This window comes from Argiope bruennichi, chromosome X2 (genome assembly GCF_947563725.1).
Source record: "Argiope bruennichi chromosome X2, qqArgBrue1.1, whole genome shotgun sequence".
NCBI lineage: Eukaryota > Metazoa > Arthropoda > Arachnida > Araneae > Araneidae > Argiope > Argiope bruennichi.
Window position 1 is genome coordinate 85716705 of NC_079163.1, and position 72089 is coordinate 85788793.

The 72089-nt window shown below is 29.7% G+C and overlaps 3 protein-coding genes across 3 annotated transcripts; 1 reads left to right on the forward strand and 2 right to left on the reverse strand.

The window, feature by feature from the left end:
• Positions 1–577: 577 nt before the first annotated feature.
• Positions 578–3398, reverse strand: LOC129961030 (engulfment and cell motility protein 1-like). Its single transcript, XM_056074823.1, has one exon. It carries the CDS (start codon positions 3241–3243, stop codon positions 1087–1089), a length of 2157 nt encoding a protein of 718 aa, XP_055930798.1. The 5' UTR covers positions 3244–3398; the 3' UTR covers positions 578–1086.
• Positions 3399–13665: 10267 nt separating this feature from the next.
• Positions 13666–39615, forward strand: LOC129960651 (activator of 90 kDa heat shock protein ATPase homolog 1-like). Its single transcript, XM_056074200.1, has 9 exons — positions 13666–13933; positions 16292–16371; positions 22337–22447; positions 27571–27656; positions 30652–30772; positions 30872–30957; positions 34963–35085; positions 35176–35277; positions 37063–39615. The coding sequence occupies exons 1-9, from the start codon at positions 13854–13856 to the stop codon at positions 37285–37287; spliced, it is 1014 nt and encodes a 337-aa protein (XP_055930175.1). The 5' UTR covers positions 13666–13853; the 3' UTR covers positions 37288–39615.
• Positions 39616–48725: 9110 nt separating this feature from the next.
• Positions 48726–53596, reverse strand: LOC129960794 (transcription factor ces-2-like). The gene is made up of 5 exons (XM_056074443.1): positions 53467–53596; positions 50882–50956; positions 50531–50741; positions 50080–50378; positions 48726–49214 (listed from the first exon to the last, which is right to left on the reverse strand). Exons 4-5 carry the CDS (start codon positions 50260–50262, stop codon positions 48855–48857), a joined length of 543 nt encoding a protein of 180 aa, XP_055930418.1. The 5' UTR covers positions 50263–50378; positions 50531–50741; positions 50882–50956; positions 53467–53596; the 3' UTR covers positions 48726–48854.
• Between the last annotated feature and the right edge of the window lie 18493 nt (positions 53597–72089).

The window sequence follows — 72089 nt, forward strand, 5'->3', positions numbered from 1 at the left end:
TAAAACTACACATGACAGAAAATGTAAAGAACTTGGAGAAATAAGTAAAACTATAAACTAAATGATCAGAGCATATAAAGTAGCTCAATTAAATGATAGTAAATTTCTAATTGTTTACCAATATAGAAATTATACTATATTGTAAGTAAAAGCAGAAATTCTACTAGCACAGCAATTTCTAGATTTAAAACAAATTTTATCAGCATTGACCAATCTTCAGAAATACAAATACACAAAACTTGATTTCTATAATTTGCTTTTTTTTAATGAATAAAGTTAATAATTCCATGATTATATGTAGTTCACAGAAAATACTTTATCATTTTTATAAAGACAAGCAAATGGTATACAGAGGAAAACAGTTTGAAACAAAGCATCATTTTTTAATTTCAAAGTATTAAACACAATTTATCCTTCAGAGATTACAAAAATAAAAGTATTATAATACCCTTATAATGAAAATAAATAAAATTTGTAGTGCAATACTAAAATAAAACTATAAAATTAAATATACAAGTTTTCTGACTTGTCAGTTTAAAACATTATTATATATCAATTTACATAAAATTTCGCTCAATTATACATTACATACAAATTCCTAAAATAAATAACATTTTCCTTTTATTTTGGAAAATCTTAAAAAAGAATTAAATCATTTTTCACATTCATCAGTAATTTTTTATTTTACACATTTCTCAATTTTCATGCCGAAAATGACAAATATAAAAGCAAGTTCAATCTAATTGTCAATTACAAATATTTAGACATTAATGTAAACAAAAATACAGAGAAACTTATCCATAATTAGCAAGTAATAAAATTTCTCAAAGAAGTAATCAGTACAAACAGCTTACCTTATAAAAGTTTCCAGTAAAACTTCATCCATTACTACTTTCTCTAAATCTCAGCTATACTTAAACTGAATTTCTTAAGGATTAAAAAATTGCATTTCATATTTATATATTGATGAAAATTACCTATATCACATTAGATATTACAGCACTTGATATTTTCATTAAACACTAAAATAAAATCAAGGAAAAAGAAAGACGTTTCATAGATAACTAGATTTTGTTGAAATTATAGTCATTTAAAATCATAACAAAAATCATAATTAGGAGGATCTTTTGGGATTGCTGGAGGACTTTCTGGTATATCAACACCTTCTGTATCAAGTAACTGTAGCCGAATTTGCACACTCAAAAGAAGTTCCAAATCGCTTTTATATTCCTTCGACACCATTTGATTTCCAAGAAGTGCATTTATGCCATCTGTCCAATAATCAAATTCCTTTTCATTTGGTACAACAAAATTCAGGGGTTCTTGGTCCGAATCAGGAATAAGCGAAAATGCCAAAGACATAGTAGACTTTGTTTTTTTCACATCCTTCATATGAGGACACTCTTTACCAGTTACTAATGCTTTTATCTCAACAACTTGCAATTTATGAGGCAATTCTTCCAGAGCAGGTACCCCTCTATTCTCATCACAATCACCAAAATGAAAAACTTTGTGATTTGGAGAAAGGCGACAATACCAAAATTTATCCTTAATACGTTGACCTTTATTAGAATATTTAGTAAACATAGTACCTTCGCATAAATATTGCAGCCTCTGCTTTTGAATAAGGTTTCTAATTTCAGGAGTAATTTGTTCACGTAATTCCACAATTGGTTTCGCATGAGATTCCCATTCTTCTCTGTTTGAACGCTCTTTTTGCCAAAGGTTTGTTATTTCATTGTAAGTTAAGGTTGCCAGTTTTGATTTGAATTTTTCTAAGGTTGCAGGAGGAGGATCAGTATTTAAAGCTCTAGTAATCTGTTCTTTCACAACAGAAACTACTTTTGCAAAATCTTCAGTGGAAGCACGCATTTCCTTCCACGTTTTATTAATAAGAACAATGCAGATGCAAAAAAATTCCTCAAAAGGATGATCATGAGTAAAAAACATTGGGTAAAATGTTTTTCCCTGCTCAGTAGGAGGTTCTCCAATCTTAAGTATGTCACATAAAAGTTTAGTCAATTCTATGCTAGTTCGACCAAATGGGCATTCATGTTCATCAGCACGACATGAATTTTCTAAAACCACTTTTGTATATGACTCTGTATGATTACGAGCAAAATAAATCATATTGTCTAATGCCAACATTCCAGGAGGGATTTCAATAAAATCTTCTGCTGGATTCACATGATTTTTAAAGCCAAGTTTCTTGTAATCTTTTGAATATCCACCTCCTTTACGAGCAACAGAGTTTACAATTTCAGTATCAGTATCAAAAGCAATTTTGCGTAACTCTAGGATTTTTTCACGAGCTTCTGGATCTTGAGGATCTAGTCTCTTTTTCATTTTTTCTTCTAAAAGATTAAAAAGAAGAGTTTGGAGTACATATAACTGATGAGCCATTTCAGCTCCAACATGTTGCATTTGAATAATATGTGTCATAATCACATTTCGAATCTGTTTTGATGTCAGAGTTGCTGCTACAGCTTTTCGCTTGTTCATATCCGCTTTCAGAAATAAAGCATTGATTAATGCTATGGCATTTTGTTGAATTTCAGGAATGGTTGATTGCAGATGCACTATCAAATATGGCAAAGTAACTTCTTGCTCAACAAGGGGATACTTGCCAGAACTATTTAAGACTAGAGATTCTAAAATTGCTAGAGAAGCTTGCAGTGACCTAGGATCTTGAGATGAAGTTTGTGAATTTACCTGATTAGCAACTCTGCCAATAAATTTGTCCTGCAAATTATCCCATGAAACAATACCATGATCCATCAGTTCAACAAAAGATTGCAATGTGAGTGCCATTAATTCACCGGAAAAGTTTCCACTTTCAATCATAGATATCAAAAAGTTAGATCCCTGTTTATTAATAAACTCAAGTGCAAAAGTATAATCTGCAGATAATTTTGCGAGTCGGCGTAACACAACTTTCTTTTCATCTTGTGTCCCGAAATTAAGCTTTTCTAGAATTTCTTGAGCAGTTTTTGTAGAAGAAAACGTAAGTCTTAAAACACTCCCATTTTTAATTTCATTTCTGTTTTTCTCTGTAATATAATTATGAGCATTATCAGAAAATTGAAGAGCATACTGATCAGGATCTGACAATCCCCAGGTTGTACATAAATCTTGAATAATTGCAGCTAATGGCCGTTTTTGATCAAATTCTATAAGTTGAGGTACTTGATCTTCCATTTCCACCGCGATCTTCACTATGTTTATATCCTTTATGGCAGGCATTGTGAAATCTTCCTTTTTTGTCACTATTACAATTTAAACTAACCGAAATTCACACACTACAGAAGTACTACTAACACCGATTAGAGAATTACATCCGTTTTCATTCTACTTATCATCTATTTTAAGTTGCGTCTGACATTTCACTCACCAGCATAGTGAATACACAGACAGCAAACATATATATATTAGAAGTAAAAGTTTTTGCACAAATACAAATGTACAATTATAATAATGTTTGTACTGCTATTGAAAAAGAGTATCAGTATTGATAATACAAGATAGATATATCTGTCATATTTCTAAAAAGTAGCTAAAAATGTCATAAAAATTAATAAATTGTATAATTTCTAAACTGTGAGTCAGCATCAAAAGAAAGACCTGAAGATGCATCATCTGAGCGTTGACACCATAGCAGCGGTACGAATCAATTATATTGTTCTCTCTCTCTCTTTCCATTTAGATAGATAGATAGACAGACAGATATATTTGAATTTAGTGAGTAATTCGATACTTGTGAATCCTTGTCCAACTTGATCTATTTAAATCTTACTTTGTGCATTGGTATTCAGAAAATGCATTGGTATTTCAGCTAATATTTTTTTCAGGTTAAAGCATGCTAAAAATCTTGAAATTCAATGGTGATTATTTTTTTTTTGGTTATATATAAAGAAAATTTAAATTATAATTATATATCTTATTTAACCAATGTTAATGTTATCGCTAATACTAATAATAAAAATGTTTGTGCGTCCGTGTATGTGTGTGTGTGTGAATGCTTCCTCCCCCACCTTGCCACCTGACAACCACTATTTTCAAATCTAGTCCGCCACTTATTATTACTATTATTTTCACCAGAATTACCTGCAATTTCTCAAGAATATTTTTCATATTTATTTTTAAGTGAAGTCTATTTCAAAAAAGGCGAACGTGATATTGATTTTAAGAATTATCATTGAAGATAGTTAAGTATGCAGGTCAAGTGATAAATATGAAAAAAGGAGAGCAGCCGCTTTTTCTAGTTTGAATATGTATTGGAAAGATTAGATAGACACAGGAGTGCTTTGTATAAAAATTTTAAATATGAATTACTGCCTTTAGGTGAAGAAAAGAACAACAAAATTTTAAATTTAATACGATATATATGGGAATACATTAATAAATGTTTGTGATAATTATAATTACGAAGAATTGACTAGAGATTTAGGAACCTTCGATGGAATCTAATATCTGGAAAAATTTCAGAGACACTGATATTATAAAGTATATAAGAAACGAAATAATTTAACTAGATAATTGTTGCAAACAAATAAGAAGAGGTCTTGTGTATTGCGGATTTCATATATTCTTATGGTGAAAAGAACTAATAACTGAAATATCAAAATTGAAGTTTCAAATGTAAATAAATAACATTAAAGAAATGTTTGTCTTTTTTTGATATAAATTTTAAAAAATTGTTTTTAAATTTCATTACATTTTATTTATTGAATATAATTTTTAAGTAATATAATTTCAATTTTGGTATTTAAAAAAGTTATTCAAATAAATAAAATAATAGATAGGAGGTAAGTTTGATTATAATAAACCTGACCTGAGAAAAAAAATTCTACAAAAGGATGGTTGAATGAATCGATAAAAATTTTTTTAAATGAATTCATTAATTTTTTTTCTGTCTGGTTCCAAATTAGATGGGTAACAGTATATAGTATTCTATGATTCATTTGATGGTAATAGTATTCTATGTTTTTTTTATTAATTGATTGGAAATTTTTAAGGTTAAGAAATGTCTACTCAAACGAAACCAAGAAGAATTATTTCAGTCTGTATTTCAGTGTTCGAAAATAATACTAGCTCTCTCCTATTATATTTCAATGTATTACTTTCTTTTTGCAAAGAACCAAATGTTCCTGAAAAATACGTTTTCGTAAAATTAATTTAAATTAATTTTTTGAAATTAATGTTCTCATTTTAAATACAATATGTTCACAAATATTAAAATAATTCAGCCGTGACTATTTTTTCATGAATGCACAACTTATTTCAACCTCGTCTCTCTATATCTCTCTATTTTTGCAAGTGTAAACGTAATGTAACAAAAATTCATTTCTCCGTTATTCTCCGGTATTAAAGAGCGAGGTAATAAAAAAAATATTTCGTTCAATGCTTGAATTTTTTTCCCAAAGACTTGAAACAAGATTAAATGTTTTTATGCCATTTTTTTTCAACAAATGGTAACAAGAATTTAAAAACGAAAAATCTAATTTGAAAATGTCTTAAAATTTAAATGATTTTATTTAAATTTTTAAACATCACTAGATTTTGATTCAAGTCCGTTATAACTTTGAAGTATATCTCACAGAGTGGTGACCTTCAATATATACTTTCAGCTCTGAGCTTTTTTTTTTTTTTTTTTTTTACTTGATCTGGGGTATTTAAACATATAAACACGTGTTCGGCTCTTTCGAGAGGATTGGACATTTAAAAGGCTCTGGGCTTTTGTTTATACTTTGACTGAGTAGGGAAAAGATGGAATGTTTATTGTTTTATGTAGGAGGAATAGATTTGTCATTTGCAATTTCGGGATCACTACATAGTATTTTGTATGTTTTTGATTAGTTCTATTTTGCTTTCTCGTTATGAAAAGAATGAAATATTTAATAGTCTAATTGTATGGCATTTGACCTTCATATGCGGGCAGGCATTGGTTTCTGTTCTGCTTTTCTAGATTTGATAGATTTATTGGTACAAACCGCTCTCCGAAAGTGCATGTGCTATATAAAGGGACTCACAGCGTTCTTGCTGATTGCTTTGGGTTTTTTTCGTTAGGAGAATACGGGAAAGTGCGTTCGGATATCTGTTGCTGGGGGGGTGAGAGTGAAAAATTATACAATTTTAATATTTATAACTTTGTTTTAATATGTATAATATTTTTTTCGTGGGTACAGTTAAAAGTTAAGAGTCTTGCTTATAACATTCATTTCTATTAAGGTTATATTTTTTATAATAATACATAATAATATATTACAAATGTTACTTATGAAATTGAAGTCATTACATTAAAATGAGGATTTTATGTGAATTTTTTTGTAAATTATGAGCTGCAAAAACTGCGTGGGCCGATGGTGACGCTCCACTTCGGAGTTGTCTGTCCTGTGAGAGCGGTTCGTTCTCCACACGCTGGTCCTGAATGCATCAATAGTGTTATCGATTTGAGGAGTTGGGGCAGTGTAAAATATAAAGTATTTAATTGTAATTCTCGATCCATTTCCAATTGACGAATACCCATCGCAATGTCGAAATAGTTTGCTCAAAATGAAAATTGTTGGAGTGTTTCTTAGTTTTCGATATCATATCTCGATGAAATATTGGAAAAAATAAATGAGAGGTTTACATCTCCTTTTGAGAAAAGAAAAGAAAAAACAATTTCCTTGAAAAATAGCTAGAAAAACATGACAAGGTTTTAATAGACTTGAACTGGTTTCATTCGCATCATGAATTTTTTGAATGGAAGAAGCATTCAATAAGAATAATCGTGAAAAATATAAAAAAATATAAGACTTTGATGACGATGAAAACACGGACAGTTTTGTAATCGCACTACGTAAAAGTTACACCATACATTCAGCTGTTTATGCCTTCTTAACATCCATCCGTACGCTTGGACTTGAGCCGGTCGCTTCGTGTATGAATAGTCTGAGGGGTTCTCGGGCCGCGGTGGCCTGGTGGTAAGGTCTCGGCTTCGGAACCGGAGGGTTTCAGGTTCGAGACCCGATTCCCCCGAAGAACCGTCGTGTAAGCGGGTCTGGGACACGTTAAATCGTCCGAGCTAAACGTCCTCCCGCTGGTGTGGTGTGGAGAGGGGGGTGCCAGCTCAAGTGTCGTCCTCGTCATCTGACCGAAGTTCGAAATTACGAGGTCCGTCCTAAAATAGCCCTAGCGTTGATTTTAACCGGGACGTCAATATAACTAAACTTAACTGAGGAGTCCTCAGAATCTGATTGATGTACTTGTGCATTTTTCATAGGACAAGCGCTAAGCGACAAATGATGAAGAAACTATTAGTTTCTCGAAGTACAACCAGAGCAGTTGAATAATACTAACACACCTTCAGTTTTGTTCAATCCTCTCCTACCTCTGGAAAAAATGCCAAGGAAAAGTGTCGCTAACGGTTTGCTCTGCTCTTCTGTGTGGCTGAGGGCATGTGTAAAGTGTTTAAATGCTGCAAATATACTTCAACCTTCTAATCACTTCTCTGACATTTTACTAATAAGGACTTTCCCGACACAGAACGAAAGCTTGCACCTAGTCTAAGACGACGGCATTGTAGCTTTGCTCCAAGAGTAATCCACAATCCACTTTTCATTGAAAATCCCTTCCCTTTGTTTTATTGGAAAAAATAAATAAATGAAAGAAAACACTTAAACTAAAGGTCGGCGGAAATATATATCCATTCTAGTGCGATATATGTTATACTTATAAAATATCCTGTTGAACACGGAAATTATGAAACCATTACTCGACAGAATAAGTCAAATGGAAGGTGATAACATTCTTCCGACGATACGTCCATTTTATCTATCGCCTAGTGATCTCAGTAAATCTAATGAATTCAGAAATGTCGCATAATCCATTTGAAGCAGTTTTCTTTGAAAGGGAAGTCACTGCTTCAAACAAGGTGATTAATCCCTTAATTGGTTTAATTCGTCATCTTCCGACGATGCCTTCCTTATCGGGAGTGTGCTGACTTACTCACAGAATACTTAAGTTATTTAGGGATAATGTAATTTTTGTGTGTTATTTTTACCACTCGGTAATTTTTTAAAAATATCATTTTAACATTTTTCTTTTTACATTCATTACAAGGGTTTTTGCATGTCAGAATATTAGGGCATACGCGAAGTATTTAAATGTGAGAAAAGCATATGATATTAATACTCACACCTAAATAATACAGGTTTGTCCATATTCCCAGATATTCGATGATACATTTCACATAGCAAAAAATTATTAATAAAGAAATTATAACTGACAATAAAGAAATATGATACTACAAAACAGACATAAGCCACAAATGGACAAACTTGTTATGTTTTACTGAAAAATATGTTTGTTCTTACTTTTCAATAAATCTCAGCATGGCTCAGCTCAATAATCATCTTGAAGACAGCACCTTTATTAGACACGGAAAATGAAAAGAACACACGTATTCACAATTACGCACAAAGCATCATGTTCGCGGGAGGAATGGTGCCGGAACGAAGCGCCAGAAGCGTAGTCACACAAATATTACTACACGAGAAAAATAGTCATCTCGCTTCATCCCAATAGACCCCACCTGCGAGTGACAATTTTTCGAGCATTTATAATACACATAAAAATTAAATACCTACAACAATACAAAAAATTATATGTACATACAAAAATTAAGAAATTAACGATATATTTTTCACAGAATATTTTAGCTTTTCTTCACTTACAGCCTTTGTAAGAAAATCTGTAATTAAACATTCTGCTTGAACATATTCTAATTATCTTCCAACAAATCTTTCACAAAATGAAAACGTAAATTCATATGTCTTGATTTATTTGAAGACCTGGTGCACTTAATCCACTGAATTGCTGCTTGACTAGCTGAGTTTAAGGTTGCAGCATTATTTATAAATTGTTTACAGTTTAACTCAGTTAATAAGTTTACAGTCCAAATAATGTTTTTACCTATTTCAGAAATAGCAAATAACTCAGCTTCACATGTTGACAGACTGACACTTTTTTGTTTATGACATTTCCATGAAATTAATGAATTACCTAATTTAATTACACCACCAGAAAATGATTTGCTATTTTCTGCACTCCCCCAACTAGCATCAGAACTTGCATTAAGAAAACCAAACTTACTCTCACAAAACAATTTTTTATCTTTTGAACCCATTAAATATCTTAGGACTCTTTTAGCCAAATTATAATGCCTTTTTTCTGGTTTATGATTAAATTGTGACAAACATGTTGTTACAAATGATAAATCAGGCCGAATTCTATTAGCTAAATATAAAAGTTCACCAATTAATTGTTGATACATCGTGATGTCAACCAGTTCATTTGTGGAAGGGAAACTCTTGCTTTCTCCCTTTTACAATTGGAGTTTTAACACTTTTACACTTTTCTAGATTATGTTTAACCAATAAGGATTCAATATATTCAGATTGACACAGACTAATACCATTTTCATGTTTTACAATTTCTATGCCTAAAAATTTACCGGTTTTATTCTCGTCCCCATAGCGGCGTCTGTCTGACGCGCTATGGGGATAGAATAGATGTATAACTATTCTCATCCTCTGCCGATTCGTCAGGAATTTCTAAACTAGATATTTCATTTATTGTTTTTTTTATTTATCTTACATGCCGTTGGAGAAGTTTCAAGCAGTGGATTAATATCCCAAGTTTCTGCTTTCGTTTTCCCCAAATAAGTAGTACCTTTTAAAGATTCATTGAATTTAACTGATCTCTCGTCTATTATTTTTTGGCTTTTAATGCCATAAATTCGATAACCCTTTCTTTCTCTAGCGTATTCTAGCATTAACCACGTTTTCCTGGAACTTCAAATTTATTTCTCATTAATTTCGGAACGTGAAAATAAGTCACACAGCCGAATTTTTTAAGCTAATTTAATTTCGGTTTTCTACCTGTCCAAATTTCAAGGGGTATTTTTTTCTTTTCCTTTACGTGGGGTTACATTAGACACTTGAGTGCTACAATTAATGGCTTCGGCCCAAACTTTTAATGGAAGCTCACTTTCATATAACAAAGATCTAGCCCTATCTAAAAGAACGCGGTTCACTCTTTCAGCTTTACCGTTACTTTCACTATTGTATGGAATAGTTTTTTCATGAAATATTCCTGAATTAGCAAGATAAGTATCAAATTGTTCATTTACAAATTCTAAACCATTGTCATTTCTTAATTTTTTAATTCTTTTATCGGTTAAATTTTCTTATTTTGCCTTAAAATGCGAAAATATATTAAACACTTCATTTTTATTTTTTAAGAAATAAGTAAAATACATGCCAGAAAAATCATCCACCAATATCATGAAATATTTTACGCTACCAAATGATTTAGGTTGAATAAGACCACACAGATCAGCATGAATCAACTCAAGAATTTCAGAACTTTGATTTACGGCAATATTAGGATGAGTTTTTCTGGTTATCTTACTTATATCCCAAGTTTCACATCTAAAATCATTTATATCATTAATATCAATATAATCTTTCATTTTAAGCATATACTTAGGATTTAAATGACATAATCTATAATGCCAAATCTCATAATTACTAGTGGATTGCTCAGAAAAATAACACTCTGAATTATGCAATGGCTTCAAATATAATTCTAATCTATTGTTATTTTTAAATGCTTTAATAACTAAATTATTATCTTTATCAAAAATCAACATACAATTATTATTCGATTTAATTTTACAACCCTTATCCATCAAACAAGTTACTGCCAATAAATTATATCTTAGTTCAGGAACATAACTAACATTAGTAATTGCTAAATTTGTAGGATTATTACTTACAGTTTTTATTTTAACTGTTCCGACTCCTTCACACAAAATTTTAGAGTCTTTACCTGCTAAATAAATATCCCATGTTTCAGGGATTATTTCTTCAAATCACATACTGTCTTTGCCATATGACAAGAAGCTCCACTCTCCAGCAACCATATTTTATCACTTAGGCTTTCTTCTTGATGAGAAGCAGTAAACACAAAACTAACACTTCGTCGTTTCGTTGATTGGTTGGCACGGTGTTGTATATTTCGCCTTTGATTATTTTCATTACATGGAGCAAGCACTTCGACTAGCATTTTTATTCCTGTAGAAACAGTCCTTGGAGTTATGATTTGGACGTCCGCAGATGTAATAGAGCCTTACACCAGACTTTTGTTTTTTCTAGAATAAAATACTTCCGTATTGATTCCTTCAGGGCGAGTACTCGTCGGCGAAAAACAGGTATTTTCTTCTTCACTTAAAATTTCTAATATTTCGTCCATTGACTTGTCACGTTGGGTTTTGAGAATTACTTTAGTACTTTACTTTACTTACACGTACTTTAGAAAATTTTCCTTTCAGTCCGCGCACTGTATCGTAAACGAGCTCCCTAGGTTTGACATCCAATCCTAAAGAATGACACTTCGTAGCAATTCCTCTTGCTCTGGCAACATAATCATTTGCCGATTCATTATTTTTCATTTGAAGATTTTTCAATTCATTGCCGGCATATATTTTGCGGTCTTCTGCTTGACCCGTAAATGTTGACTTCATTTTATCCCAAAGAATTTTTGCATTTCCCTCTACTGCGAACTGTAGTGCCTGTTCGTCTGACAATGATAACTTAATATAAGCAACCGCGTCAGAATTTTTTTGGTTCCATTCTGCTGTATCTTTTTCACTTAGATTATCTGGTTTCACCGCGGATATAACAGAGTCCAATCTTCTAAAACTCAGTGCTGCCTGTATTTTCAATGCCCAAATAAAATAATTAGTTCCCTTCATCTCAGGGACATTTAATTTATCCATGCTGGCAATTTCGTTTTTGACAGTTTCGTTTCAGTCACACAGTTCACTTAGAAATTTTAACGAAATATTTACCACGGACTGCTACCAATTTGTTGTTACTTTTCAATAAATCTCAGCATGGTTCTTGAAGACAGCACATTTATTAGACACAGAAACCGAAAAGAAAAGAACACACAGCATCATGTTCGCGGGAGGAATGGTGCCGGAACGAAGCGCCAGAAGCGTAGTCACACAGATATTAATTACTAAGCGAGAAAAATAGTCCGCTCGCTTCATCCCAGCAATGTTAAACCAACTCAAGGTGATAGTGACTCCTAATGGCATTAGTGTTTAACTGAAATCGAATTTTTGGAAACATTTTATCAAGTTTTTCTACTTTATGATGCTAATCTTATTTTCTTAACTTGCTATATAGTCTATTTTAGACCATAGTAGTACGCAAATAAATTTTTACAATTCGAAATGTTCTGAAACTTCTTTCTCATGTGCATGTTTGCTCTGATATGTTCTAAGCAATTTTTATCTATCTATTCATTTTGTGAAAAGAGTCAGTAACTCGAGAAATGTGCTGCTTCTAGTTGTAATAATATTTTCGTTTTAGATGCATTGTGTCTTCTTGCAAGAACAGGAAGAAGATCGGTTATTAAAATTTATGATTTGCTGCAATATGACTAGCCAGTAGCAACAATATCTTTTATCTTCAAAAATGTTGGTATCCGTAGTATCAAAGTGTCCAGAGCTCAACTATCCACATGTACACAGAAAATCTCGTAAAATCTCTGGTGAAATTAAAAAAAGTTGCCAACAGGAAGAAAATCACAAAAATGTCTTTTCAAAGAAATTTTCCTTATAAGATTTTTTTTTTGCCCCTATTTGGGGGGAGGTGTGATGTCTAAAGCGAAACTGAAGAAGCCGTGTCGTCATATATCAGGCGTGTTCCTATTAAAATGAGTAAATCAAAAATAAGAAGACAAAAACATTTAATTTTTAAATGGCATTAAATATAACGCTCGAAGATTAACAGAAGTAACTGTAATGCGTATATCAAATCTCTCAAACAAAATCTAAATCATCAAAACAAAATTGAATTGTCACACAACTTCTAAGTTCAATAATAAAATGTTTTAAGTTGTGCGTGAGTTTATTTTTACTTCTTCGGTGCATAACAGATGCACATCATCTCCGACAATAGACTATGCCATCCAAAAGCACAAAATCCAGCAAGAGATACAATAAAGAAGATACCTTCTTCAATTTTCAAAAATGATTTACTATTTCTCATCCTAAACCCTTTAGGATTATTTTCACCATTTTCATATCTGCTCTGCTGTGACTCATTGGTCATGAAAAGCCAGCAGCTGCTTATTTTTATCTTTAGGAGACTTTATCTTAGTCATATAGTATATTCCATTCTGTTTAGAAAAGTTAATTCAGCTTTAGCTTGTTTGAAATCAGTTGAAAAGCCTATTATTATTAGTATATCTTGATAAAAATATAAAAACTGTTTCACTGATGTTACTGAATTAATGCATTAGAAGTAGTGATGGACACGATTTTGGATAAAAGTTAAAAATATTCCTGTAGGAATTTCAACACAAGCCTCTAAGTTTTCTCAGGATTAGTTTGTACGGTGGATCATCAAAGTCCTATTACATCAGGTAGTAAAGATATATAATAAATTATCAATAATTTTATAGCATTGAAGTTATTTGAAAAAAGTTTTATTCTGTTTTCAGTCTTTCTAAGGATTGTTTTTAACCATTGTGTCATGCGCAGAGTATCTGCGGTCATGCGCAGAGTATCTGCGCATGACCACTGATTCATCGTGAGTTAAAGAGTTTACTAGAAATTTCCAAATTTTATTTATTTATCTTTTTTATTACGCACAATTGAAGTTGAACGGTAACCGTCTGCCACTCTATCCTCGTGCGCTTGAAGACCGGTGCTCTTTCGTTTGTGATATTCAATATTTACTGAAGATTTTAATTGTGATACTAATTTATTTATTACAAAATAATACATTTTCATTATGGCTAAGTGGGGAGAAGGTGATCCTCGATGGTTAGTGGAAGAACGACCTGATGCAAAGAATGTGAACAATTGGCATTGGTAACTTATTTTTCTTAATTATTATATAGTAGTTGAATTGCTTGCATCAAGAAAACATTGTATTTTCATACATTTCTTTTGATAGTTATACTGTTTTCGATGCTGAATTTTGATCTATCAAAGCTTTTATAAGTGTCTCGGAAGATTTCTGTGGTTCTTATAGACTACTTAGTTGTAGTGAAACTGCCTTGCGAGAACTATTTTTTTAGTTTCCTTTCTAACACAGTTTTTCAGTTTCTTCTTGAAACCCGAAGGAATGAAATCGTGGTATCTTAAACAAAAGCTTACTTTGTATTACGTTGAAGTAGATGGTGGTTATGAGGAAGAAAAGGAAGTAATTCAATTGAAGTTTGATTTTGTATCGTTTCGCCTTTATTGTAGATGTCTTGAACTTTCGCGGTAATTATTTTTACTTAGAGTGCTTCATTTACGAGAATAATTTTGATTTGATCTAAGATACCAGTTTTTTTATATTTGCATTTCTCGTTTTTTGGAAGTGTACCTCTATATTAAAATAGTTTTTTTTTTTTTTTTTTTTTTTTGTAATATAAAGGAATATTCCTGATCGAAATTTTAAGTACTATTAATATATCAGATTGACAAACAGTTGTTTCATTTTAATTTATATTTATCATTGTATCATATGTAAATAGGAATTTTAAATATTCATATGAAAAAGAATTTGCACATTCTAAATAGGTTATTTAGATCCTCATAAATTTAAGAGTGAAGGAAATTACCTGATAATAGAATTTTGATAAAATGGAGGGATACGGGGTAGATTTTTCACCAGTCTCTGTCAAATAGTAGAAAACATTCAAAATATAAGCAAAGGAATACAATCAGGTAACCATATTCGGACGTTTGTCTCTAAAAGATTGCAGTTTGACTTCACTATTTTTGTATAAATTTTACTTTAACTAATGAGGTTTGTTACTGTAATTTCTAGCTTCCTTATAAAAGTGATATAAAATGAATAGTTAGATTTATTATTTTTGAAATGTCATGTGATAAGAAAATTTGCTTCTATATTTATAAAATTTTCTTTATTATTATTTCCTGTATATTCGGATATTTATTCTATTATTGAAGCTTTAAAGTCCTTTTAGTAACTTCCATAGTGTGTTAATTCTTGATGGGTTTAGATGAAATAAGTTGTGCTTGTTTATTTTATCAGTATTATTATGATAAAAATTGCTTAGTATCTCTAACCCTTTGTCTGGCTTAATTATTCTAAGTATTTTTGTAAGAGTATTGAGTGTGGTAATCTCTTGAATCATGTAGCATTAAAAAATTATATTTTATATAGATTGTCTTGATTTTTAGGATAAATATCTAACATTTGTAATTTTACCCTCAGTTTTGTAAAAAAATAATCCCCCCCCCCACTCGTCTTAGATTTCTTGCAAATTGTTCTTGTGACAAAGATTGAACTTTTTGGAATCTTTCAGGAATCTAGTAAAAAAAGCATTAGCTTTTTAGATATGCCAGTCCTTCAACTTTCAAATGGAAAATCGCTCATCCAACAATTAGAAAGGGGGGAAAAAAAAAAAAAAGAAGAATTTGAGAGTTAAAGGGATTGGATCTAAAAGATACAGATTAGTGATTTTGGTCTTTATTGAAATATGATCAAAGTGGAAAATTCATTAATCCCTATTGCTAAAAGATCTAAGAGTGTATTTAAAAGCATCTATCGTATGTGATATATATCTAAGTAATTGGAGATGTTTGCTTCTTCCAATTAATCAGGGATAACTATCTGTGGACATTAAACTGGTTTAAAATGACATTACTTATAGAACAGTTAATATCTATTAGGTCAAGGTTTCTTGTAATTTTTTCCATTTCTGTATTTTGACAATTATATATATATATATATATATATATATATAATATACAGTTTGGAAAGGGAGCAGGGGAGCAACCTCTTGGACAGTTTGGAAGGGGAGCATGTACTGTGTTATTTTAGAAAGCATAATATTCATTTTAATGACACTACTTGGGCTTGCAAAAATCAACATTGTTTGAATATGCAAGCAGTAATAATTATTCATATTCTTGTTAATGGCTCAGAAAATGTGAATTAGTATAGAATTTTTTTTCTAATAATTCTTCTTAATAATTGTTGTTTTAATAACATTTAAGCAATATCTATTAGTTTTTTATACTGTGTATAATATTGGAAGGTTTTAGTGATTTTCAATAAATAGGAAAATTAAATTTTAAAAATATGTGCTTGCTATTTTTTTTTTTTTTTTTTTTTTTTTTTTGTGTATGTGTGTGTGTATTTAAATGAAGTTAAAGTTGAAAAAACATTTAAGCATCAGAAAGGTACTAAAGCATTTAAAAAAATTTTAGGACTGAAAAAAATGCCTCTCATTGGTCAAAAGAAAAGTTTAGAGAAATTCTTGTTGGGACTAAAATTGACACTGATTTTGGTAAGTTCTATTTATTGATATCTTATTAATTTGTTATATTGAGATAATCATTTAATTTATTATAATTTCTTAAGATGTCTTTAAGAGGAACTTGTTAATTTCTGTTTTTAGTTATAAAAGGTGTGAACCTTTAAAAATTTCTTCGAAAGATTAAGACAGAATAAAGTTTTTTATTTTTCTGATAAAATAGCCATTTTTAGCTTAATGTTGTTCCTTTGCTGCTTAAAAACTTATTAGATACTTATAATTTGCTGGTTGCATTCATTTATTAAATTTATGAAAAAACAATTATTTAATTTAACTAGCAACCAAATTGAATAATTGTGATCTCATTAAAGGTTTGCGTATGTTATTTGAATTAAAAAAAATTGATTCATATGTGTTGTTAATTTAAAGTATACGTGCAAACTAATGCCCCCATAGTGGCATCGGTGGAATCCTAAGGGTTAAAAATTACAGGGTAGCGACAGAATAAGGAAATCGGAGATATCAGTGAAAAAATCGGTAAAATTTGTAAAAATGTCAAAATCGGGAAAAATTGCTGATAAACATGATAGATGATTTTGCACAATCATTTCTTTCTGTATCCGAAACCTAATGTCACCAAGATAATTATGCCAACAGCAACCTGAGACATCTTTTCAAAGCTATGGTGACTTTCGGGATTTCTTTACTATAAGAAAGATATGCTGACGAGTGTGGCTAACAACAATTTGAATAAAACTTTCTGATAAATCAGTTTTCGAAAGAACAGAATTTTAATTTGACCTGTTAATGCAATGATAGTATATCATTAAAGCTGGCCTTTTCTATAAAGGGGCCCAAATGCAAGAAACAATTTGGGGCCTTAATTTTTTTTGCAAAATAAAAAAAAAAAATCAGTTACAAACACTATACTATTGCATGTTTATTTAATGCAGGATTTTGTTTTTGCTATTAATATTTTCAGGAAAATTGTAATTTTTTGCAATTTTTCTTTCAATGCTTAGTATAGCAAGTGCGTTTAAGCGTTATGAACACAAGCCTGACCGAAGATTATTCTTTATTAATTTTAATTTGCTGAAAGAGCATCCAGCACTTATTATAATTACTGGCAATGTAAAGAAAATTTTTAATACATTTAGAAATAAATCATTATAATTAGTACATGTTGCAATATGTGTTGAGGGTTATTTGCATCTCTTTCCCTCAAATTTACATCTCTTTCCAATCAAATTTTCATTTACATCGTTAATATAAAATGTTACAAAGTTTTTGGAACATTTTTCTAATTCATATTTTTCTAAAGTTTTTATATCAGTGATTAATTTGAAATACTTATAAATCTATCTTCTTTCTTAATCTTTTTTTAAAAAAAAAAAAAAAAACAGTATCAGTTACAGAGTTAATCTAAATTCCTCAATCAGGTTTTCTATAATTTCATCTTGTGCTGTTTCGAAATATAATTTCTCTCTCTCTCTCTCTTTTTTTTTCTGAATTTGTTTTTCAAGAAAATGTTCTGAAATATTTAAATCGCATGCTATCACTTTTGTTTTGTCTAAAAATGAGTTAAATTTTGTTCATAAATTTTGGATTTCAGTTTTAATTTTATTGATTAAATTAGATCAATTTTGATTGAATTATTAGATTATTTTTGATTGAAATATTTTATTGATAGTATTAATTTCAGACAGTATTACAAACCATACTATTAAGCATAAAATAATTGTTATTTCTTGTTTTAAATCCATTAGACTTTTAGCTTTGGATAAAGCTATATTATTGTTATTTGCATCAATAAATTCTTCTTTGGCATTATAAGTTTGTTCAAACTGTATATACAGTCCTTTGACTGAATCTATTGAACTTCCCAACGAGTGTTGCATAATGGTTTAAGAGCAATATTTAAAAGTCTTTTGTAGAATTTCTCATCTTTTTGTAGATGCAGAAACTAAGCAATACAAATGTTTTACTATAAAAATGAATAAATAAATAGAATAAAAATAATTACAATATATACTGCTGGAAGTGCCATCACAAATTAATAAATTAAAAGTGTGTCTTAGGCAATGCATATTAATTGCATGAGGATTTAGAGCAATTATTCTAGATTGTACACATTTATATTTCTCTTTCATGTTGCTACTGTTGTCGTATGCTGTTCACTACAATCCGTGATATATAAATCAAGCTCTCTTAATCTTTTCGACGGAGTTTTTACTGGTCCTTCTCCTGTTACTTTAGTTACTTTAATAAACCCTGTAAATGATTCCTTTGTATTTAATATTTTCTCTTCAAAATTTACATACCTAATAATAATTGGAGTTTGTTCCTTATGGGAAATATCAGCAGTATAATCTATTTGTATATTGTTATACATGGCTGCTTTTATATCATCTTTAATTTTGTTAAGAACTTAATTTCCTACTGCAAGAATAATTTGTTCTTGTGATGTATGTGCTAAATCATGCACAGTTCTACTTCTGGAATTTTTCATTCTGTTTATATCATCCATAAGCACAGAATCGTATTTACTTAATAATCCTTTAAACTTAAAAAAATTTCCATTATTAAGCACTGCTATTATTTCATGGTTTCCTCATGATTTCCACAGAAGATTATTACATGCTAAAATTATAATCACATCTACAGTTCTATGAAATAGTAATTTAAGTCATTCTGTTTCCTTATTTATATTAACTTTATTTATTTTATCAATAGTTGAACATAAATTTAATCGTTTCAGTAATTTTTTCCAAGCAATAAATGAATTAAGTGACAAATAAAATGCTCATAATCTTGAATTACAATTGAAAACTTTCTCCAGTTATTATAGCTACCTATAACTCATGTATATTTTTCATTTCCTCTAGAAAATAATGTACAGCAAAAATTAAATACTGAATCTTGCATTTTTGAAAAAATCAACTAGCTGCAAAGCTGCATTTCACAGTTTGGCACTTTTTTTTTTAAAAAAATATTAAGTAGTGGAAAATTATCTACCTTCAGCTTCTTAGCTACAACTCCTTCGTGCTGTACAGGTCTATTTTTAACACAAAATATTTTAAATTTATCAGTTATAATGCTTGGTCATAAACCTGAATCACTTAAATGCGCTTGATCATATTTGTTATTGTCATTTTCATTGTTATTTTCTGGTTAATTCATATTTGTATAAACATATGGTTCTTCAAAGATTTTCACAACTTCTACACTTACATTTCACTCAAGATTGTGTAGTTTGTGTGAAACTTTCTTCACCAGTTGAAGCTTGAGTTGTAACTTCTGAAGTCGAAGCAATTTCATTGCCTGAATAATGGAAGACAAGAAAGGAAAATTAGAAGATAAGAAAACAGATCTTCTCATGATTTTTAAAATTTAGCTTTTCATTGTTTTTTCTTTTCTGCTAATTTTCTTTTTTGAAACCAGGTCTCAGAGGGATAAATCCTTGGCATGGACATGATTAGATTTAAAAATATTAAACATTTTATAGTATGAATTATCAAAGTAATATAAACAATCGGGTGAGCTAAATGACCTTACTTTATAATATGTTGCATTAAACCTGTAATGTAGTTGTAAACTTCGTATATTTCAAAACCCATTGATTGTTCCAGTTAAATATCTTTCCTTCTTCTTTCCATCCTGCTATTACTGTTCAGAGCATTATTTTAGTTGTGGATCGTGTTGCCCCCCCCCTTCAATCGCATCATTCCGTACATTGCATCCCTTCCAGATGGCTGGCCCTGTATATCATTATTAAAAATGATAATGATACCTTCTTATGACAACAGCTATTGCAAAAGAATTTTTGAACAGTAAAGATTGTTAGTGGGAGAATATGAAAGAACAAAGTCTCATTATTAGACAAATTGTTTATAGTGGCATTCAAGAAAATGATGGAATAATTAATTTTGAATGCCTAAATGGAAATGTCTAAACAATTGATTTTTAAATGCAAGAAACTTTTGGCCCATCTATGAAGAGAGTAAAGAAAAAAACCAAAAGGAAAGTAAGGAATTTGAAAAAATATGTAAAGGAAAACAGGGTATCATTTTAAAGAGTTAAAAGCTTAAAAAAAAAAAAAAAAAAAAAAAAAAAATCTTGTGACAGCTCATAAAGAGAGTTTAAGAAAGAAATTAGACTTCAAAATTTTCCAGAAGTAGCTTTTAAAAGTTAAAGCAATGCTGGTTGTTTTAAATCAAGTGTCTATTAGTATTTTAATAAGATGTTTCAATTTTGAAATTAATAATGATTTGTATTTTTCCCCCCTATTTAAGCACAGTAGGCAAGCAGTTGTTACTAGAATTATTATCTACAAATTATTATCTTGATGTTTAGCATTTTTTGTAATGATAAATTAAATTAAAAAATTTATATTCATTTATAAAAGCTTAGGTTTTTGATTAGAAAGTTTTGTTGTAGCAGTTTCTCATGTTTAAATTTCTGCTGATTGTTCGATATGTATAATTACTTTATTTTTATATTTATGCTGTAACATCTTATTGCAGTGTTTATGCAAAGGGCTCAAATTAGTTATGGAACTGTTTTTAAAATTTTGAGCAAAAATCATAACCTGAATTGTTAATCTAATATAGCTCATGTTGCAAAGAGTAGTTTTAATATTTCTTAGAATTCTTATTCAGTCTCAGAAACAAACTATTTTATTGACATTGCCAATATTTTTTTAATGTATAAGAAATATAATATAATGTTTTAATGAATTTTTAGAGTGCTCATTCCATTTTTAAAAATAAAATTTTGTAAAAATATATATATATTTTTCATATTAAGTTACTTTAAAAGTGTTTATATATATATTATGCAAATACATTGATTCTAAATTATATTTGCTATTAATTACTAATTCCTTACTAATTAATAGCAAATTACTAAGTTACTAATTATATTGTGGCACTAATATAATTAGTAGCCATAAATTAAGGGAAAGTTGCAAGTTTAGTCAGTAAGTATTTTCAGTTTCTGTAGCCACCCTGAATTATTACCAGACTGAAAATTAATTGTTCGGCAATCTGCAACTGAGTAGTCATATCTTCCAAAATCATACAGCTTTGATTAATAAATAAATAAATAAATAAATAAAAATCTACATTTTTTTTTTTTTTGTAAGAAGTAGAAAATTTCTTTAATGAAAAGAACACTTTTTAAACATTTCTTTACTTGAATTAATCAATTTATTTTTTAATTTGAAAAAAAAAAAGTGATGGTAACATTTAGAAATGTATTTAGTGCTTTGATAAAGTTTTGTTTAAAATATTGAGTGAATTAATGGTTCTTGAGTTCTGTTATTTGTAAATACAGTATTTTTATCAATTTCAAATAAATGAATATTTTGCATGGTTTTTAACCCTGATATAACTGGGCAGTGTTGGGCTCATAGCAAATATTAGGAGGGGGCAATATAAACATAAAGTTCAGAAGAATAGGATAATGGCAATTATTTGTATGTTTATGCAATTGCAATATCTCTGGTTGAGGCCGACTAATACATTGGACCTATGGCCATTTTATGATTTTCCCATTGGTTTTAATCATTTTAATAGATATGTTTAAAATGTTGAGACTATTTAATTTTGATTTTTTAAAATAAAGTATTATATCCTTAAATCGAATTTCTTAATTGATACCTTGGAATGTGTTTTGCTTTTAAAGAGGAAGTTTTAAATAATTGTAAATTACAAATCGTATGATTTCTCAACTGATATTTTTTTATGTGTTTTATTACGTATTACACTTTGAGTTATTTATGTCAGATTTAGCCTTGTGTGTAATTGGTAACCTTTCCTAATTTCATATAAATTTTGATGTGCTAATTATTAAAGGATTTAAACTGGTTTGGGGGGATTTTTTTTTCTTTTACCTGTCTACTGTGAAATTTATATCATCCATGTAATTGTGTAAATTTTATAGCTATTGATCCCATCTAATATGTCAATTTTTATCATTTCTTGACTTTTTTTTTCAGCAAATTGTGAAATAACTGAAATTTCAAAATGTGAGGGTGATGCTGTTGTAAATAATAGGAAAGCTAAACTTATTTTTTTCTATGAATGGGGCATTGAAGTGAAATGGTCAGGTAAGAAATTTTGCTTTTCATTTAAATTTGTGAACTTTATTCAGGTTTGTTAATTTTAGCTAGAATGAAATGAAATGGAATAATATAGGTAGCTCGTAAAATAAGTGTACATTTAAGTCTGTCTATTTGATTGTTTAGATTTTCTCATCTGGAATGGTATTTTTGCATTGTAATTTTTGTATCATAAAGGTACAATAATTGACATGGCATAGTTTTGTTATTTTAATGCATGCCATATTTTTAATTATATGATGTTTTAATTTTAAATATTTTATTGAAGTAATATAATTATAAAGATATGAAGAAACGTCTTACAATTATTTTCTTAGTTTTCAGTTGTATTATAATTTTATTTATAAATTTTGGACATCTACTGGAAGGATTTGGAGATATTGCTGTTAAATTTCTTTGCTGCATTTCAAACTTGGCAAGCAAAAGGCTAATTAAGAAGTGGCTGATGCAATTTTATTCATATGACAGCTTCAAAAGATATTGAATAACCCAATCATATTTAAATTAGATGCAAATTGTATATGGCAGAGTAACTGCCGACATTCTCAAAAAACAGAAATATATGCTTATTAACTCTTTGTGGTCATATTAAATTTGGATGCAGATGCTGTGCTGGTCGGAATTAATTTCCACCCAGTGAGCAGTGATACATAATATGCAAGATTATGAAGGAAAAAATATTTTTTTATTTCTTTTGTAAACTTCGATATTGTAAACACTATATGTTTTAATGTAAAAATTATAGTTTATAATTCGCCATTGTGTGGTATCTTTCAAAACAGTCTCTAATTTGAAGTCTTTGTTTTCAATGGCAAGTGTTGCAAAAATAATTCGCCTTTCTACCCTTGATTTTTTTTTTTTTTTTTTTTGTTGAAACAGACAGCACAATCTTTACTTTTGACTTCTTGACAGTGCCGCAATATATGTAATCTGCAATGAAGTTTTTCCTCTCTATCTAAGGACGATGGTCTTCCTGATCTTGATAATCCTTCAGTTTTTCTACCAAGCTACTAGTTGTTCTACTAATCTCCAGACAAACAGAAAATGAGACATAGGCGTTTGGTTTGCCCTTCTAGTTGATACCTTATATAAGATGTAGCTATTGACTCTTCTCCCCCTCTTCTACTCCCCTTTCTCGTACTCTTCTACCCCCCCCCCACACACACACAAATTTTTTTTTCTCCATCATTTACAGGATTTTCTAGGGAAAACAAATGAGCTTGCCAGTTGGTCAGCCTTATCGACATCTCTCATATTTAAATTGTAATTCACAATAACATTTGGTTTGCTAATGCTGACAATGCCTCCTTCCTTCTTTCTTTCTTTATACAGTTTTCATACCCGAGGTATAGTAGCTGCTTAATATTGTAACTACTCTCTTATCTTTCCATGCTAATAATAAAATATCACCTCATCGATATGCAGCAAGAATATTATTCCTTGTTTCAGCTGGTTTTCTGATCATATCTGGGATATACTTTGTTCTAATGGTCCCAGTTAAATAGCACTTTAAGTTTAAAAGTTCCTCTGCTAATGGTATTCCTGTGAAATATCTATCTGTGAAGATATGATATCCCTCTGACTCAGGATTTGTGTTAATAACTTTTAGTGTAGTTGTAAAACAAATCTTGAACTGACAGGGAGGTCCAGATGTATCAGATATTCTGTAGTAATGCTTCCATAGTATGTATCCTGTATGTGCATCAGATAACACATAAATATGGGTTCACCATTTGATGGGCTTATGGAGGTTGCAAGTTTTACTAATTTTGCCTTTTAATTTGGCAATAGATTTGTCGATTGATATTGCTCTATCCGATGTAAAGTGCTCTTGGAATTTATCATCGATGTAATCAATAAAATTGCTCACCTTTTGGATTCTCGTCCTTATATTTTGGATTTCCAAAAACATTTTGATTCAAATGTAACATACAAGATATTTGAAAAAAAAAATCTTTCTCTTCGAAGTATATATCTAAAAAATGGTATGTTCCAAGCATGGTCCTTGGTTCAATAACATTTTATATTCAGAAATTGTATAGTACCCATGTTAAGGATTGTGCCCCAAAAAAGCTGTGAATTCTTCTTTCGTCACATGTTGTTGTTTCTTATGGCACTTGCCATGGACAAGCGATTTTAAGCCGGTGGGGGAGCGTCTCTTGTTTTTATAGTAGGGCCAAGAGTACGACTTTGCTACTCACACATCACTCATTCGCTTGCACAAACCCTTTTTACAGGAGGGCACATTCACATATCTAACAGATAGAACAATGGAAGAACAACCATGCCTAAACCAGGATTCGAACTCAGGACGCCCAGATCATGGGGAAGACGCGCTACGCTACCCCTATGCCCGGACGCCGGCTCTTTCGTCACATTGACCTAGTTATTCCAAGTTGATTGTTCAGATAAGGTCTGCTGGTCTGTTTAATTTTGGCATATTTATTTGTTTTAAGTACAATTGCTTCAAGTTTGTATCTGTGAAAAAGTTTGAACAAGTCTATAGGTTCCATACAATGAATATGAATATTAGGCCCCAACAATCTTGAATCCTGTTGAAAAATTAGTTTTTGATTGACGCTGATTGCTGTACGTAACATCTCTCCAGGTAGTAAACTCATTAACGTCTCTGTTTTCATTTTCTTCTACTCCACAATCACCGAAAATTACTAATTGCCTCACTTTCGCTTCAATGGAGTTATGTCGCTACTAGAATCACTATCAATGTTATCACTTACTAGGTCAGAGTCAGTGTTCAATTTGTCAAAATAAGACTCGTCTTCGCTGGTTTCAGTTTCTCAGCACACTACTATCGATAACTTTCTTTTTCCCATTTTAGAGTATTATTTTTCAAATATCTGAAAAAGCGGGAATGTCAAATTACATTAAAAACAATTTGTCAAGTGCTACGAATTTTACAAAGTATCTCCAAAGACTGTCAATTTTCACGTTCGAGATGCAACTGGCTCACTGTGGCGTCTTGCATGACGAGTCTGAGGCGGCTCTATTAATATTAAGTTTTGTTATTACAAAGTGGTAGAAGCATCGTATTAGTTCGTGAATAAGTTCCTTAGTCATTTATGTTCTTTCAAAGAAAGTGTAAACTGATATATCCTAAATGAAGATTAAGATACGACGAATACAATATAAGTTTAGTATGTTTTTTTGCTGTGGTGGTTGAGAGCAGACATACGACCAGAACGATAAAAACGCTTGGGTGGCCGAGAGGAGACATGCGTCGCAAATGGTTACTTGAAAGTTATCAGTAATGTTATGAGCACTATCGATTATCACTAAGACAACATTCTCTTCTTAAAATTCAGTAATGACTTTTCTTGGACTAATCTAAATCACGTTTGCTTTTGCTAATTTTGTGTCTTCAGATTTGTATCGTATTGAGAATTCAAATTGGAATAATCTTTTCAAATTGGATAAGGAATTTGATATAACAGGGTGGCCAGCCGACCGGAAAACCAGAAAGTGCGAGAAAATTCCTTGAGGTTGGGAAAAATCAAGAGAAATTTATTATTAAACTGGAAATTTTTTATAAATCAGTAATTTTTATCAAACATGATAAACTCGCTGGTGTTTTTTCTTAAGTAGAATGAAACATTGCTGGCAACTAATGAAAATCAAACTTTTACTGATAGTTGTAAAGAGACTATGGAAAAGAGAGAGTCACCATCATATATAATTTATTTCATATGTCTAAATATATAATATTTCCGCCAAAAGTTTTTGTGTGCTTTTTTCAGAACATCTTTATCAACATAATTATCGAAAATGGTTTTGTGTGCTATGGGAAAAGGCAGCTTAACTAAAGCTCAGCTCCTGTTATTGTCATGATTTTAAACTTTAATGGCTCTGTTTTATTTAAAAAAGATATATAGAGAGCTATTCCCCCTTTTCTTCCTTTCTTCAAATGTTAAATTGATCATATCAAGTGTTACGAGAGCGAATTTATGAAATTTCGGTGTTAAGATTCAAAACTGGTTGTAAAATATTGACTCATTATTATAATTCTGAAAGTTTATTTTAATTGAATAAGGGGTTTACAATAATTATTTTCTTTCCCTGTTTTTTTTTTTTTTTTTTGAGATCTTTTTTTTAAATTGATATTATTTCATTTTATTATTACTGATTGATATTGCGAAAGTGGCTTTTAGGTATTCACATACTCTCTTACAGTTAAGAAATTAGATAATAGAAGTAGTAGTTTAAAAAAAATAGGTGAAAACTACGGAGTTACAGATGTATTGAAAAAAACTACGGAGAGCTACAAAATAATAATAATAAAAAAAAAGGTAGGTAACAAAAACTACTAAAAGAAATGGTTGGAGAACGTCAAAAAATAACTACTTCTTGAAATCACACTCGTAGTAACACTGGAGGTGATTTTATTTTTAGTTCAAAAAATAGAAGAAATGGTATTTTGTTCGAGCATGAACACAAAAACACTGGAGTTGCTTGTCTTTTCAAAAATGTATATGGGAGTTTATTATGATGTTAACTGAGCAATGATGATTTTTAAGAAAGCATAAGTGCTTGCTATTTAATGAAAAAAAAATTATAAATGTCTAACTAGTAATTTTTTTTATCAACAAAATTGTGTTGATTTTTTAAAAAATTATTTCATACATATATTTATTCAATAATAAATGTGTATTAAATAATTTTTAATATTGTTTGAAAATATTTGTTTTAATAAATTCTTTGGAAACATCTATTCTTGAATAAATTATTGATACTTTGTTAAATGTAATATATCTGTTAAGCAGTACCACTGATAACTGGGTAACTAATGTTTTTGTAATCTGAATCTTAATTGACTGAAAGTAAGAAATAGGTATATGATTAATCTTGGCCTTTTACACAAAAACCTTTACTGGTTGAAAACATTTTATAGTGTTTAATTTGTCAATTCAGTAATGATGTATAACATTTATAGAAAGCTTATTAAATGATAGCATTTTGTTTTTCTATGTATGCCATTAAACATTTTGCATTTTAAAGATGTTGGGATAAGTTTATGTACGCCATTTCCATTGTTGTTAAGCCATTTGTTATTATATTTTGCTTGATAGTTTTAAAATTAATATATTCATTTTTAGGTCAACTGGTCAATAGTGATACAGTTGTGAAAGGCACATTAGAAATCCCTAATTTAAGTGAAGAGCATGACATGAAAGATGTTGATGTAAGTTCAAGTTTGTATACAAATTATTCGTTTTTATATTTTTAGGAATAGGAATATCTTGAATTTTAAGGGGAGGGAGAGCATATGTTAATATGGATGTAGATGTGTTCAAGAATATTGTTATTTTTAATAATTTCATTCTTTAAATTACCAAGATAATTTCAATTTGAAATTTTTTTGTGGGGGGGGATTTTTTAACCATAATTGTCACTGGTATTTAAAGTTAATGAACTCTGTGGCTGTTTTCATTCAATACCAAATCAAACTTATGAGGAGAGGGTACAGCTGGGAAAATTAAGTTCAGGATGAAATTTAGTATACTGTTACTTTAGAGCATACATTCATTTAAATATTTCAGTGTAATAGACAACCGATTACAAGAAAATGGCCTTCTAACTTTTTGTGTAATTTATAATGCTACTAGTAGGTTGTCAATGTTGTTGAACCGCTAGACAGTACACTTGATAAGGCATTTGCCTAGTATCAGCAAGAGCAGGGCTCGTCCCTGGATTTCTTAAAACTACTAATGCAATTTGAATGAAAGTTAGTAAATATTTTAAACTAATGTTATTCATTTTTATGTAAAAAAAAATAATGCTCAGTTATCTAATATTTGGATTCTTTTAAACACAAAATAATTATATTTTTAACTTAAGGTGTGATAAATATTATAATTATTCCTATGAGAATAATTATAATTTACATTTCTTACATTCAACATTTATGAATTTCTTCGCCTATCAGCATTACTTCATAAGAAATTAAAAATGAGAATTTCAGTACATTCCAATTATTTATAACTAGGAAATCTTGATTGTAAATAACTGCTTTTAATCTCAACTTTGATATTTCATTGTTTTCTGCTTCTTGCGCGATTTTATCTTCAGCTTCCAATACATTAACTTTATCTAGTTTCACTGCAGAAATTTGTAATTATATGATGAATTTATAAGTATGTCAAATAATTTTGAAAGAAAGTTTTAGAAAAACTTATTCAAGATTGAACTTGACCCTGAAAATATTAAGCAAATGCTTTACTGAGCAAGCTGTTTGAAATTTCAGGATTACTTAATGAAGTATATGACTAGCATTTTAATTTGCTGTCTCGTTAATATTTATATTGATTAAATTTTTTGTCTTTGAAGTGAAACTTCCAGGTACAAGATCCTCTGTTCATCAGTTCTGTTGCAAGACCTCTTTATTCATTTGAAAAAAAAAGTTGTATAAACATACCATTTTATTAGAAAATATTATTTTGTGATGTGCTAAATGGAATTAATAACTGAAATCTGGAAAGTCCTATTGTGGTCTTAACCCTCTGACTGCGTAATTTTTAAAATTCACTATTTAGATGTGATGTTTGCAAATAAGTTCAAACAAAGTGAACTAATGCTATGTTTTACCTGATAATAATATGATATAAAAAAAAAATTTGTATTCTTAAAAATTAAACACCCTAAACTGCAAAAAACGCAGATTCAATAGAAAATGGACTGATTGCTAACCCATGGAAATCGCAGGATATGCAGCTGGAGGGTTAGCATTGCATTAAAGAAATCTAAAAATTATAAATTTTTTTTAATAGAGGCCAGAGTTTAGCTTGCAATGTATTATCGCACCAGTATGAGATATCCCCATCAAAATACATGATCTACTGAGGCCATTGTTGGTTTCATGAAAACCATAGTGCTAAATTTTAAATAGCTCTTCATTAGAGTGCTCTTTAAAAATCAGCTTTTAAAATTTTTGCGATGCATTCTCCCATTTTCAGTTACTGCCCAGAAAGATGCTTTCGCAGAAATTTCAGAATTTAAAATGTTTTAATGACGTTACTGAGCTTTAAAATTATGTTTTAAAAAATTCAAAAGTTGTCTAATTCTCACATCAAACTGATAAAAATATAAATTAACAGATATTGAATGTAAGTAGGTGAGTACATCCACTCACTTTTTTTTTTTCTCATCTTCCTTCCCTTTTTTCTGCTACCCACAGTTTTCATATTAAGGCATGGGTAGATATTTTTGGGGCACAGATGGGCACAGGTATTTTTAAATCCACTAACACAATGAAGCTTAAAATTTCGGGTGTGTTATCACTTTCTGCGAAAATATGTAACATGATGGAAAAAAGATGAATTCAAAAAAAAAAAAATGAAGCAATATTTAATTCAATAAATATTTTAAATGATGTAGCGGAAAGTTGAAGTAGTAAAGATCAAAGAGTACAACAGACTTCATACAAAAGATAAAGATCAAAAGCAATACTTGTTATTATTAGTAATTCAATAATAGAAATAAATAGCTGAATTTGGAAGAAAAAAATGTCTTAAAGGAAGTGTAATGAACAAACTAATTCAGTTTTAGCTTCATAAATTTGTTTTGTGTGTAATGAATCAAAAAAATTTTTTTAATTGGAATGATATGTTTAAAAAACGTTAGTTTATATAAAATTTGTCAATTCTGATTTCTTCTGAAATTCAGAAACTTTAAACTGTGGTGGCAACCTCTAAAATTTTAAAATGAGGAAATTGAAACAATTAAATTCTTTTTCGTTTAGTGGATTAAAATGACAGATGCCCCATTGAAAATTTGCTTTTTTTGTTACTTTCAATGTTTAATATTTCTGTCTGTAATTGAATTTAATTTAATATATTTTGCAATGGTGGAAGTACATTTTTCTAGAATTGTTGTCTGGGGCATGTAACCAACAAACAAAAACTTGATTCATCTTTCTAGTGTGTAAAATAGTTTATTTAATTGCCACTATTTATTAATGTGAGATATTTGAAAGCTATTTTATCGTTAATGAGAAAAATTGGATATCTCTTCATATTTCAAAATAAATTTTTGAAATTCCTTGTATTCCCTGCTGCAGTATGCAGTAGATGATTCAAAATGCTTTCATACATTTTTGTACTGAATTTCCTATTCTATAAATTTGCAGTTAATTTCTGAATATGTTTATTTTGCTATAAAATATTTCCCACTACTTTCAGGTAAATGTGCATTTAGAAACAACTGGACCTGAAGCTGATGTTGTGAAAGATATGATGAGAAAAACTGGTAGTGAAGTAATTAGGAGACAATTAAGCTTGTATGTTAATTCTTTAAAAGAGGGTATGTTTTTATTTCATGACAGTTTATAAGCTTATAGTTTTTTTTTTTTTTTTTTTTTTTTTTTTGTTACTGTTGATTTTATGAATTTCTTCCTTCTAGAATTCTCACGAGGCCTTATCTTACCAACTAAGGATTCCATCCAGCCTGATGAAGTTAAATGTGATAAATCTAATATGAAACGTAATGTAAGTTTTTTTTTTTAACCATTTCTTGTGTATTGTTTATTGTGTAATGTGCTTTTGCTGTAGATAAATTTTCATGTACAGTGTGAGCATAAAGTCTTGTCCAGATTATGAAATTAGTTTTATGTGAAAACTACTCTAATAAACATGTGTTTATTAAGATATATTATTTTTGTTATGAAGTTCTTAAAAAAAAACCCTATACTTGAATATATTTCAACTTGGGCCTTTTTGGCAGAACAAAGAATGTCAAAGCAATATTCTAATTCTCACTAAGTGTTTTTTAGCATGCTGACTGTAATGATACTCGTAGCATCTTGTAACTTCATGCTAAGATATGCGAGTTCTAGATCTTGCAAGTGTGATGGGCCTGAATGATATGCACTTTGTACAAGTTGAGGTTCGAACTCGCAACGGCCGAGTAACAAAGCCACTAGACAAAAGTGTACACTTCTTTCCGGAGGTTGTTATCTGGCTTATGAAGTTACCACCACAACTTTATAAGCATGTAACCATAGCGTTTTTTGAAGAATTTTAACTACAGTTATTATTGGTGTTTACAGTTTGTGTTAATGTGTTACAAGTTGATTTTGTAGAACTTCATTGTTAAGAATGCCATATGATACAACAGATACTTTCTAACTATGGGCTTGTATCCGATATAAGAAATGCTGCTTGCATTTGTAAACTTTTCATATCATTACTTCATTGCTTTTACATCGGGAGAATAGCATCCATAACAATATTGAAATGTATATTGAATATATATGGGCGAATTTGTTCATGAAACCAAAGCACATATTGTGCTTAAACAGTAATATGATTCATACTATCATTTAGAAAACTGATATAGGAGTCTGTAATATAATGAAAGATTTAAAAGGGAGCTATATAGATTAAATAAATCTTCAAATGAATTTAAAAACAGTTCTTCCTGATTCTGATGCTGTATACTTGGAAAAAATTTGCATAACTACAGGTTAGGTAAAATTTTGGTAATGCTGTCCCTTTTATGTGTTAAGAAACCCTTTTCAATGAAACATTTAATATCAGCTTTGTTTTACTTCTCTAAAGAGGCAGCATTTTTGATATCTAAATGTTTTATTAGTAATTTGGTACAAGAATCATTGAATGTTTCTTTGAACATATTGTAAAATGCGAAGAATTTCAAATAACTATTTCTATGAACGTATTCTAAGCAATATTATTTTTATTTGTCCACTAATATATTGTAGAATATGATACATTTAACACTCAGAGAAATTATACATAGATTGTACTAATAGATAGATACAAATTCGATTTCATTATTTTTAATTGCATTTTTAGTTAGGTTCTGATGGGCTGAATGTGATTTCTAGGAATACAAGGCATATTAAGTCCAATTCTAATCAGTTTTATTTTCAGAAGACCATTGAACATGAATGTTGTTGGGAAGAGTTAAGTAGTGGATCACTTGCTTTAAAATAACTAATTTCCTTAAAATCCTCCCTAAAATCAATGAAATAAATTAAAAGATGACATAAAATAACAAGACTCTTTCAATTCATTCTTCACTTAATGTCCTAACACATTACTTAATTACTTACAAAATGTTAGCTGAAACCTTATGGCCAAATCTGAATTGAGTATGATATTATAGCCTTACAATTTGCATAATCATACTGACATCATCACAAATAAATAATATATAAGAGCAATTCTACAATTCAGTTAAATGTTTACAGTCAAAACAAATCTTGTAAGATGTGTAGTTTAAGTTGAAACTTACTATTATCTATAAATGATTTTAAATCATGAAAAACTAATAAATACAAATTTATAACATAAAACTATTCCTTTTTTATATTATAAATGTTAATATTCTGCTCTTAGCTTTGCCTTGACAATCTCAGCATTATGTACTGCAAAGTGCCTAAAATTTTACCTTATGTTAGTTTTATCAGACTGTCGGAAAAGTTGTCATGTATTTTTTTTCTTTACTTTTGAAAGTCATTTACTTATGTAAAGAGATCAATCAATGATATATTGGCTATTTTGTTCGATAACCTTTAGTCATCTCTTTTTGAATTTCTTGTTTCTAGAAGAACCTTTATTAACAAAATAATGAGCAAGATGCAGATTTACAACTTCATCAAAATTAAACTTCATACAAGAAGAGTATGAAACAAAAACTTGATGGAACAAGGTCAGGTGATTGGTCAGTGTGGCAACTCTCAATTGAAGATGCAACATTTTTGATGGATAATCAAACTTTAGTGTGATCTTGCATCATCGTGATAAAATGCTGTTCTTTTTCAATTAATAAGCTCTAGACATTTCTGGTTGATTTATTTGTTCAAATGGTTTAGTTGATGACTGTATACTTACAATTTTGTTTGATTTCTTGGTAGGAGTACGAAAAAACATAATACCTGTGAAATCCCACCTCACTGAGAATGTAAACTTTTTCTAATGATTGCTTGCTTTTAATGTCATTTGAAACTAACCATGGCATTCGGACCTAAATTGTTGACCATGTATTGTTGTCTACAATCCAAGTCTTTTATCTATTTGAGAAATATTTAAAAAAGGACAGTTTTACTCACTTTTAGTGAACATATTGAAAAGGATTATGCATGCTGTAAAAGGAAACTCTTTGAGTTTATGTGGAACTCAAACCTTCAATTTGCTTTCATATCTTATCTTATTTTGGTGTTCATGAATACTTGTGGTGGATGTTTAAAATTTATGTAATTGAGTGTGATGAAATTTAGATGTAATGGATTTGATTCAATTAATGCTTTGATTTTGGTAGGCCACCCTGAGAAATTCTTGGAAAGGATTTGCTTGTAAACTTCATGTAACATTGTACTGCCTTGATGCACATTCTTTCCCTTATGAGAGTAAACAATCATAGCTGACTACTTCGCCCTGTCCGAAGGCTCGCAGAAAGAGTAAACAATAATATATTGTGAAAATATACAGGTTGATCTTCCATCTTACTTGTTATATAACCTTCAAAACTCGTTTTTTTAAATACAACTTAAACTATCTGATGAAGTAGTAAAGCATTGATGCAAGTGATTGTAATTTCACAAAAGTACTTTGAAACCATCTACTGAACAAAATTTCTTTTCTGACAACTTGATATTACAACTTGAAGAATAATCTGAATTTACCTGCATTTAGAACTGAAATGTACTTGTTACATGGCAAGAGAAAGAGATCTCTGATTTTAGACATAGTCTTTTATCAAGATTGTTACTACTGTATTATATTATTTTAATGAAATAAATTATAAATATGAAAAATTTACATAAAAATTTGAAGTTATTGAGGAATTCTGATGATTAATAAATAAATAATTTATGATTAAATTCTCAATAAAAAATTTATGTGAATTGTAATAGGGTACATTATATGTGATTTTTAGCATTGCATTCAGTTTCAAATATGAATTTTGATGCTTTTTATAATTTTTAATTTGTGACATTCTTATAATAATCTGTCAGCATTTTCAGTTTAATATAATCTAAACCTGAGCACATTTTGCATCACTTTTCATATAATTTTCATCATATAACACACTATAAACATGCTCATATGCAATATGAAAAATAAGCATATTTAGCAGTAAATAAAACTGACTGAAATACTTAGTTCCTTAGAGTTATTTTATAATAAAGATTACATTTGTACATATTTTAACTTTATAGTTCTTTTTCTATTATTTAACTGTAGTTTATTTTTATAAGTAAGAATAAATACTGCACAAGGTACTATTTTAGTAAATTTCAGATTAATTATTAATTTTAAAAAGTTTGATAAGGTTTTTTTCATTAAAATTTACTTCTGTCAAATCAAAAATATAATTTTATCAAGTAATAAATTATTCAAAATTAATTTTAAAAACAAGTTATGCCATGATATTATAAATTATAGCATCTCACAATTACAGTACATGAATCATCTTTAGGTTACAAAGACGTTTTTGTTTATTTGCTTTTTTTTTTTTAATTTTTTCAGATTTTTGAAAATGAAGTTGTAAATTGTTCTGTGAAAAAGGCATTTGAAACTGATACAATTCATACTACTGAAACATTTAAATGTACTGCTGATGATTTTTACCGTGCATTGACTGTCAAAGAAGTAAGTATTGATCTTGGCTTGTTTAATTTTTTTCACTTGGATCGATTAATTTTTGTATCCTTACTGAATTGCAACTTATTCTTCCAACAGCTGGTTCAGGCATTTACTCAAGGGTATTGCTTATTGGAAACTAAAGAAGGAGGGAGATTTGAATTATTTGATAACAATGTTCATGGTTATTTTGTTAAATTGGTAAGTTGCATTTCCCGATATCAATAAAAGTGGTGAATGGATTCAACTGTTGAAATATTGGCTGTATTTTCTTTTAATATGCAAAGTAACAAATGCAAAATGTATAAAAAAAGATATTTAATTCATAGCTTTTTTTAGTAGACTAAATTTATAGAAAATAAGTACAGTACACTCCCAATTATCCGCGGAATTGGGTGGCGCGGCCGCCGCGGATAACAAAAATCGCGGATAATCCGAAAAAAAAAGCTAAAAACGGGTATAGCAAAAGATAAAACAGTCATTCCAACTTTGAAAAATCGTCTTATGTACAATAAAACGTAAAATAAACAGCAGGAAATGTTTAACTAACGCTTACTATTTTAGTATATCACTCAAAACTAACCTAAAATGCATTTTGGTAATGAAAACAGAAAAGAGCGTTGTACTTACGAGAGGTGTCAAGGATACACAGAAAAATTAATACATATGTACTGTTTTAATACTGTAATGTATTGTGTAATTACAAAACCATAACTGTAAAACTACACCTTTTTGAAGAAATCAGTCATTTGTGTTTGTTTCTTGCTTTGGAAGCATTTTCTCTTTGCTTGGAAGCAAAAAAAAAAACTTAGTGCGGCAGGCGCGGATAATCGGGAGTCTACTGTACATATCCTGAATTTGAGAAAGTACCTGGACCTTCTAATTATTTGAGACCCAGTTCTCAATATTGTGGACCCCTTATGCTAAGCTTGTACTAAAGTTTTAATAAAAATATTTTTTATATGGTGCAATTAATAATATTAATACTTCATAAATTTTTTTATATTATTAACAATTTATATGCTAAAGGAAATGTCATGCTGATGTCAATTATTTTGAAATCTACAAAATTCGATTTTGGTTTATAAATACATGCCCCAAAAAAAATTGTTCTGAGCATTCTCTGTTTTATACATATGGATTTTGTGTTGTGAGTTTTGCTAATTTATCTAAAGTGAAAACTTCAGTGATTTATTATTAAAGAGAAAAACGCAATTTAAATTTGAGTCGATTTGTGAAAAGTTTCTATATTTTTGGGATACTTATCTCTTCAATAACTGAGGATCCTTATGCTGTTTTTCTTCAATATGCATTTTTGCTTTGATATGACTGATTTTATAATGAAAAATTTTTGATAAATGCTTTGATGTTTTTCTGAGATTTCAAACAATTTATTTTCTTAATGCATATTTTTTGAAGTTTTGAATAAAATGTTTTAATGGTATTTTTGCTGTTTAATAAAATGTCATCTATGTTCCTGTGGCTAAATTTTTTTTATCTGATGATATAATTATTTGGCTAGATTTAAATCATTAGAGTGAGGCTGAAATTTAACAAGATGCCAGATGTCATTGAACTGAGAACGCCTCCCTATTTTAAGCCTTATTAATAATTTTATTTTTAATATCTTTTTTTCCATTTTTAAAATAATTATTCGTGTAGGATCGATTTGTTAAATAGATATAATAGTAAAACAGAAATTGCTTTGTTATTTGAAAAGATGAAAGGCTTCATCTGCATAGTTTTTGTTCAGTGTTTTGTGTACTTTATGTCTAAGTAAGTTTAAATAAAAAGTTTAAATCCGAAATAATCAGGAAAATCAGAAAATATTTATAAAAATAATCAGAAAAATCTGATATCTTAAATGCGTCTAATTCAGGTTAATGTGATTTTCTCAGAAAATGTTGATATTGTCTATTTTTATTCTTAAGAAAAGAAACTTCATATACAGGAAACTATATGGTTATAATACTAACATTGTTACAGGAACAATCCAGATTAATACAGCAGAAATGGAGATTCAAGACGTGGCCCATAGGACACTATTCAGAGGTGACTATTGAAATTAAACAGAAGTCGGACTGCACCGAAGTTACTGTTACTCAAACAGGAGTACCAAAAACTGAGTTAGACAAAACTAGAGAAGGATGGAAAAGGTTTTATTGGGATAGTATGAAAAGAGTTTTAGGTTTTGGTGCTCCTCTATTTTAATATTTCTCATTACTTATATCTGTTGAGCAAATATTTTCATCTGGTATTAAAGTTTATTTACCTGCCTACGCGAAAAGACCTGGATACTATACATTCGATCGATTTAAATACGCATTTCTGAAGAAAAAAAAAGCTATTAATATATATTAAACATTAAATAATATTCAATTATTTTATGACTACTTTCAAGCGATTTTTAAAATTATAATTCAATTAATTAATTAATTCAATTTCTTTGAAATAAAAAGATTCATTTTTTTTTCTGTCTTGCTTCTGCTCTTTTAAGTTATTTATCATAAATATTCATTTGAGCCTTGTCATGTGATAAGAGAACAAGATGTATTCCTCACATTATTTTCTCAGGTCATTGAAAGTTCAAAGTAGTTTAAAATTCTGTTTGTGCATTTTTTTCCCCCTTTCAGTCATTCATCTGAGCCTTGTCCTAAGTTATTTAAACAGAATGTATTTCTCTTCTTATCATTATTTCAGATACATTAAAATTCCAGAGGGTTTTAAAATTTTGTAATGTTTCATTAAGGCTGTACAACTTTTTTTTTTCTGTATTGTCTGTGAATTGTCTGGGATAGTCGCAGTCCTTTTTAATTTCCAAGAGAAAGATTAGGAAAGTTATCATGCCATCTTTAATTAATCAGTTCTTCTGAAAGTTTGAGAATAGCCATGTTGAAGAGCATAAATTTTTTAGAATGTTAATGGTACCTTAATTCAGTCTGTGATAATATCATTTAATTGTTTTGAGTGCCTAGCATTTCTCCAGATTTCTAGTTAAAAAGAATAAGATAGCACCATTATGCCTTTCTAATCCATCATGCAAAAACACTAGAGTATTATTTCACTTTTTCAGTTTTAAGTTTAAGAACTCACAAACATACATTACTGTTTGATGATTGAATATGTAGTACTATTTATATATAAATATTATCTGTTATAAAGAAAACAATTTATATGGTAAAAATGTGCAATAATAAAAATAAACGAAATCAAAATGTACAATCATCTTGGTTCTGTTCATTTTTATGGTGATACGTTTAATCCCTGTGAAGGCAGAGATGTCTTTATAGCACTCTGACACTTAAATATGTCTTCATATATTTAATTACATTGTGGTAAATACTTAATAAATTTAATTTTTTTAGATGCTGAAATAAATTGTTAAATGACATAAAAATTATGTTTAATTTCCAATATTTTATGTGCTATTTGGCTTATATGATTTTAATATACAATGTGATATTCATGATGTCATTTTGTTTTTTTTATCTAAAAGCTATTGTTATTCATAAAAAAAATTAAGCACAAGTAAATTCGAAAAATCTTATTTGTTTCATTTATATGTATGTTATTTGATTTTCCATTGTAATAAAAGCTTGTATCATACCTACAGATCTTGTGCCCTAGTGAAAATTTAACTCTGGTATATAAATTATTTTCTATGCTGTTGAAGGCCCATTCTATTTTGGGAATATATTGCTTTTAAATGTCTCACGGGCTCTTTATTTTTCCATGTGAATTGAATATATTGCTATTTAGCTACCTTTTCAAGTTAAAGAATTTGATAATCGCGTGTATACTGCTAACAAGACAAAATTATATTAGTACATTGAACTTGGATTAGAAGCTTTGATATATCGCTAAGATAGCGGTTGAGAATTTCTGTAATAATAGTAATATTGCACTCAGCTCCACATTAAAAAAATAAACCCTCTGTATTTAATAAAAGGCGAATATCTGATTAAAACATTATAGTATGATTTCAATGTTAATTTACCATCTAATTAGTGGGATACCTTGTGATTGATATTGGTTTTCTACTTTTCGAATTTACCCTACACTACACACGTCTTTTTACTTTTTTAAAATGAAAGTTATGTATGAATCTACTTGAATGTCTGCAATACAAGAAAAGTGTTTACATTTTCTTCTTTTTTTTTAATTAACGTGATTTAAATATATTGTTAAGTACACAAATAAGTCAAAACTGGGTTAAATTACGTATTAATCATGAAATTAATTTGTAAATTAGTACTACAATACTGCTCTATTTTGATTTACTGCAAAGTTAAGCTAAAAAAAAGAGGGGAAAAAATGGTTTTCTTTTATAGTAAAGAAATGATTAATTGCGAAGTTTATGTTCATTTTATTTCAGTCACTGCCATTTATCATCTATTAATAGTCAATATGCCTTAAAGATATAGTTGCGTATTATTAGCAATTGACAGATTGCAAACTATTTTAAATGCATGTAATATTTACAAAATGAGCTCCAGTTATCTGGGGTATATATTTAAAAATTATTTACAAGAGAAAATTAAAAATTTGCTCTATCAAATAGAAATATTTTTTGGAGTGATGTTACATTGTTTTATTCTCTTGTCCATTTAATTATAATTTGAAATGTATTAAATTTTTTTTACAAGTATTTCTTAAACAATTACTATAATTTTATTTATGGAAGTAGAATGTTTCTTTTCACACGTTGCAATTGTGAAATTTTCCAGAATAAACAGGAAAACAGTTTTAGTTCTCTATTATAGTACTGCATAGAAAAATGATTTTTTTTTTTTTCTATTTCGTAAATAAAAAATAGGTATCAATATCCAAATTTTAGTGGAACTATCTTTTAATTTATATGATAAAAGTAATCAAGTGCTAAATTTTGATACTAAAATAAGTTATAGTTCTTATTTTTTGTAATGCTATTCAAAACAATCTTGTTTACTTACAATATTGAAAATTGTTCATATTTGCTTGTTATTTCTCTTTTGTTTGTATGCATTTAAATAAAAATCAAAACAAAATATATATTAAATAGGGATGGGGAAACATACATTCATATTCTCATAAAAATATTTATGGTTTTACTATTCATCCCTTCTTAGTTTAGATAAGAATTAATTTCAAAATGTCATTCTCCAAGCATTTTAATTTTAAGAAATACATGAAAAGGTCAAATGCCTGATGTTGAATTATAAGCTACATATTCACCATTTCCAGTTGCAGGCAATCAATCAGCTCAGAAAGAACAGTGTTGTAAGGGTGGCAGGGACCTTAGAGTAATGCCTTTTTTGAGATAAACAACTTTTATTGCTAAAACTTTTAATTTCAGAGCTAGATATAAAATTAATTGTATTTCAAACATATTGTATGATCTGCATATAAGTTCTTGTTTCATTAACAGATTATTTTATTAACAAAAGAATGAAATACCTCCCTCCACAGTTTTATATCCCTCTTCATTCTGTTAGTTTGGTTGCACTTATCCAAAAATGGAAATCAAATAACTCATATGCAAGAATTTATTTTCAAAGACTACAGTTTTCCTTAAATACTCTAAAAGCTTGGGAAAGTTTAAGAATAATATTATATGCTTGGTATATGCAACACAACTTACACATTAACTGTTATGGAATTCTTTCAATGCCATTAAATATATAATTAATGAATTTATATATAAACTAGTAAATTGAGATTTTCCATTGAGTATGTAATGCATTTCCAATTACAATATGAGGGTGGCTAGCCAATCGAGAATCGTCAGATAAATTTATTATAAAACTGGAATTTTTTTTATAAATCGTTAATTTTTATCGAGCATAATAATTCACTGGTGTTTTTTCTTAAGTAGAATGAAACATCGTTGGCAGCTGACGAAAATCAAATTTTTACTAATAGTCTAAAACAGACTATGGAAAAGATATTCACCGCCATATCTAATTTATTGCACATATGTATAAATATATAATATTTCCGCCGAAAGTTTTTATTTGCCTTTTTTCAGAACATCAAGTTATCAACATAATTAATGTAAATGGTTTTGTGTACTATGTAGAAAAGGCAGTCTAACTAAAGCTCGGTTATGATTTTAAACTTTAATTGCTCTTTTAATTAAAAAGATATATATGGAATTATTCTCTCCTTTCTTCCTTCCTTCAAACGTCAAAACGATCATAACACGTGTTATAAGAGCAAAAGTTTGAATTTTTTGAGTATTAATATTCAAAACTGGATGTAAAATGTTGACCCATTATTATAATTCCGAAACAATTTATTTTAAGTACTTTACAATTATTATTTTCTTTCCTCCTTCTTGGTGATCTTTTTGTTGAGTTATGAAGTATTGGACATTAATGCTATTATGTCCGTAAAAATTTTGTTTATGGTTTATTTTTAAACATTATGAACACAGATAACTAAATTCTTCATATGAAAGGATGCTATGGATGACATGAAATGGACGTTATTGCTAATATTTTCATTTTAGCATTTTTTTTTTAAAATTGTGTTTAAAATTCCCCTTGCATTCAACAAAATGCTCTATAATTTAAAAATAATATTACACACAAGTTGTTTGATACATTATAAGTACTTATTTCTTTTGTAATTTTCACACACACACACACACACAAACACAAAAAAAGAGAGAGAATGGCAGCATTTGTTTTTGCAGTTTCATGTATATGAAATTGTTTGCCACTAAAATTTACAAAATTCATTCATGGTATGTTTTTTCCCCGAATGTATACCTGTAAAACATTTTTCTTTTTATGCAGTAAAGAAAAAATTAACAACCGATTTTCCACTTTTTTCTTTGTCCCCCCATTTTATGGGTGAAGCATTGAACTAGCGTGCAAGCAATATTTTTATTTATTTTATTATTATAGTTGGTGAGCTAAAAGTCAATACAGTTTTGATATTATTGAAGAATTTTTCTTTCTTTTTTTTTTAATGTAAAGATTTCATTCTGTATTTATGATTTTTTTTTTTTCTATAGTAAAATTATCTTTCAGTTCTAATTGGGGTGTTGGTAAACAGTATGGATAAGGGAGGTCCCATTGCAAGGAAACAAATCATTTCATTCTTAAGCACTCTGCGTATGTGCATATATTTTTGTACTGTATTTTTCTTGAGTAAATTTGACAGACAGTTCTGAGATGTGACTGGTTGGCTAAAAGTCTGTCTAGATGGGCATGTATCTTCTAGTGTTGGTTAATATATTTGCAAAAAAAGAAGGAAGAAAAAAGAGAGAGAGGGGTTTTATATAATTTGAAGTTTATCTGAAATTCAATAAATGAAAATGATGTTCCTTTCTTTCCTGTTATGAAACTGTTTTTGATCTGTTAGTTTCTCGAATAAAAGTAAGAAATGTCTTCAAAAATATACAACAGACTGTCGAATTTCGAACCTCTGTTGCGCCTATTGGTCATAACTGATGAATTACAATTGGTAATTTTTAGCGATACATAGATCTTAGTACATGCAGATATATATTTTTTGCGGCAGAGACATGGAACCATGTAATAAAAACTAAAGTAATAGAGGCATTTAAAAAATTGAAGCAAGAATTCAAAAGAGAATTTGCACATGAAAAGACGAAACACTATTTCAGCCCCTATATTGTTCTTTCAATAGAAAAACAATAAAATTCACACGGCAACTTAAAAAATATTAACAGTTACACTGGATGACATACTTAAAAGTCAAGCGCATATTAATTATATTAGGGGGGATGTTCATAATTCTTGATAAATTACCTACAGCCAAATTCCAAAAGCGACTTTCGGGTAAAGTTCTTAAAGTGCTGTACAAGAGAGCTTTTGAAAGAATCTTCGTTTATGCTGAATCTACCTGATGGGCTGGAACTGTATGTCACGTTCAGAAAATTATAAGTATTAAAAAAAAAAAAAAAAAAAAAAAAAAAAAACTTTTAGCAATAAGAGAGAGCTTTTAGGCTCAATTGGACCTTCAAATCATTTGTGGAATAGAACTGATAGACCTTATTGTAAAATGGAATCAACTATGTTTAAGGCAAAACTTAACGTATACATTGACAACTTCCTTAGAATAAACTCCAATTTCACAGAAATGGAAGCATATACAGGAACTTGAATTCGCCCAGTGAATATTAGACCTATGAGGCGGGACAGAGATAGTCCGAACTTTGATTTGCTTATTTTTAAGGATGGCTACAAACTAAATGGTTTAGTTCGAATGGCCTTCTGTGTTTTTGCACCAAATAAATCTGAAGAGTACCTTTATCGTCTGCCCTACCACTGCCTGTTCCGTTTTTCAGGTAGAACTCACTGCATTAAAACAAGCAATAAAATGGAAAATTAGGGAACAGGAAAAATAATTGTCCAGTGTGACACATCGTATAATCAATACAATACAATTTCAATCAATCAATACAATTTTTTTTCTAATTGTAACAATAGTGTGGAAAAAAAATTATTAATATTAATAGCGGCCTGAAGAAAGGGCAAGTTTGGAAGCTGGCAGCAATATAAATGTACATATTATATGAAAAAATTTAAAGCAAAACAAGAAACAGTCTTTCAGGACAGGGGTGGGGGCAGAGGTTTGCCGACGGGGGAACAAGCACATTTTTTCTAATTTGGCTTCAAAATAACTCATAATTAATTTTTACATTTAATTAAAGGAAATTGAACATTACTTAGACTTTTTAAATTCGGATAATAACCCCTTCTTTCATTATTAAAAGTTTACAAAGTTATTTGTAAAAAAATGTTCTCAGTTTCTTTTACTGACCATCAAAAGATTGTCAATGTTTGAGTCTATTTTATTTATGAGACTGTTGATATTTATTTGCTCTGAGATCTAATTTTGGAAAGAATATAGTTATATTTCATTCTGGATTGTATTATATAGATAGAAACACAGAATATCCTGCTAAATGAACAAATGTATACTCTTACCATGGAAACTATATAAAATGTAGAAACTAAATTCAAAAAGTTTTATAAAAAAAAGTTTTTAGAAATCCAAAATAATAAATAAAAAAATATTCGCTGTTTTCCCCAAAAATCGATTTTTTTTTTTAACGCAGTACCGTACCCAAAATTATTTTTAAACGAATTGCAACAACCAGCAGGAATTCGGGTGTATTTTTAAACTGAGGCGAATACGCGCTCGCACACAGAAAAAAATTTACAATAGTTCACACACGAACAATATAGAATACTGAAAGGATACAAAGATGTTTCTTAAGAAGGTCGGAGAAGATATTTTGTAAATATATGTACAAAATTAATATTTTATGTAAGACATAAAAAATGGACTACTTAAATATTAGGTTTCCCATGCATTTATTTTTCAATGTATATTTAGGATTAAAACTATTGGGAGTGGTTTCCCCAAAACCTTCTCGCACACTCTTTGGCATTCGTGTACAATATTTACGAAATATTAACATTTGGCATGAATTTAGCATTTTTACAGAATTTATTGTTGCATCCTTGGCGAGTTATTTGGCGATAAATCTCTGGCATGCTTTAATAGTACCAAAAAATCGAATTTGTGTTTTAGACACGTTTTTCTCTTCTGATGTAAACAAAAACTTGACACAAGAATACACTTGCATTGTCAAAATACCATTCCAAATTTGATATATATAAATCATTGCATTTTTTAGTTATCACGTTTATATGTTTCTGAAAGTACAGACTGACAGAGAATCAGCCTACAGTTGAATTTGGCTCAAATTTGACAGGAATTTATACTTTACAGATCTAGCTCCTTTAGTTCTGTAATTATCGTGTTAACTTACATTCGAACAGCTGCATAAACGGACTTCCTCTAAGCAGATTTTACTCAAAAGTGAAAATATGGTGTAAAGACCGTATAGCTCAAAGTGTTTTTCAGTTATCTATGTCACAGACAGAGGGATATTTTCTGAAAATGTATTTTTCGCATTCCCGGAGGTCTAAAACGTGGAGATTCGTCGAAATCTCGAGTACAAATGTTTTGAAAATTACTATACTTCCTCTATACTCTGTACACGAGAAAGTAAAAATCAATTCAATCTTAGATATGAACTTTCCTATCTTCATTTTTAGGCATGGTTAAATACTTTTTTCCCTCGAAGCTATTGTAAGCAACTATTCTTCCCTAAAACACGAATTTTATCTTCTCAACTGCATCCATTCGTTTTTCTTAACACTTCGTATACAATAACGAGTCTGAATCGCGCATGGAATTACTAAATTTTTAATTTCTTAATCTGCATTTAAAGGAAAGTATTAAATAAGGGATTAAAATAATATTAATTGTCCCAAACAAAATGTGCCATCTAATTAGGGAGTTAAATAAATGCATATGTCAAGCGGTTAATGTGTTATATATAGATATCCCAAGAATAACTATTTTAATCACCGTTTTATCAAAACATTTTTATCCAAAATCTATTAAAATTTAGAAGTATCTGAAATTATATAATTTTTGTCGAGAAGAGTAATTGAAAGAAAAAATGAAAAGTAAAGAAAGAAAAATATGTTCTTCGATTATATAGTTATAATACTGGATGCAAAATTTGAAGAATTTAGGTAGTAATTTATTTAGCAAATTTAATGCGCATTTAGATAAGCTCTTTCAGAGTAGCTAAAAACCCACTAAACCGCATATATTTATTTTTTGGCGTCAATTGCAGTCGGTAATATCTCTTTAGAGTAACAATTGCAGCTTGATAAATTAAATTGAAAAAAAAAATACAGATATATTACTGTTAAATAAACTTCATTTACAACTATACAATTTACTTATTCCAACTATTTATAATAAATTCACATAATTTGGCTACAGCAAAGTAACTCTTCTTAGAATGCATATTGCACAAGAGTGTCCAGAGAAAAGAGCGTTTTATTAAATTTAATCTAACCATTAAATAGTTTTTAGTAGAATTATCATGGTGAAATAAATAGTTATCATTTCGTTACCGAGGAAGCAACAATTAGTGGAAAAAAATTACGTTTAATTTTAGTACAATTATTCAATGAATTCTGAATTACAGAAAACAACTCTATCGCCCTATTCATATATAATATAAATTTCCCAAAAAAACACCATTTGCAGGTAATCGAAATACTTGATAAAAAGAATTTTTTCTCCAAACCTAAGATAACATCTTAGCTGAAAGACAAAGATTAGTCGGCAAAAATGCAACGTCTTATTCACTTGGCTGCTTATTGATCATTCTGATAAATATAGAGCAAATTAGCTGAATAAATGACATTTAAATCAGAAGTCTAAAAATCTGCGGACTTAACATCGCATTGAGTTCTTAGCCGACCGATCAAAAATTCGACAAAATGCTATATCTCATTCACCTGTCACCTTATTGGTTATATTGCAAAATATAGTACAGATTATGAACTGAATGAATGACATTTGAATCAGATGCCTAAATATCCGCGGAATTCCATCGAATTTAGTTCACAGTCGGCCATCCAGAAATTGTCGGCAAAATGCGAAATCTTATTCACCTTGTGAGATATACTGTCAAAAGTAATGCAAATTATAAATTTGATGAACGATATTTCAATCGAAAGCCTAAAAAATCTGCATGTTTAACAACTTCGTCATTCATCGGATTGCGTCCATGTGGACCGATCAAAAATTGTCCACAAAATAAGGCATCTTAGTGTCCTGTCCCCTATCGATTATTTTGCCAAATACAATCAAACTGCTTTAACCGTTACTTGGATATTTCGAATGTTTACAACATATTAATTTTAAGGTAGTTTTAAAATGATTATATTTGAGAATGTGCAGCTCTGAATGAAATTCTACCTGGTAACTGAAGTAACTTTTCGCAATATCAAATATATAAAAGTGAAGAATTGATATGGGGAGAATGGAATTGCATTTAGATCTCTAAAAAAATTTGTTAGATGTCTTTTTCAGTAAAATTCACTTTAATTTGTAAATAAGTACACTGTAATACGTTTCTCGAATATTTGCTTTTAAGCCATTTATGTAGTGACTCATCATTAGTTCATTCCAAGTCATCACAAGTTCTATGAAATTACCTTTTATAACTATATTATCTCTAATGCACATTTGAAACCTTTAAGGATTTTTTTGTAGATTACAAAATCCCCGAAATCTTTCGTGTACTAATCCGTTGCAAGCATTAGGAAATGCAAGTTCTTGCATTTTTTTCAGAAATGTCTGCATTATCTACTATGAATACTAAAAATAGCGACTTATTTCTTTAATTATTTTATTCTTTATATAACCAATAATTTAAAGTAGATTCTAAATAAGGCTTCAACTCTATTTAGCTTGCTACCAAATTAAAGTTACTCTCGAAACTTAAAAGGGTTGTGTCCCATCCAATGCCTTTCACTTGATTAATTTTTCGGGGCATTTTTCTCCATTCTTGTTGAATAACAAACTTCTCAGAGCAGAAAAGTAAGCAAATTAAATAAGTTTAATTGGATTTTTATTACTCTTTACTATTTAGGGCTGCAGTATCATGTAACTTTTTTTTATTAGATGTAATATGAACCTTCTATTCAGCAATATACTTTAAATGAATGTTTATTTACCCTAAAATGCCACAAATTTTAAGAATTTCATCTAAAATTGATACTTAATAGATTTCAACTTCAGTGAGCAATGGATTACACTACGATCAAATGATTATCAATTTATAACAGGAACACTTATAATTTATAGACAATAATAACTGTCCCTAGCCCCTGAAAAAATTGTAAGTGAAAGAAACTTATTTAAAGAAATTTTAAAATAGTTAATAAACAGCATGTTTTAACAAAACAATTTTAATTTCCTTATTATCAAGTCTACAATATTGAAGAATCTGAAAAAGGTTTTTCGGGTTTTATACAGATAAAAGGAAAAAAAAAAAAAAAAATGCACTGAAACCCTTTATTTTTATTTTTCTGCCAAAAAAGAATCTTTCTAATAAATGCCAACTCAAAATAATGTAAACATTATCAATTCAAACTAGTTAGAAATACAGAGAACAAGTTTAACATCTTTCATATAACTGAATTCATTATTTTCTAAAAATAATTCTACTAGGTACATATGTTTAATTACAACTTTTAACCTCTTTTTTAATAGAAGTTAAAAAGAATGTTATGCTACATTCTTCAAACATTACAAGAACAGTAAATGAAGATGCATCTGAAGCTTTAATGTAAAATTTTTCAACACAAGACATGTAAACAAATTACAGAATTATATCTAGCTGTAATTTTTAAGTTCTAGATAGAAAGCTTTCTTAATATTCATTATTTTAATGGAATTGAGAGGAAAAAAATTTGCAATACAATTAACTAAAAGAGAAAAAAAATGTTAAATTTTTTTAAAAACATTTAACATGAAGCCTTTGATATCCGAGATCGACAACTACATTACCATGTATTGCCGATTTACTAGATGATTAAGATAAGCTATTGGAAATGATGCTCAATAAGTTAATAGACTTGCTTTTTTTTTTTTTTTTTTAAATTTCAATTCTGAATGCCAGAAAGTCATTTCTTACTAAAATTTTTTTTCTTCTTGCTTTCAGTAATAGCCAGACACAACTTGCATAACTCATTTTATTATGTTAATCTCATCTGCAACAATAGCAGATGAAGCATTAATAAGAATCAACATAAATTAAGAAGATTTTATTAGCATTACATGTTTACAGAGATTATAAGCATTATTTTAATAAAGGAAAAACAATGGTTGCAACGATATAAGATGTTTCATAAAAAAAAAAAAAAAATGAATAACTGAAATTATTTCTTAGCAATAGCTTTTAAAAGTTGTTTTTGAAGACTATCCCTTTCTTTTTCTAGTTTATCAGCTAATAACAGCAACTCGGCATTCTCTTTTTCTAGCTTTTTCAATTGTTCCACCAAAACACTGTCTTTTTGTTTTCGCATGTTCCGTGAACGCTGAGAAGCTATATTATTTTTACGTCGCATTTCCCTATACTTTTGAGCATCTTTACAAGATGTTTCATTTGACTGGTTTGGAGAGAGAATTTCTGTAGAATCTGATGACAAAGAAACAGTTTTTGGAGATAAAGTGCAAATGTTTTCAACTGACGCTGATGTTGCTTCTGTTAGCATCGGAACTTGTAAAGAATTTGAAATCTAAAAGAAAAAAAAATGTTAATTCTAAGGATATATGAAAAAGAAACCATGAAATACAAGATAATTAAAGAGGTTAAATTCAGTACTGAATAAGAAATGAATCCTTAATTAATGTAACCATTTATAAAGGTTATTTATATTACAATAATTTTTATTAGATTAAAAATACCTAAATATATTGAGGCTATGTATGCAGCAACAGCTATAAAATCTCTTGTTAAGATTCTAAAAAAATTACATGACAAAAGCTTTATTATATTATCTTTTTTTTAATAAAGATAAGAAAATTAATTCTATAAGCATCTATTTTTTTTATGGTTCAATTTTTTTCATTTTTATTTAAAAATTACAGACAGGATAATACATGCAAAATTAAAATTTTTGGAAAACAGCTATTATATACCGAGAATCTTTATAAAAGCAAGCATATGAATAATTACCCTTTAGAACTGTTTTAATAAAATTCAGAAATAAGGAGAAAAACCATTCAATTCATTTCACAAGACATCTCAAAACTAAAACATTTCACAACAGAATTTAATATAACGTCTTTATTAAATATTGAAAGGAAAGTAAAATTTGTAAATATTGAAGTGTTTGAACTTAATACTAAGAAAAAACAAAGAGGCCTATTTAGCTTAGCCAATATAAATGATATACACTTGAAATTTACCCAAGTTGAACAGTTTTGATTAAATTTTCTGAAGAACAATATCATTCACTAAATATTAGTCTTTTTATCTTATAATATGCGACATCTTGTATTCAGTTATGATTATGAAGATATTGTACGCTTTTCAAAGGATAAAATATAAAGAAATAAAATATAGAGAATAAATGAAATATAAAAACCTAATAATCTTACTTGATCACTTTCAGGATTACTCCACAAGCGTATGTCTGTTAATTCCGGAGCAGAATTGAGATCATACGATAATTCTTGAACTGGTATATCAGATGCAATATCGTAATTAAAACAGATAAGAGATGCTAAATTCATGGATTCTTCAACAGGTTCCGCGCCAAAATTAATATCGTGACAGTCCATATTTGATATTTCGTTCCCTTCCAGAAAGGTATCAAGAAATTTCAGATCTAGATCTGGAGAGATTAACGGCTGATTATCTTCGAAGTGAATGAAGCAATCATCAGCAACTTGAGAATCTGAAATAATAAAAACGCATGGATAAAGAACAATCCAGGAGACATTTTTACTTTTATTCCTGAAATACCGAAGAAAAATCTTTAGTTTTTTTAAACAAAAGCTTTGGGTGAAAAATTAATATTTCTATAATTTTTTTTTACTCAACCAATACCTTGATCAGCCTGGCTTAGAGTTTCGTCCACTTGAAACGTGCCCAATGATGTATTGCTTGTTTGAGAAAACAGATCCAACAAATCCAATATTCCACTGCCGGTTTGACCAATAGATTGATCGGTTATTCCAACTTCTTCTAGTACAGCTGGATGATCCAAGCTGAGTTCCGAATTCACACAAGTTGGCGTTGGATAATTGCATTTTGAATTCTGAAATAAGGAAAATCTTATAACTTTAAATTTATAACCCTAATATAACTATTATAAAATATGTATCTGGAACGAAAATAAAATTCAATTAAATTATAAATATTTGAAAATATGCATCTTGGATAACTATAAACTTTTACCTCTGAATACGAGCCTTCAAAAAATGAAAATGAAATTGTACCCCTAGGGTGAACTGGTTACAAAAACTTCAATACCTGAAATAAAAGATTTAATATAATGTTAGAACTTCTCGATAGGAAAAAAAAGTTGAAACTAAGAAAACCCAACTCCACCAAATTAAATTCTGGTTTAGTAACAATGTTATAATAAGAGCTTAAAAGATTTGTCATCTAGTTCTTCTCTATACAAGCATGATAAGCAAGATTTATACTCTAGCTTTTTTTTTTATAGTCATATTCTATTTACAGAATCAAAACTCCTTCTTTTGCCATTCTATTTTACACTGCAATTTCGATATTAAAAATAACTCATTTTCTTATGAAGGGTCAATGCTCTCTTAGACAGGGTACGTAGTACAAATTGGATATAAAAATTAAGCACTTTCTAAGTACCTTAGTGAAAAAATTAAGCACTTTCATACTTGCATAGATATTTAAGAATTTTCTACTCATTAGATTTGTTTTTATCTTGTAATAAATTAGTTTTTATAGAAAACTTTTAAAATTATCTATTTTTAAAATTTTTTTTAAATCTTTGATTAAAAAAACTTCAAATTTTAATTTATTCATCTTTTATTTAAATTGGCAACATTATGTTCAGTAAAAATTAATACTGAAATTTTGAATTAAAAAACAAATGGAATAGAATCAATATACGTTACAAACATTAAAGATTCAAATAATTGGTAAATTCGACAAAAATTGGGTTTATAAAATTATTTTCACAAGACATCAGGAGGAAAAATTTATGCTGATTATACAAAACACTATAATCGGTTACATATTAGTTAAGAAAACTTTATTAATACTAGATAATACAGATAAATTTAAAATTATTCTTATATAAAAAAAAAAAAGTTAATTTTTTTTTTAAATTAGAAAAATATAATTAAATAACTTTTAAGTCTTAACAATTTTTAATTATTTATGTGTATGTATTAAAGAATTATACACAAAAAGTAACCAGCTGTTTCCCCTCACCTAATTTTTAAAATACTCAACTTAAGTTTAAAAATTAAAATAACAAAAACCTGATAGTATTATTTTGTATTGATAAATTAAATTAACCAATACATACAGCTTTTATTTTAGTGTTATTTTTATTAAAAAATTATACTAGACATTTTCGATTCATATAAAAAAATAAGTATATAAACAAGAACAGTATTATTACAGCTAATTAGGTAGGAAGGAGAAACATTATTACAGTCAATTTTATGTTTTTTTTAAAGAAATTTCTCATTGAAAATTTCAGATTCAATATCTTAAAGGTATTTTTTCTATCCTTCTTTGAATGTCGATGTACATAGCTACGAGTGAAAAATCCTTTGCTTCATTAGCTTTTCGTGACAGTTCTTTAATTACTACAATGTATAGTACATGTGGGTTGCTGAATATCTTCAAGGGAAAGTCGGTAGCATCAATTTTCTATGGAGGATAATCTATAACATCAAAAATATTGTAAAAACACCTTTAAAAAGGTAAAAATTAATTTTGTGCCACAATATTCCTTAATGTTATGCGAGAAATACATTAAAATTTTAAGTTGAATTTCTAGTTAAAACTTTGCAAAATCCATCCGTAGTGAGCCTCTAACATCCAAAATGTAATTGCCCACTAAATTTCACATCCCTTATTTTAGTGATGCTCTATATTTGTCAGGCAAATTTTTTATATACCGAGAAAGAAAAATTTCGCTATAAAACCAAAAAAGTTAAAAAGAGAAAAAATAAATAAACTTCAAAAATGATATAATCTAAATCATAGAGATTTCTTAAAATTTTTTTTTTGTTTCTTTTAAATATCAGACGAAGCAGAATTTAAAAAAAAAATAAAAACTAAGATTTGTCAAGACTGGTTCAACAAATGATAATTTTCAAAGGAAAGTTTAATAAGGAGGTAACATAAGGGGATTTGAGAAACTGACAAACTATTAATTTGGGAAGGGAATCGTCGAATTTTTAGTTTAAACACATTTAACTGCAGAAAGCAAATTAAGCTACTGCGCAGAAAATAGGAAATTTACTAACGTAATAAAAGCAAGAAAAAATAATGTTGATAATAAATGCAGATCTTTCAAAGAAATCAGTACGTGTATTTCCGGTTTAAATATTTTTGTTACGGAAAACGCCGTCTTGGAAAAATGTATCTTATCGGATGACATGTACGGGTGCACAAGATTAAAAAGAAGGGCGAAGTATCAAGATTGATAAATATCCCAATCATTTAAGATGGATCTGAAGCACAGAGACTATGAATAAAATAAGATTAATCTCTCTAATTTAAATCACACTTTCTGTTTGCCTCGTATCAATTTAAGTAGTTATGATGGAAGATGAAAGTAGAATGGAATGCATAAGCAAATTATATATATATATTTGTGAACTTAAGTAGAAAATATATTAACAAAAGTTTAATAACTTTTAAATCCACTTATCAGGGAATCGGAAAGATTTTATCTTCTGCATAAATTGCATGCGAGTTACATTAAACAGAAAAAATAAAAACTTTCAAAAAAATTTAAAGTATAACACAAAAAAAATTACCTTCGCAGAAGAAAATATTCGATAGACTGTATAATATCTCAGAAACTGAAATAAAAGGTTTAAAAACAACCAACGGTACAACTCTTCGAGCGTCACTGTTTTCACCAGCACAGCCGACAACGTTTTGTTGCACAACGTTTCGCAATTGCGACTTAATTTACGTGGCTGAAGTAGATGATGTCATTTTCAACCAATCACAGAACGAATTGGTGACATCATTCCTATCGATTTCAATTATGTATTTCGATACGATTACACAAATTTACCGTTGAGCTTATGTCGATCTGTAACTAGTATATAATTGTACTAAATAAAATACGGAAAAAATGTAGAGCGAGTTTGCTGAAACTTTATCACCAGAAAAAAAAGGAGCATTAAGTTTTCTTTTTGTTTCTGATTTATTTGCAGTTACCTTCTCGTAGGTTGATGAATTGCTTTACAGACTCCAGAAATATGGGACAGTTTTATGTTCATTCGTTGTAAGGAAGATCTGCTTTAAATTATGCGTGTCTTTTCCACGTGGTTATTCCCTTTAATGGGGTCAATTCACGGTCACGTGTCAAGTACCAAACAAACAGTTTCTGTTCAATTTTCAACCGTTCTGCGCATGTCGGGATCAGGGGTGTTTGTGGGACCCCAAAAAATCCCCTGAAACTTTTACGGACTTACTACCGACATTTTGGAGTTACGAGAAGGGGGGGGGGGAGAAATGAAAAATTACGATTATGAAGTATTGAATGACCTAATTATAAAAGTTTAATGAATTACTTTTTTTGCAAAATTAATAACCATTAATTTTGCAAAATTAAGACCTTTGAACCCAGGTCACGTGATCGCACATCTGGTCAAACGAAGTCTCTCCCTTTTTTTTCTGCCGCGCCTACTTGCCGAAAAGAATCCAGAAGAGAATGTCCGAGAACCGGGGGAATGAGTCATAACTCGCAATAAGGAAAGAACAAAAAAGAAGTTTTTTCCCCCTTTTCACGCATTATCACTGCCTTTGGAGAAAGAAAGGAAAAGTTTTCACCACACACACTGACCTTGCGTTTTCTGCTTTCAAAGCAAACAAAATTACCCAGATCAAAATAAATAATTCATTATTATTCCTACTTCCTTTTGAACGACGATCCCCGGAATTTCCGGGTATCAAAGTTCAAAATCCCCGGAATTCCGGGGTTTCCCCGGAGCACAAACACCCCTGCGGGATGTCTGCCGATAACGTTGATTGTTTAATAAATGTTATGCTAGCCGATCAATTATTAAAAACTTCTGATTTTTTTTAAAGATATTATTTTGAATTATTTTCTCCAAATTTTCGTAGTTATATAATTTTATTTCTAATATTAAAATTTTAATTAGTATTTTCAATGGAATTATTGTTTTTGCATAATTAATTAATGCCGCTTTTTAATTCGTTTGGTGCTGCTTGATTCTTTCCTTTCCCATATCCTCCCCCCCTTTTTTTATCCAAAGGATACATTTTGACAAATGACTATGGCAGTGTTTTTGAAAAATTACATATGTTCTTTTTTTACATATTATTTAAATATTATTGAATGCTGAATCTTATAAATATAGTTCTTTTTAAAAATAAATTATTACTCTTAGATGAGTTAATATTTTAAAGCTTACTAATAAAATTATTACATATTTTTTTCTTATGTAATGATTTTTATTAATATTGAGACTGATGTTTTCAGTTTGCTCAGAGGAAAGAACATGAAATTCAAATTAGTATATATATTAAATAAATTATGTTTACAATTTCAAATTATGAAATATAAAAGGTATAGATAGATTTTTTTAAATCTATGCAACTTATGAATCAGTTATTTCATTTTAATTTGTAGAGATCATTAAAGGAAAACAAACAAAATTACAGTTTCATATTTTTTATTTGCACATTACAATATATATATATATATAGATAAAATATATATGATAATTATTTGAAAAAATGTGAACAAATGGATGTTTCAATGTACTCACTAATTCAAAAAACTATTAACATTCATTTTTCTAGACACTTAGGAAAAATATAAACACAGTATGACAAGAATGTCAATGTAAATGATGAAATCAATTTTATTCAACAGAAACATTCTAAATACTAAACAACAGTTTTTTTTACCACGAATAAAAATATCATGTTGAACAATATACTTTTAAGGCAGAACATTTATGAAATTTTTTTGAATGTTAAAGTTACATTGATAAAAATGACATTGAATGAATATCATAAAATAAAACATACAATACAGTAAATTTAATAAACAAGAATAAGGTCATGATATATATATATATATATATAGAGAGAGAGAAGTTAAATAGGATATAAAGATGAGTTAGAAGAAACACTTTTATGCTTTCACAGAATTTTATAATTCAAAATTAATATCTTAAAAAAATAGAAAAAAAAAGTGAAACATGCATGTAGCAATGAAGTTGGGAATAAAAATTATACAATAAATGCTGATATGGAAATTGGTTTTCAGTGAAAAGACCTGTATTTATTAACACAGAAATCACTGAGGTGCACAATAGTATAACATGATATTATAATAACAGTCAATTTCAGTTTAATAACAATAAACTATTGTCATTTCATTTTTAACAATAGAAAAGTTGTTTGATGTAAATTCACTTTGAATCCATCACAAATCTGCAAATGTAATTAGAAAACTAGTAATAATGCTTTCTGGAGTCATCCATTTTGCTCTTTTGTTATTAGACATGATTACCCAGCAATAACTGAATAACATGAATTACTAAAAGATAAAGAAAACTTTAAGGTTCATAATAAAAAAGTAAAACCTCATAATGCATTTTATTATAATGCCAAAAACTAAAAATCAAATGCAAAAATTATTTGACGTTAATTAATGGTTTTTATACTTAACTAATTTATATACTTAATTAAATGACATGTGTTTTCAAAACTTAAATATATATATTTCTTATATATAGCATTCAATTTATCAAATTAAGAGCACGTTTAATAAAATACATCAATTACATATATATATTATATCAGTCAATAAGAAAATTCAATTTTCAGTAGTTAGTAAAGATTTCACTTATTAAATAAATCTTTAAGAAATTTATTCCCTTCCACCTAAGTTTAGCATTATAGTAGTTGTTATTTTTGCAGCAGGAGTTTGTTTACTTACATTAATTAAATTTAGATAAGATTTTTTAGAAAATGCAATGTAATATTCATGTAAACATTTTAAAACCTTCTAAGCATATTCGAAATTATCAGAAATTTCATCAAATGTGAATAAAGTGAATTAGAAATGCTCTCACGATTTTGTTTGATTGTTTTTGTTGGCAAATCGCTTACCAAATTCTTTTTTTCGAAGAATTTTTCTAAAAAATTACTGAAACATTTGCGATTACTGGAATTCCATTTACGATTTAATAAATGAACACACACTGAATGAATTCTTCAAAATGATCGAAGCATATCACCGACTTCGAAGGCTTGAAAAAATCTAAACCAAAGGTACCAACCCTAGGCAGGATTGTTGAAAGGGAAATAAGAAAACATTTTATCATGATAGTCACTCTTGTGTTTCGCATTAAAACATCCATCAGCACACCAGTATTTCCTCATCTAACACATAATAAGAGGAAAGAAAATGACTCAAAAATTATAACTTCAAATGTAAACAAAAAAAATCCGTTTCATACTCGGCGGAGAACGTTAATGGCAGATTAATCGACGAAAGCGGTGCGGATGAAACTTAAATGCCATGCGCGGATAGCTCATGACATGTGACTTTTACGTCACATGAATTGACCCCATTTAGATTACATGTTCCAAAGAGGATTATTTAATCTTTTCTTTTGTTTTTTCTCAAATTAGAATGATACGTCATTATCTGTACATGTTAACAACAATCAGAGGCGGCGATAGAGGTTTGCTGGTGGTGGTGGTGGTGGGGGGGGGAGCGTCACAATCGAAAAATTTATCCCTATGGGATAGGCGAATCCATCACAAACCTAATTTTCACAGTTAGGAACGTTTGAGCGAGGGGGGACCAGGGATACGTGTTGTTTTTTAAATGTTGCGTTGTAGCTCAACACTTTTCTCGGTTTAGTTAAATCGTTTTTCACTGAGCACGAGGGGAAACGTTATCATTGCTTTTGTATGTGAATATGAATGTTTTTTTTTTCTCGCAGAAACAGTGCACATTAGATGTTAACGAAAAATATGTTTCCATATTATTCAGAAGTTTTCCTGTAAAGGAATATAGGTTAAGACATTACTATTAAATTTTTTTAAAAAAATCAGTAAATCACGAGCTTTGAAGATATCTCAATAGAAACATTCGTCAGGCAAAAAGTACTTTTAAATAATTTCGAGATCCATTAATATTAGAAAATTCAGAACCCTGTAAAAACAGCAATAGAAGGAATAATAATAATAAAAAAAAAAACAGTAGAAAAAAAGGTAAAAGCCACCTGACGAAAATAAGTAATCTGAAATTTTTCGTTTTACGTTCGTTAAAGATTTCGTTTAAAAGATTAACACTATGTCATTTTTCTCCAGCATTTCTGTAATGAAATAATATGCAAAAGAAATCTTATTAAATATGAAAAGGAATTATATTAATTAATCATTTTATAAATATCATTAAATGGAATTTGTATTAAATATCCAATAAATAAGTAGAAAGGTTACTGAAAAATATGCTTATAGCTAAAAATATGTTTCAAGCTATCGACACATCATTTTGAAAAGAGAGAAAAAAAATACTATTCGCTCCCTACACACAGGAAAAGCGTTGTGATACAACTCAACATATAACTGACAACACTTATCACGGATGCCCCTCTAGTTGAAACGTTCCTACCTGTGAAAAGTAAGGTTTTCGATGAATTCGCCCATCCCATATGGATAAATGTTGTGATTGAGACGCTAGTCATTTTATTAACATATAGATTTATAGTTTGTAAATTGAATAAGAGCATCCGCCCAACTACTTCACGGTAGAGTTTATAAACTAGTAACTTAGAATAAGAATTAACTACTAAATAAATTGAACCCACATAAAATTGAATATATGCTTAATTATAAAATATATGCTTAATTTTATAGTAAGGGGGTTAAAAAACCATGTCGGTAATATATAAAATCATATGTCTGGAAATAAATAAAAAGTTTTAATTTAAATTCAGGCAATTTAATAATAAATCATAAAACAGGAACACAACATATATAAAAAAAGGCAGTGGCAAAAATTTTAAAATGCTAGAGGTAAGTTCTTGTACTGCAGTCTTAAATTGATTCTTGTATAAGCAAATGAATCCAATACAGTAGTGATATTTTACTGCATATTAGGTAGATTATTGAATTGAATATAACAACCCTTAATACATTCTAACAATACCCCTCCCCCCCGCTGTTTTACAAAGGAACAAGAGAAAATATAACATACTTCGAAATATACCTCTTTACACATTCTATTTACTTCACACGAAAGAATACATTACTTAAATCGAAGTCATCTAAAAATGGCTTGAAATTAGAATGACATATTTCTGTCATATTTTTTCATTTATAGCCACCAAAGTAAGTAATTGCCTGACACAACTTTTGTTCTCATCTTAGAAACAAATATATTTTGTATTGAGAAAAATGAACGACCTTTGAATCAGATGTCTGAAGTTCTGCGTACTTAACGTTTTCGATATCCGCCGTATCCAGTTCTTAGTCGGTCGATCGAAAATTGTCCACAAAATGAGCATCTTATTGACTTGCCACGGTACGGATTACTTTGCCAAATATAATCAAACATCTTTAATCTTTATTTGGATATTTCGACTGTTTACAATATATGAACTACAAGGTGGCTTTTAAATTATCATATTCGATAATGTACCGCTCTTTTTACTGATGAAATTCTTAATCTCTCACCGAAAGGTGGGGGGGGGCAATTTCCCTCCTGCTAACGACACCTCTGACAATAATGTATGAAGAACGGGAGCAATGAGATTATTATATTGCAAATGTTTAATGAACCGTAATTATGTGTGCAATATCATGAAATCATGAATACCATTAATGAATGCTACTGAGCAGAAAGGTGAATTTCAATCATCGAAATGAACTTAAAAGTAATTCTTTTCTTTACAGCTTTTGAACCAGCAGTTCATTCGATAAAAGAATTCAGTTCGGTCTATTTCATTCATTTAACCTCGAGAACAAGAATTAACAGAATTTGAGGATATTGAGCTATCTTTGAAGTTACAAGGCAAGGTTCTAGAACATCTAAAGATATTTTTTTTGACTGGTATACCCTCATTTTAGCTCTGCAAGTAATCTTAGCTTATATTTTCAGTCCATTTGGTCTCCATAAGTATGGTATTCTCTGCAACATTTCTCTATGTTGGCTTTTAATCGATCTCAGCAAAATATAGCTATCGAGTTCTATTTAATGCTTTCATTACCCAAAAATGGGATCCACTTCCGCTACCCTGTAGTTATCACAGAATTCCTTGAATTCTGCTTTTCGGCAGAGTTAGTTGCCACTTATAAGCATTTCGATTAAAACTCTCTTACTTTAGATATAAAACATCATCCTTAAGATAGAAGGAATCCTAACGTACCCAGTCTTATTTTGTGGAAGAATTCTCTGGATAAATTTCTTGTCAAGATGATCAATCCACTTAATTTAGTTTCTTCAGAATTGGTATAATATTTTGGTATTTTAACTGCACTTTTATGAATATCACTTGAAGATCAGAGATTCTCAGCTGTCGTTGTGAGAGCTTTCACTGAAATAATCAAACTTTTCTCCTCGTTCTAGAAATATTGGCAGCTCTCAGTGCAGATTCTTCAAAAGAAGCATTTGCATTTCCTCACGACATTCCTTTGCGATACTATGCATTCATTGAAAACAGTGTAATTTCATCTCTTCCTGTCTGTAACTCATTCTGCTTCAGGTCTAGAAAAAACTTAATTTTTTGAAGGAAAAAAAAAAATTCAGGATGAGAATACATGGATCACTGATATCAGCTACATAGATACTCAGTTGGAATTTTCCAGATTTTCACATTCATTTAATGGGTCCAGTATATTATGTTTCTTGGCTTTTTCACCAGTTGCGGTCTTCAAAGAAATGTTAGGAGCCATATAAATAAGTTTTTACTTTATTTTAGGGGCCATGTCTGGTTCTAATAGATTTACATTTCCTCTTGCATACACCAATATCAAAAATTCGAAAGCATGAATAAATTCTTCCAAAAACAATCCATTCTTTCTTCCTTTGAAAGCTTTCAGTTCTTGAGATACCTTATTTAAAAATACCAGCCTTCGTCCCGCAAGAGGACTGTAAGTTCATTTTCATGAAATCACTACTCCCTCTGTGTGCGTATCCCTTTTTGATGTACTCGGTCTTTTTCCAAGATCACTAAGTCTCTTTTTGATGCCGCAGGCCTTGTTCCGAACCTCCCCCTTTTTTTCATTCTTACTCTTTATTTCTTTATACTCGTCTTTTTTTCCTTTATTCTCACCCTTTAATTTTTCAATCTCTCCTGTCGCGTGCCTTGACACAAGTGACGACACTTTTCGTGGCAAAACAAGTTTATTATATTATAAGGATTAAATGATTGATGACTATTTATATAGGTACAATGGGGTCAATTCATGTGACGTAAAAGTCACATGTCATGAACTTCTTGCGCATGGCATTTAAGTTTCATCCTCACCGCTTTCATCGATCAGTCTGCCATTAACGTTCTCCGCCGAGTATGAAACGGATTTTTTGTTTACATTTGAAGTTATAATTTTTGAGTTATTTTCTTTCCTCTTATTATGTGTTAACAGAGGAAATACTGGCGTGCTGATGGATGCATGCTTTAATGCGAAACACAAGAGTGACTGTCATGATATAATGTTTTCTTATTTTTCCTTTCAACAATCCTGACGTGGGTTGATAGCTCTGGTATAGATTTTTTCAAGTCTTCGAAGTCGGTAATATGCTCCGATCATTTTGAAGAATTCATTCAGTGTGTGTCCGTTTATTAAATATAGCTGTTCCAGTAGAGATGCATAATCCACGATTTTTTGAATAACAAATAATATTGCTATTGTTATTTTTAAATATGCGTTCCAAATATCTGTTATTTCAATCATATTATTAATTAAAAATTATTACTTAATATTAAATATAAAATTTATTAATTGTAATTAATACTTAATTTACTAATTTAATTAAAGTGTGATTGAATTAATTTATCTGTTTCAGCTTACTTCTTAAATTTTTTTTTCTCAAAACTATTTATTTAATTTATTTGTTAGAGTGAACCATTTTCTGGAAAAGATGAGTTAAAAATATATGTCATTTCTTTAAAATGTTTACTTTAGTCCTATATTCTACCAATAGATGGCGCCAGCAGTAAACAGAGTACATGTAATCAAAGTCAATCATGTCACGAGCAATTAAAAATGATCTGTATGGAATAGCGCATCATCAAATACGAATATCGGTCACTCCCGTAAAGTGGAGCGGTGACTTCGCACTTTCCAGTGAAGCCTCGCACTTTCCGGTGAAATCACCGCTCCGATAAATTTCAGTGATATGCAATTCAATGATACGATACGATAATTCCAATAACCGGTCCGTTCACTTTTCAATCCAATCACAGATTTCTTTCGAGAGCTTCCATTGGACAGATTGTATCGTCACCGCTCCGGCAAATTTCAGTGATATCGTATCTATTGTTACTTTCTATCATGATCCAAAACCTGTAATCGAAATATCATCAGTAGGATCGTATCAAGGATTTGAATCCCACCCCTCTTTGAAAAGTATTGATCACTTGTATTTGTGACTTTTTGATATTGGTTACGTAATAACCGCTCTGAAAACATTCGTCATCCCTATGTTCCAGTAATTTGTTAGAAAAACGTCGGTAAAAGAAATCGGTAAGCGATTTGCCGTCAAAAACAATCAAACAAAATCGTGAGTGCATTTCTAATTTACTTTATTCACATTTGATGAAATTTCTGATAATTTTGAATATGCTTAGAAGGTTTTAAAATGTTTACATGAATATTACATTGCATTTTTTTACAAAATCTTATCTAAATTTAATTAATGTAAGTAAACAAACTCCTGTTGCAAAAATAACAACTACTATAATGCTAAACTTAGGTGGAAGTGAATATTACTAGTTTTCTAATTACATTTGCAGATTTGTGATGGATTCAAAGTGAATTTATATCAAACAACTTTTCTATTGTTAAAAATGAAATGTCAATAGTTTATTGTATTTAAACTGAAATTGACTGTTACCATAATATCCTGTTATAACACTGTGCACCTCAGTGATTTCTGATTTAATAAATAAAAGTCTTTTCATTGGGAATCAATTTCCATATCAGCATTTATTATATAATTTTTATTCCCAACTTCATTGCTAAATGCATGTTTCACTTTTTTTTTCTCTATTTCTTTAACATATCAATTTTGAATTATAAAATTCTGTGAAAGCATAAAAGTCTTTCTTTCAACTCCTCTTTATTACCTATTCAACTGCTCTCTCTCTCTCTCTGTATATATATATATATATATATATATATATATTGTTACGAACCTGTGATGCGGCTTCATAGGAGGTCCCAGAGCTTGGCGACAAACTTGACGACCATTTGGCGACATTGGAGCCAAAATAGATTATACTCGAAACATCGAGAATTTTCCCGATCCGTCCAGTAGAAACGGAGATACGCCTCGAACGTTCCCGATTGATTGAGAGGCTTCTAGCCCCGCCTCCTTAGACCTATAAAAGGAGCTGCAGCTGCCAGGGAGTGGTGGTGAATTGGGTTGCGAACCAGTGGAGTTGAAGAGTAGTCGGAAGCGAAAGAGTAGTCGTCGTGGTGAACCAGATCGGAGAGAGTAGCGGTGAATTGAGTCGTGAACCAGTGGTGAATAGAGTTGCGAACCAGTGGAGTCGGAGAGTAGTCGGAATCGACAGAAAGAACTGGACTTCCAGAGATTAGTGGAGCAGCGACGAAGTCAAGTGAGTGCTGAATTAAGTTCTACGCTACGGTCTGCATTAGAGTCTGTTGTGTGCTGTTGTCTGCACGTCTCGGCTGAAGATAATTGTAGGCTGTATATAGTTGTCGTCTTTGTGTTGTCCTGTGTGTCTTCGTGTAAATAAACGTCGTTGTTTCATTTTCTACTGCCGCCTGCTGATTGAGTGTTCTCCACACCATATAACTCCCATTATCCAAACGAACCCCGGAAATTTCGTAACAATATATATATATATATATATATATATATATATATATATATATATATATATATATATATATATATATATATATATATATATATATATATATATATATATATAATATATATATACTCATGTCCAAAATTAAGGTCACAAAAATATTTTTCAAAGTAATTCTAAATGGCTAACAGTAAATTTTAAACAAATTATATTTTATATATTGTGAAGGACCGGTAACACGATATTAACCTTTGTTGTGGGAAAAAATGTTGTTTAGCATTAGTTTTTGAGGAACTACTGAAATTAGACCGTTTAGTCATCTGGGAATTTTGCCTGCAATTTTGTGAATATTGCATTAAAACAAAAAATTTAACCTGTTTCCAATGAGAATGAGTTCTCATAATCGCTTAGACGACTCCTTGAGATGGATAGCCGTTGGCAGGCTTGAAGCTGGGCAGTCTCAAGCGGAGGTGGCTCGATGGTTACAAGTAGCACCGAAAGTGGTATCCAGGTTGTGGGATCAATTCCAAACAAATGGTACTGTAACCAGGAAGGCTGGCCAAGGCCGTCACAGAGCAGCGACGCCTGCACACGATCGCTATTTGGCATTAAGCGCACGACGCCATAGGCTGACAACGGCTCCTCAACTTGCTCGTGACCTTGCTACTGCGTCTGGAATAAGAATTTCCAGACAATCAGTATACAGACGTCTAGCAGAGAAGGTCCTTTATACCCGGCGACCAGTTGAGTGCGTCCCTTTGACTGCATCCAACAGAAAAGCCCGGTTGTTGTGGTGCCGAACACATCAGTCTTTTGCACAGCAAGAATGGAGACGTGTTCCTTTCAGTGATGAGTCGAGATTTACCACACAGAGTGACACTCGTCGAATCTTCATCTGAAGAGAGTGAGGAACTCACTATTATACCTCCTACGTAAAAGAAATCGACAGATTTGGTGGCAGAGGAACTCTTGTCTGAGGTGGCATAATGTTGGGCAGTCGCACATCACTGCACGTCTTCGATGGGGGTACTGTCAATACATATCGCTATAGGGATGAGATCCTTGAAGCCTATGTGGGGTAGTTCCGGGGTGCTTTTGGACCAGACTTCATGTTTATGGACGATAACGCGCGTCCGCACAGAGCCCAGATCTTTGATGATTTTCTTAAAGAAGACAATATTCGACGTATGGACTTGCTTTCGAGGTCTCCCTATCTCAATCCTATTGAACAAGTTTGGGATGGTCTCGGAAGAGCCATTGCACAGCGTAACCCCCCTCCTAATACCCACCAAGAGATAAAAGCCGCGCTTTTGGAAGAATGGGCTTTGTTGTCCCAAGCATTTATTGATACCCTCATAAACAGTATGAAAGCTCGTTATGAAGCCTGTATACCAGTGCACGGTGGTCACATTCCATAATAGACAAGTTTTTCCCGAGATAAATGCTTTATCTCTGATTCATAATGTAACACTTTTTGATATACCCTGTTTCTTAATTCCTAATTAAAATCATTTCCATGTTGTTATATGTCTGTGTTCTTTCTTCCATTGTAGTGTACCTCTGTGCCAAATTTCGTGGCAACACAATGAATAGTTTTTCATTTTTCGCAGATTTTATGCTTGTGACCTTAATTTTGGATATGAATGTATATATATATATATGTAATGATATTTTAAACTTTTAATTTCAATTTAATAAATTTCCAAGATTTTATTTTAATTTAGCCCATAGTAACTTCATTCTAAAAATATTCTCTTATTTCGTGATCCAATTCCACTTTCTCTACTTAATTAATTCAAGATAAGCTTTATAAAACTGCTGAATCGGCTAAACGCCAATACTTTCACACGCTCGGCGTGAAGGGGTAAAAAATGTCCAGTAAAGCACATTCTTTCTTAAAATATCCCTGTGTTTCCCTTACATGTGATTGACATGCGTCAGAAATCCCTATCAGAATCTTATTAATATATTAGCACTATGAAGAAATATTTTCCCTATCAAGATCTCAGGTTATATAAGGCAAGAGATAATTTATTTCGACCCTTCTTCCCCACTTCAGCTTTTGTACTGCGCTGTGGCGGACGTCTTGTCCGCGTCTCTGCTTGTAAATAATTATGCTTTCCAGATGGATTAAAAAGAATTTAAAACGATAAAAAGTGTCTTCACTGTCTTCAAAACTGCATTCTGCTTCACATAAAATAATGTTACACACACACACACACACACACACACACACACACACACACACACACACACACACACACACACACACACACACACACACACACACACACACACACACATATATATTATGTTTTTATTAGTGATAAAAAAAAACTGTTCTTTAGTATCTAGGATGTTTTTGTTGAATAAAATTGATTTCATCATTTACATTGACATTCTTGTCATACTGTGTTTATATTATTTTCAAGTGTCTAGAAAAATAAACGCTGATAAATAGTAAACAGTTTTTTTAGTTTTTTGAATTAGTGAGTATATTGAAACATACATTTGATCACATATTTTCTCTCTCTCTCTATATATATATAATTGTAATGTGTAAATAAAAATTATGAAAGCGTGACTTTGTTTGTTTTCCTTTAATGGTTTCTACAAATTAAAATGAAATTATTTATTCATAAGTTGCATAGATTTTAAAAAAGGTATCCATACCTTTTATATTTCATAATTTGAAATTGTAAACATAATATATACTAATTTGATATATTTGATTCAATATATACTAATTTGAGTTTCATGTTCTTTCCTCTGAGGAAACTGAAAACATCAAAGTCTCAACATTTATAAGAATAATTACATAAGAAAAAATATTATAATTTTATTTGTAAGCTTTAAAATATTAACTTATCTAAGAGTAATAATTATTTTTAAAAAGAACTAACTGGGGGAACTATATTCATACGATTCAACATTCAATAATATGTAAAAAAGAACATATGTAATTTTTCAAAAACACTGCCATAGCCATTTGTCAAAATTTATTCTTCGGATAAAAAAAAGGGGGGGGAGGATATGGGAAAGGAAAGAATAAAGCGGCACCAAACGAATTAAAAAGCGATATTAATTAATTATACAAAAAAAATAATTCCATTGAAAATACTAATTAAAATTTTAATATAAGAAATAAAATTATATAACTAAGAAAATTTGGAGAAAATAATTCAAAATAATATCTTTAAAAAAAATCAGATGCTTTTAATAATTGATCGGCTAGCGTAATATTTACTGAACAATAGTTTCGTCAACGTTATCGGCAGACGTCAAGACATGCGCAGAACTGTTGAAAATTGAACAGAAGCGGTTTGTTTGGTACCTGACGCGTGACCGTGAATCGACCCCATTAAATTTCAATCTCAATTTGAACTAATTTCTCGGATTTCTCACCGGAGCTCCTATCAACGCACATTCTAATAGTGTCAAGCCCACTCTCCCGCGCAATTCTCCCTGTTTTCACTTTATCTCCTTTCAGCCGTGTTGCCGGAACGTGGAGTTTTTTTTTAAATTTTTAAATTTTTATTTTTTTATTGATACATTTATAAATCTCCCGTGCACCACAAAGTATCACACGGGGCTTACAGAAGTAAGTATGCAACACATTACATAAAGAAAAGAAGAAATTTTACCAGTCATGAAGGATTACAGATGTCAACAATAAATTTACAGAAATTTTCAAAAGCACTTCTGGTAGAAATAAGTTGGTAAAAATCTGGAGGCCAATTTATATTAATGTTCTTGACAGCTAGTCTTAGGATCTGTCTTTCTTTGACAAATTTGGAACATAGGAGGTGGTTAGAGGCGTGAAATCTCCTTACATACTTTGACATCCTCTATTTTTCTTATATATCTGTTACCAAACCTCTCACTTCCAGTGAGGCGGTTTGGGGCGCTTTGAAAATTTCGACTTAATATCCACGATTGCCGGTTTCGGGTGCTTGCTTTCTTTGGAGGGGAGGTCTGTTTGAATATCTGCTACTGTGGAAAACTGCGTAGGGATGCTTTACTTATCTCTGACTGTTACGGCTTTTTCACAGCCTCTCTTATATGCATTAAGGCGGTAAGGATCGGAGAGGCATTCATTAAATAGGTTTCTGCGAATTTTTTTATGTTTTCAAAGGGAAATAGAATAAAAGGGAAATCAAAATAGAAAAGATTTTAGGGCTATTTACTAAAAGAAATTCCCACTGGAATGTCCTTTTAACGATGATTGTTATATGAGGATGGTGATCTTTACTTTATTTTTCCGATAAATTCTAGATATTCTCTTCAGTATTAAGTAATATAAACTGGTAATAATATAAACTGGATTTTATTTTATTAATTAAAATAAATTCCAGCAAATATTATAATATTTTATTATAATATTATATTAATATTATACAATAACAATTAATATTTATTATGATATTATAATGTCCAGTTTATATTAATATATTTATTAAAATAAACTGGATTATCGTTGCAACCAATTTGCATGGCAATTTTCTCACGACTATATAGCAAATCTTATCACTGTGGAATCTTACCATTTTGGATTCCCATCGTCTTATTCCGTCCAGATCCAACAGGTAAACATAATTTACCTCTTGAGCCTGGAGCAGGTGATCATTGCTTTTCTGAATATGCATGAAAAAAGTTCTTGGAAACGGAAACAAATATACAGTGTTTATGAAATCACCAGCATTTAATGATTGGGTACCGATTAGTAAAAAAAAGTGTCTATGGAAACCAGCTATGGAGATATGTGATATGTGGCGTATTATCAACGCTTGACAAAAGATTGTTTTAGTAACATTTTAAAAGCTTAATAAAAATAATATGAAAAATAAGGATGTTTTCTATGTAGATATTTGTTCTAACTTTTATCTTAATTATTTAAAAATGATTTACTTATTTAAAAAAATTTGCGCGTGCTTGACTTGTGCGTAAATTTTTGGAAATATATCAAACTTTCACTCAAAAAGTATCTCATCTTAAAAATATAGAAAAATTTTGATAACATTTTCAGAAATTCAGCTTGAAAAATTAAAGAGCATAACGATTTATACTAAAAATATAATACTTAAAATAAACTAAAGTAAAATTTGTAGGCCGAAAGCTGAAAACTTTTAGGCTGAATGTATTTTTGAAATATATTTCGATGAATAATGTTTTTAAGAATTTTATTAAAAAAACTTTTGTATTTCACTATTAAATGAAGTTTCAAAAACATCTTATCTCGTCTATTTCTTTGATAGAAGCAAAATTTTGAAATATTATATATGAAATATATAATATTGACTTGGTTTGACAAAATTTTAAAAACTATAATATTTTAAAAGATTAAAAATAAGTTGCAAGATAAGGATGTTTTTGGAATGCATATTTGTCCCAAATTCTTTTTCGGTGTTGGACAAGAGTGCGTAAGAATTTGGAAACATACAGGGGAAACTTTTTAAAAATTTAATTATAGTTCTAAAAAAATCTCTCTAAGTATTATTATCGAAATATTTCAAATAAAGTTTTACAATTAAAAATTGAATGACCATAATGATTCTATGACCATAATGATTTATACTAAAAAAATGTAATACTGAAGATAATCAAAGTAAAATTCTTAGTTTAAAGTATTTTCGAAATGTGTTTCAAAAAGACCCTTTTTTTATCCAACAGATTTTATTTCGGGCTCAAACGAAGGTTTAAAACATTGTCACATCTATTACTGAATTTCTTTAACAGATAAATTTTTTTCTTTTTGCGTAGTAATGTATGGCGTATTATTTAATTTTGGCAAAGTTTTTTATTAATATTCTAAAGGCTTAGTGAAAATTAGATTAAAAATAAAGATGTTTTCTAAATGGATATTAATGTTAATTTTTATTTTAATAATTTAAAACTAGCATGAAAGTTTGGAAGAATAGTATGAAACTTTTCTTTATAAAAATGTATCTTCTATTATAAAATAAGTTTTACATTTTTGTAATTAAAAAATTACTCCAAAAAATCGATGAGCGAAACGCTTCACGCTAAAAAATGTAAATACACGATAGTAAAACTTGTAGGCTGAAAGGAAATGCAAGCTCGTTGTTGAAAAACAGCAAACAATTGCTCAAAATAGAAGGATGACCGATTTATTACTTCGAACGACGGGAAGCAACTGACCATCGACTTGGAGGAGTCCATGTCTTGCAGCGGCTCGTTGATAAAGTCTGGCTGTTAAAGGGAGTGCCGCTTAAACGGTACTTTGATGTTAAAAGAGTTAATTCCTTCGACTTGATTCTCGACGTTTACTCTCAACCCTTCTTTTTCTGCTGTATTAATAATGCATAATCCACGATTTTTTGAATAACAAATAATTTTGCTATTATTATTTTTAAATATTTGTTTTAAATATCTGTTATTTCAATCATATTATTAATTAAAATTATTACTTAATATATTAAATATAAAATTTATTAATTGCAGAAACACTTAATTTACTAATTTAAGTAACGTGTTATTGAATTAATTTATCTATTTTAGCTTACTTCTTAAATTTTATTTTTTTTCAAAACTATTTATTTAATTTCTTTATTGGAATAAACCATTTTCTGAAAAAATTGAATTAAATATATATCTCATTTTTAAAAAAATGTTTACTTTAGTTCTATATTTTACCAATAGATGGCGCCAGCAGTAAACAGAATATATGCAAAGTCATGTCACAAGCAATTAAAAATGATTTGTATGGAATAGTGCATAATCAAATGCGAATATCGGAAAGTCAAGGTCACTCTCATGAAGCGGAGCGGCGACTTCACACTTTCCAGTGAAGTCACCGCTCTGATAAATTTCAGTGATATGCAATTCAATGATACGATAATTCCAAGAATAACTGGTCCGTTCACTTTTCAACCCATTCACAGATTTCTCCTTTTCTGTTTTGTTCGAGAGTTCCATTTGACAGATCGTATCGATTGTTACTTTCTATCGTGATCCAAAACCTGTAATCGAAATATCACCAGTGAGATCGTATCAAGGATTTGAATCACACCCCTCTTTGAAAAGTATTGATCACTGGTATTTGTGACTTTATGATACTGGTTACGTAATAACCGCTCGTAAAATATTCGTCATCACTATGCTGTATACAAGATTCACTCTTCTTTATTTGTATCTGGGAGAAAAAAACCCACTATTGTGGTCATAACGTAACTGTCAAATATTTGTCCAACACGTGTTGTCAGAATGTTGAAATTTCGATGTCGAGGGTTTCAGATTTTTTCACAAGCCAACCATTCCATTACCTTCCTCAATAAATAAAGCCCATCATGTTCGTCCGTTTGCAATTTTAAAGCCCATTATGTTTTAATCCACTCATTTAAATTTTGGTGAAATTTAGAGTATTTTTTTTACATTGATATGATTTTACCCATTGTTTAGTGCAGCTTAGTTAATATCATGGCTCTTGCGCCAGAAAAATCCAAACCAAAAATCTTTTCCTGCTCAGAATAGATTATTCATTTTTCCGTGCCAAAAACGCATTTCTTCAAGTACAGTTTCCATTGTATTCTTCATTTCTTTGCATCCAGCTTCCATAACTTCCTTTAAATAGGCCGATAAAGCAACCAGCTCGTCATTCTCAGCCATCTTTATCCTGAAATCTTGTCAACAACAAGCACTTACCCCACTTCTGACACCAATGCTACAGAAAATCGTCTAGTCTAAATAATAAAAGCACAGCTGAAATGAAAGCAAAGAGCAGTATTTGTAGACGCTAATAATACAAACAGATAGCAAATCACTAAACAGAACACACACACACACACACACACACACACACACACACACACACACACACACACACACACACACACACACACACACACATGTAATATCTCTTAATTTAATTTAAATCCTAATTAATTTTCTAATTTTTATCTTAAATTAGTCAATGCTATTTTATTCTAGATTTTTCTCTTATTTCCTGATTCGAATTCCACTTTTTATTTAATTATTTCTAACACGAAATTTAAAAAATTGCTGATCATTGTATTTTCTCACGTTTCAAGGGAAGTAATAAAATACCTCACAGTTACGAATTCCTTTCCAAGAAACCTAAAATTGCATATCCGAAGTCGACTTGCGTCAAAGAAATCCCCATCAGAATATCTTAGTGAAAGCATTATAGGAAAAATTTCTGCCACCTTTGCTCTTGTCTTCTGTTGCAAAGGAAAGTGTCCCAAATTTGTCCCCATGTACAAACTTTGTCCTCCCGCTGTGGAATAAACAATCTCTTCCTTTCGGCCACGTATCTGCCATATTCAGTCACACACACTCCCGCCCGCGTGCAATGCAAAAAGAAGAGACTTTTACATTTGCATTGTATACATGGT

Coding starts and splice junctions, on each gene's coding strand:
- LOC129960651 (XM_056074200.1), top strand. CDS start 13,854: ATGGCTAAGTGGGGAGAAGGTGATCCTCGATGGTTAGTGGAAGAACGA. Junction 13,934..16,291: donor AATGTGAACAATTGGCATTG/GTAACTTATTTT, acceptor AAAAAATTTTAG/GACTGAAAAAAATGCCTCTC. Junction 16,372..22,336: donor TAAAATTGACACTGATTTTG/GTAAGTTCTATT, acceptor TTTTTTTTTCAG/CAAATTGTGAAATAACTGAA.
- LOC129961030 (XM_056074823.1), bottom strand. CDS start 3,243: ATGCCTGCCATAAAGGATATAAACATAGTGAAGATCGCGGTGGAAATG.
- LOC129960794 (XM_056074443.1), bottom strand. CDS start 50,262: ATGGACTGTCACGATATTAATTTTGGCGCGGAACCTGTTGAAGAATCC. Junction 49,215..50,079: donor GTAATCCTGAAAGTGATCAA/GTAAGATTATTA, acceptor TTTTTCTTTTAG/ATTTCAAATTCTTTACAAGT.